The sequence below is a fragment of the Fringilla coelebs genome, assembly GCF_963513975.1.
Source record: "Fringilla coelebs genome assembly, chromosome: 2".
Lineage (NCBI taxonomy): Eukaryota > Metazoa > Chordata > Aves > Passeriformes > Fringillidae > Fringilla > Fringilla coelebs.
Window position 1 is genome coordinate 84,383,657 of NC_140029.1, and position 71,829 is coordinate 84,455,485.

The following is a 71,829-nucleotide window of genomic DNA, read 5'->3' on the forward strand; positions in this document are numbered from 1 at the left end:
CTCTGGGACCTGTAGTTTGCGGATAAATAAATAAACAAACAAAAACCTGCAAGTGCAGTAATTTAATTTATAGCTGCAGAAGGAGCTTGCCGGAGAGTAGAGAAGTAGGAAGCAGAGAAGAGCCTGTCTTTATTATCCAGAAACACTATCTGCAGACTGAAGGACTTTGGTGGAGTAAGAGAACACAAAAAAAACCAAACAACAAAACAACCCTCAACAAACCCTTTGGGCACAAGAAAAGATGGGCAGAGAGGTCGGTGACACCCGCGGCGAAAGCGGCCGCTCGTTTCTCCATCACACGCGTGCTCGGGCTACAGGCAGCGCCGGGCAGGCGCCACCACGCTGTGACCACGCGGGCTCACTCTCGGCTGCCCCCCAGGACAAGCGGGGTCCCCGCGGCCCGCCGAGCGCCCGGGGCGGCGGGCAGGGTGCGTTTCCAGCGGCGGGAAAGGCGCTTTTCCAGCGGCGGGAAAGGCGCTGCTCCGCCGGCCTGGCGGCTCCGGCCCCGCCAGCGCGCCCGCTTTACGGCACCGCCGTTCCGACCTCCCCGTCCGCGCTTTGCGGCTGCGTGGCGGTGGGTGGGGGGCGGGGAAGATGTCTGAGCGGGGAGAAGCCCCGGCGGCGGCGGCACCGGCGGGAGAGATGCCGGCGAAGAAGCAGAAGCTGAGCAGCGACGAGAACAGTAACCCCGGGGACCTGTCCGGAGACGAAAACGTGAGGCCGGGCGAGGGGGAGGCGGCACGGGTGGGGGGCTGGTGTGGCGGGAGCGCGCGCGCGCGCGCGGCGGGCGCGGGGCCTCGCGCCGGGGTGGGGGCGGGCGGGAGCGCGGAGGGGAGGAGGGGCCGCCCCCCCCCGGCCCCGCCGTGAGGGGACATCGCCCACCGGAACCCCCTCGGGTGTATCCCGGACCGGAGCGGGGATGAGGGGGGAGAGGGAGAAGGGGGTCTTAGCCCAGCCGTCTCGGCTCGGTGGCCGCCCCTCGGGAGAGAGGCCCCGGTGGGAGAGGCCGGAGAGGGTCTGGGGGAGCGACTCCCGCTTTGCCTCCACGTGGGTGAAGGTGGATTTGAGGCCCAAACTGGTGGGCTCTGTCTCCGACTCTGCTTCAAACCGTCAGACTACTTTCTAAAATTTTCCCTGCAAACCAGCAGCGTTTTCCATCTTTCTTGCAGTTTTGCATTGTGCGTCTTCACTGTGGCGTTTTAAAGTAACATGCAGCACAAGTTTATGTGTGCAGCCTTTTGGCTGAGAAGTAGGAGATGGTGCTCGGAAACTACTGTCAGCAGAAGGCAGCAGGAATGGGGTCTGTAATCTCTTAAGTTAGGTGAAATTCTAGTGTTCAGAGCAAAGGTAGTGTGATTGATGTAGAATGACTTCATACCTGAAAGGTAAACTTAACCTAAAATATTGAGCAGTCACTTAATGTAGTTGCTCGTGCGCAGAGGGGTTGTGTAGTTATTGTGTGTGTGTTTGGTAGTGTGTGGAAGTTCTTTTTCTGCACTTTTTTAGCAAGTGAGGGATCTGGACTACATCCTCCACAACCTTTGGAAGTGGTGTTTGTGAGGTGACAGGCAGGTTTGAGATGTTCCACACTGCATCTCTTTTTTTTTTAATAGCTCAGCAGTATTTGTGGGTCCAGGTGTAATTTGGTGATGTTCAGGCTTAGTTAGTTGTCAGTTGTAGGCTATCACTGAACATGGAATAGGTTGCCTCAACCCTGGAGATGTTTAAGGCCATGCTGGATGTATCTCTACACAGCTTGGTCTAGTGAAAAGTATCCCTGCCTGTGGCAGTGGATTGGACTAGATGATCTTTAAGGTCCCTTCCAATAGAAACCACTCTGATTATACAATTCTCTGATTCTCCATGGATTGCCTCAGTGGTGAAGGGATTCCTTTTTCAAGAGTTTGTTACTGGACTCCACTAGTCCTACAAGATGGGGGATTCTGTTTAAGAGTTGACATAATGGTGTTGATTTGGAGAAAGGGTGTGTTTTCTCCACAGGTGTCCAGTGTGCAGGTTTGTTGGTTATGTGGTAATTGCAGATACCTGGTATGGTTGCACCACACCAGCTGCCTGGTGTTCTCATGTTGGCATTTTCTGTCTAGTCCAGAGAAAACTTCAGTCTTGTCAAGTGTTAACATTCTAGCAAGTGCTCTTGGGAATTGAGAATTCGGCAAACTCTAAAGTTTTTTTAGGGGAATCTAAAGTTTTTTTAGGAGAGGAATGAGGAAAACTTTAAAATTGTTAATTTTGGTTATGAGTACTATTGGAGGGTTGGCTCTTTTAGGAGCCCAGTGAGAAGGGAATGACTCCAGATTTGGGCAGTACACTTATGGGCTTGTATGGTATCTTTCCTCCTTTTTGTTCTCTGAATGTCCTGTTTTTCAGAGTTGTTGGGCGAACAAAGAACTAGTATACCTCCTCAGGTTTCTGATAATACACACATGAAACTGGCACAAAGAAGAAATACTTGGAGGGAATTGGTGTATTAATGTTTGTAGTTGACCTCATTCCATTTTCCTAGTGGAGGTTCTAATGCAGCTTTGTGAATCTCCTACACTGACAGGCTGTTGTCTGCCTCTGTCTCCCTTAGTTCAGCTCTAGAAATTACCTGGCCTAGGATGAGTTGTTTTCCCCCCAGAAGTCTGATGGAAAGTGAATGGACTATCTTGCCAGAAAAAATGGGAAAAGTTTTTAACAAGCTGAACGTACTCATATGGAAGCACAGGGTTGGCAGGTACAATGCAGGTGAAGTGCTCTGTGAGGGGTGAATGTCCTTTTGACCAGTGCCCTGCAGTCAGACCACACAGGAAATTGTGCTTTCTGCTGATTGTCCAAAGCTGATTTAAAATCTCTCAGCAGCTGGACGGAGTGTTTTGTGTATCCCTTTTTTTTCCAATTTTCCCCATTCTTATCTTATGCTAATGGTTGGAGGGCCAGTTGGATTAGTTAGCTGATCAGAATTTAGCTTTTAGTGGAAACAAGTAAGTGTCTGTGGGAAAGAGCAGGAGGGAAGGAGGGACTTTGTCTTCTGATGTTGATGCTGACCTGCTGCAGAACCGTGTTGTGAGTGGTGCTGCTCAGGGTGTACAGAAGCCTCAGAATAGCTCAGTTCTTGGTAAGGTCAAGCCTCATGTTTTTACACAAACAACTGTTCTTCAGTACTTCAGAAGTACTCATTTCATCTGGATCAAAGATGTTTTCTAGGGAAAACAGCTGCTTTATCTCTAGACATTTTCTTAAGAGCAGCTACAGTATTCTGAAGAAGCATCACTAGATCACAGTTCATATCTCTCCCTCTTGGTTTAGTCCTCATGTGATTCATGTTCTGTTTCTAGAGAGGAATGCTGTTATGCTGGCATTAGATTTAAATACATGAATCTAAATAACACCAAGTCCTGGGAGATGTGTTCTTATGAATGACAAGAAAAAGTGAAAAGGCCAAGTCCTGCAAGATTAGTTGAATTTATACAGCAGTTATGATCTCTCTGTGACATTCTATATAATTTTGAATGTTTTCAGGATGATGCTGTTAGTATTGAAAGCGGTACTAACACCGAGCGCCCTGATACGCCAACAAACACTCCTAATGCACCAGGAAGAAAAAGCTGGGGGAAAGGAAAATGGAAGTCAAAGAAGTGCAAATATTCCTTCAAATGTGTAAATAGCCTAAAGGTAGGTATGTATGAGCTTCAGGGAATGCTGGGCATCACTTACTGGCAGCAATGTTAATGTTGGCTGTGAGACAGTGTAAAGCTAGATACTTTTAAATATCTCTAAGCAATTATGCTTCCTACTGATTTGAAGCAATTACCTTTCTTGCTTGGAATAGCCAAAGTTTTGAAGAGAAAGAATACTGAGAAATAGGAAACAGTAGATAATGCTGCAGTTAACCTTGGTTTTGTAGAGTTTGCAAAGTTTTGTATGATGCTATGACTATGTATTTCATTGACGCTGTAGATGCTAGAGAAATATAAGAAGTTGGATAAACAAATTGTACTAAAACAAAACCTGTGACAACTCCATGCAAAGCACAGAACCTGCTCAGAATTCTCTGTGTGTTGAAAAAAAAATCAGAACAAATCCACCCAACAGTCTTGGAGTAGCTTTTTCCTCATGCTTAACCAGCTCAGGTATTTTCTATCCTCTGGCAATATAACTGTGTAGTGCAATTTGGTTAATTTATTTTGAGTGTTTGGATCATGTGTTAGCACCTGATTCGGGCAGTATGTATCTTCCTGTGTAACACCTGATGGTTTTAAGAGATGTGGATTCATGGTCTTCCCTGTTCTGCTGTTTTAGCATTGTGTTTTTTTCTTTTGCACTGGTGACAGACTATGGTGGACTGAACGAGTTTTCTCATTCATTACTATTTTACTCTGTCAGGATGTTCTTCTTTTTCTCATTCCTCAGCCTCGTGTGGGATGTTTATGTGGCAAGATGTGAGTTATTGCAAACTCTGTGAGGATCTGTATAGCTCAGCAGTGGATATTTTCTGCAGAATTGCTCTAAAAATATGTTTTCATTCCCCCTATGCTTAACTGTGCAGCTGTGCTGATGTGGCTCTGTTTCTGAGTTTTGCCTTCAGGCGGTTGTAGTGAGACACTGGAGTACCTGAGTGGGAGGGGATAAAAGGTTTGGAGCATGGAAACTTTCTAAATGAGCTTTGCCACTGGAGAAATTACGATATGAAGTTACACTGACAAAAGTATCTGGGAAACAAATTGATCTTATTGTGTTCTTGCTGTATAAAAATTGCCTCCATGCCTTTGAGGGTGTGGGAGGAAGAGAAGTTGTTTCATTTCACCAAGGTAGGCAGCAGTTCCTGTGATGGGCGTGCATCGCCCCCGCGGATGGTGCTATTTGCAGCTTCAAGTCATACTTCAAACACAGACACTGGCCTTTGGACACCCAAACTTTTAACAAGTTCTGAGCTTTGTTACTCGTGCTTGTTTTCTGTCTGCAGACAAAAAGGGTTAGTACTTTCCAAGAGTCTTCTGGGAAAACAAAACATTCCCTCACCCCAATGTCAATCCAGACCCCACTTCAGGGTGATCCAAAAGACCGAGCTATGAAACTAAGCGATCCCTGACTTCCTTGGATTTGGAACAGGGCTGGGAGCAGATTCCTGTGCAAGTGGAATCAAGCTGTGAGGGAGTAAATGTAGCATTTCAATTAAGTGGGGTATTATTATTAGCTTTTTTCCCCTGTTTCTCTTTGGTTTGAAATGAATGGTAATAATAAGAGATGTGCGTGTTAAGACAAAGACCTAGGTAGCAGCCAAATTTGGTTTTTTACTTCATGGCTGAGGAAGCCTCTCTTCCTTTTCCTGTTCTTCCATACTAACTTTTCAGAGACTCTGGAGAAAACTCTAATGATTGGATATTATATGCGGGTTTAGAAAGACACTTCTGACTCTTTGAGTACCATGTCACATATCCCCCCTAGTTTATATGATTTTGAACTATGCTGTAAGATGCAGGTATTGAAGTTAATGAAGGATCAACATGATTTAAAGATCATAGAAATGAATATTCTTTAGGGGTGTATAAATTACATGTTTTATCCACTTTTGTACTTTTGGTTTTCCCATCTTCATTTGTTTTTTAGTTTTTTTCCTTGGGGAAATAAATATGGCCATTACTGTCTACTTTGAGTGGTAAACGGTTATGACTCAGCCTGAAGAACTCAGTGCTTGCTAAATATGTGTTTTAAACACTACTTTGGGAGTTATTTTGGGTGAAATTTAAGCATCAGGAAAACAAAAATAATGGAGAAAAAATGGAAAAACTTGGAAAATGTCAGGAAACAAAAAACTGCCTTTTTTCTTTATGGACTAGTAAGTTACTTGTAACATGTACTGAGAAATCTTTGCTTTCTGTGGACTGAATGGAAATAGGGTTTATAAATGAGCATATACAGCTAACACAGCTAGCACGGTTGCACATTCTCATATATATTTTGCTGATAGATCTTTCGGCAGAAAACCATGTATATTTTGCTTTGTGTGCTCCCTTTAAAGCAATGCAATTATTTTCCCTACCCTTTACTTCTGCTTAGGGTGTGTGCTTAAGTTGTAAGCAGCCTGGTGTTGTCTCAGCTTCTCCTTGCTTCCCCTGACCTGGGAACCAGTATGCAATGCCACACAGAATTCTAGCTTGTTGGTGTGTAATGGAAACTAAATGTCACTAAACCCACTGCCCACAATGGCTTACTTCCACTTCTGGGAACTGGAAATGCATGCGTGGGTTGTTGGTTCCCCACTGGCAGTGTGGGTGACATGGATTAAAAGGCATTCGTGCAGGTGATTATTTTTGCCATCGTAATGACTTCACTGCTTTCTGTCTAAAATCAGGTCTGATCTTACTTTTTGATTGAACCCAAATTGGTTTTGAATGAGTAAGGCTGGAAGTCACCATTGATTGTTTATTTATTTGCTTTTGTAGCAATAGGTCTGTTTTCTTCTCTGCCTTCTTTCTCTGGTGCATGAAGAACTTGGGTACCTTGGGTTTCGTGCCCTTTATTCATAGCAGGGACAAGATGGCATTTCACAATTTTACTTTTGGACGGGTATCTGGGTCACTTCTGTCTCTACAAACCAGTGTCAGATTTGTGTCACATACTTGGCATCTGAGCATAACCATCGTGTACAGCACCTAGAATACAATGTTTTGGAAAACCTTCATTGTTTAGCACTTGGGACAAGAATTAGAGCAGACAAGTATTTTCGAAATAGCTGTGTGCTGTGTCTGACCACCAGGGATGTTGGGAGTTTAAACAGGAGCTGAGCTTCTGCAGATACCCTGGTATATCTTCCTGCAAGAGCCTCTGACTGGCTGCTTCATCCATCAAACACCAGCAAAACTGCAACATGTACAGTCAGGCTCCTGGAGATTGTAACACTTGGTGTGAGAAATGTAGTGTGGGTGAAGTAAGTAGACTGAAGACATTTGTCTTGCAGAGTAATTTTTTCCAGGGAAATAGGTTTTCTTTGAAAAGCTTGCAAAATACTTTAGGTATGTACTCAAATATAAAAATATGGAAACAGTATAGCACTCTGTTATATATCTCTACTTATCACCTTAGTCTGGGTCCTACCTAGAAAATCAGAAATTTATTGCAGTGTGTGCTGGAAAAATATCCTATCTTAAGGATGAAAAACATACTGCTTTTCACTTTCCATATTTTGTTAAATTTATCAGAAACAGGGCATATAACAGAGAACAAGGTTGTTCCAGAAAAACAAATGCAAAACCTGCTAATATATCTCTGTAATAAAGCAGTGGGAGCCCATGCATTTTACCTGTATTATCGTCATGTGATATGTCAGAAGCACTCACTGTTCAGCAGCAGGAACTCCTTCAAGCAGAAATTTGAAACCAAGTTATTATTAGTGGAAAAACTTTATTAAGCATTTCAATTTGATCTCTCAGCCATTCTCTTCAAAAAGACTTAAATACATTCAAAATTTAAATAAAATTAATACATTTATTGCTATAAAGTAAAATTAATAAATATATTGCACACAAAAATCATGGCCATGTGTATTCAATATTATGGCTTATGGTTTTCCTCATATTTCATTTCTTTCAACTGTAATACTGTACAGATACTGAATACCAGCTTTTTCCTTCTGTCCTGGGGTTACTAAGAGCCCTGCTACTTTTCCCTTTCTTGATATCCTATATCCCTCATCTCATCAAGCCATTTGTGCTTTTGTGTTATGATGGGTAATACTTTGAGTTAAGCTTTGAACAATTCTTTTTCATCTGTATTGAGCTTTGAAAGTCATTACCTCTCTTAAGAATTGCAGGAGAGCCTTAATTTCTGAAAGATTTTCTGCTTTCTCTATCTTTTCTAGTTATTTTTGTTAATAAGAGATACTGCCTTTCTTAGTAAATAATGCTATTTATAATTTTTTCAGACTTCCTTTACTTTTCTGTGCTTAAGGACTGTTAGACTCCCTACTCACACCCCCTCCTTGAATTTATTCTTTGGTTTTGGATAGGCCGGAGCTGCCAGGGCTGGTACTTCTTGTGTTGTCTCTGAAGTGCTGCCATTTGAAGGCTGCTGAACAGCCATCATGAGACACTTCCTTCCTGCCTGCACTGTCCTAGACAGTCCCCTGTGGGGAGGCACTTTAATGAACATTATTCTTCTGAAAACATCCTGTCAGGACAGGCCAAAATACTGTTATCAATTATTAACAAGCACCACCATATTCATCACAATTCATAAACATACCTCCTTTTTTTTTCTCTCAAACTGATGTAAGTTGTATAAAAATAATACTTGGCATTTCTCTGGTAACTATTTGTAAAGGCGATCTGAAAACATTTTGTAGACATGAACTTTGTAGCAGTATTGTGACACACTGGAGAGTGTTCCTTGTGTCTGTGACGAAGTTACAAGACCTAACTGTAATATAATAGTTAAAGTGACTTTTTTCCGTCCTTATACCAATATAATTCTTCTCTCTCCTGGTAATTCTTCCCTGTGAAGTTGCAAATCCTTTTGTATAAATAATTATGATAGAAAGTGCGAATAGATATGACCTTTGATGCAGAGGTTGCCTTACTGAAAATTGTAAACCAAAATACCAGAGCTGCAAATACAACTTGGGAGTTCTGCCAGCTTCTAGGCATGACTGAGACAACAGTTCTTCCCATTTACTTTTTAAAAGGTTGGTGAAGAAAGAAAAGGGAGGGGTGTGTTAGTCAGAATATTCCTTTAACCTTCCTTTAAGACAGCCAAGTTAAAATTTGGTGTTACAAAACTATGACTGTTAATTGCTCACTGCCTAAAATTATACTGGCTGTGAACCCATTAGTTTGAGGAGGGCAACTTGTCATGAAACTGTTGAATTTCACAGCAATGATATGCCTGTGGGTTTTGCTGGGTTTTTTATCTCTAAACTTTACACATATAGGAGGACCATGGCCAGCCTCTGTTTGGAGTCCAGTTTAACTGGCACAGTAAAGAAGGCGATCCTCTTGTTTTTGCCACTGTGGGCAGCAACAGAGTGAGTAATCTGTTTTTCATCATACGCCCTTCTCTGTGGTTCTGCATGCATTCCTCTTTTCAAGCAATCCCTTTACCTGTGTTTGGTATAGACAAGCAATACTTAATATAAACAGATGTATTTCTAAGTTATGTAGCATCTGTTATCTGGGAGTGCTGCATCCTTTGGATTGTTCCATGAAGTCATGTTAGCTATTTGGTAATTAAGCTATGTAATAAAGAAAAAAGTCCTACAGTAATATGTATATGGGATAAGGAAAAAAGGTGCTTAAATGTGTCTTCTCAATAAAATTACTCTTCATAAATATTGTTATCTAAAAGTAATGTACTCATATATACAGGATGAGAACTGTCTGCAACAGTGGCTGGCTGATGCCAGCCAGCTCAGTAGCTAAATTCATGGCCTGTGTGAAGGGAATTTATAGACTTCCTCTGAACAATGTTTGATGTCATTTCAGTCTTGAAAATAACCCCTGAGAAGTGTGTTTTATGCAAGTGTTGTGAATAAGTAAGTGTTTCATTTCTAGGTTTGTTCTGCCTGGCAAGTCACCAGAAACACAAAGTTTAAGCAAAGTATCAATTACTCATTACAAGAGCAAGGCACATTAGCGATAACTGCAGTAATTAATTCCAGCAAGGGTTTATCTTATTAAGGCAATTCAAATAATAGGCTTCAATATCTGGGAAGGACAGCTGACAAGTCCTGGAATGGTGCTTTAATGAAACTGCTGTGGGCATTCTTTTATCAAACCATTTCCACCTGGTAAACAAATGGATGATGGATGAAATCTAAACCATAGAGGCACTCTACCTCTCCCCATCAGACAGTCAATAGATGGGTGCATGTGATTTCCTTTTGAAATGTCACAACTAAGCAGCAGTCTCTCCCACTTACTTATTTTTGGGTTTTTTCTCCAGGTTACTTTATATGAATGTCATTCCCAAGGAGAAATCCGTCTGTTGCAGTCTTATGTGGATGCTGATGTATCCTTTTAAGTTAAATACACACGTGTTTGCTTCTTCTCTACGAAAAATCAAGAGGCTTTGGAGGAAAAAACATGAAAATGTTTTGTTTGTGATTTAATACTTTGCTCATGTGCTGCATTCTTTATGTCAGGTCCAAGTCTTGCCTCTTTCCCACATCCTAGAATCCCTCCTATTGAAAAAATGTTAAAAATGCCTACTCAGGGACCAGACTGTATTAAAATATTTGAAAACTGATTCTCCATCAGTTTCATCTTCCCAACACTAATATTTGCTTAATGTTTTCCTGCTTTACAGTGTTTCCCTGTGAATTGGAACTGGGTTTAAAGCATAAGAATTGTGTTTCATGCCCTGAAGCATTAATAATTTGTGTTGATCATTTGCAATACACAAGTCATTAACTTGTGAACTTGGTCATGATTCACTATTCCAAATCAACTGTGATGCCATGAAAGAGAAGGTGTTCCTTTTATGTTATGTAACAGAAGTGAGGAAATCAACATCTGTAGAAAAGGTGATGTTGCTGGTATTTGCAGGTGTATAACTGAATGTGTGGTTTTTTTCTTATTGGATCCAGCAGAGACTCCTGGGCATTTAGATAAAATAGCTACAGGTTTGTTTAAAATAAAATGTTGTTAAAAAAAAAAAAAAGGAAAAAAAAATCTCCTGTTTGTTCTGTGATCCTTAACTTGAGGCATTGTAGGCAGATGAAAATTTCTATACCTGTGCATGGACATATGACAGCAATACAAGCCATCCTCTTCTGGCTGTAGCAGGATCCAGGGGTATTATTAGGATAATTAATCCCATTACAATGCAGTGCATAAAGGTGAGTGTTCAGAACTTTAAGATACAGCTTGTGTTTTAGTAAGGTATGACACTTTTTTCTTCTAAGTACATGTAAACATGAGGGTAACTTGGTCTTTGAATTCTATCCCAGCACTACGTGGGTCATGGAAATGCAATCAATGAACTGAAATTCCATCCAAGAGATCCAAATCTTCTTTTATCTGTAAGCAAAGGTGAGGAAAAACCTCTGTTGTTTTTTGTATAAATGAGGATACTTTGGATTGGAGTTTGGTCTTGAATATGGCCAAAAACCTTCATGAATTTTTTTTTTTTTAATGAAGGACACTTTACAAGTTCACTTTGAAAGTTGAGAGCAAATCATGCTTTTACACGGCTATATATTTTATACTTACTAAATCCATGGCCTAAAACCATAACTCCAGCTATGGTGCAAAGGGATTGTGACTAGTGCTGCATTTTAGGAAAGAAGAATCCCAAGCCTTGGGTTTGCTCTTTACTTTCTCACAATTGAATTGAAATTTTTTCAGTTGTTGAATCACGTGGCCATCTAGCGGGGACCTCTTAACATTGCAGACAGCATTCACCATCCTGTTCATGGGGAAAAACTTGGATTGTCTGTTGCTTAGGAACTTTAATTGGACTCTGTGTAAAAAGCATTTTAGTAAAGGAAGTTTCTGGTGTAGTGTCTTATGGGCTTGTCCAGAAAATTCTAACAGTCACAACTTCCTGATCTTGACTGTTCTGTTAAGTAAGGGAATGACCTGCCACAAGGAGCTAGCCTTCAGGAATTTTTGAGTTGGAAACATTCACTTAAGGGGACTTTTGACTTTAGTATATTTGAACTTACCGATGAAGCTACATGAGAACAGGAGTTGGGAAGCTCTCTGATGCTTGTAGTGGTCAGTTTGGTGCTGTGGGTCTGTAAACACCCAGTTTCTGTGTATTTTTTAAGTTCTCTTTGTAATAATGTTTTGACATCAGCCACAGTACTACAAGTCTTAATGTGCAATCTCTGGACCAGGTGCTATTGCTGAGAAGGCATGAGGCAGGAGAATATTTGGGCTGTTAGAACTGCTTGGCTGAGAGATTATTAAAAAGGGAGGAAAATATTTGGGACTGCATGGCCACCTGTTTCCCTTCTGGGATTTTGGGTGTTGCTGTAATTCAATGCAGTGTGCTTGTGGAATCCAACAGGGAAATACCCTGGAGGTTCCCATTTCCAAACAAGAGATACACTTGAGGTTCTTCATTAGAAATTGTTAAAACTTTCTTCAAATAAGTGGATTAGTCTGATTGACTTTAGAATACGTATTGTTTATGTAAACAGTTTTTCCCTTCCTTACTGACTGTGGTTCACCAAGAATAATGTTCTGAAAGTTAAAGAATGCAAAATCACAAGTTTTCTGAATGTTCATGCTAGAATGGCAAAAAGGAATTCTAGCATTTTTTGATACATAAAATTGTTCTTATGACTGACTAAAAGCATATTTGAGATCAGACTTTCCTTTACCTTTTGGATGATCTGAAGATCCAAGCATGTTAACTGTCCCTGGGGGAGGGGGTGGGCACACTTTTTCAATTACAGAATTACTTTTAACAGTAAGTTAGTTGTGATAGCAATTTCAGTTAATGCAGTTCTTTTGTTTCTAACAAAAAAAGAATTAAGTGCATTTTTGATGTTGACCTAAACACCTGTTACTCAAAGTGATTAAGCTGAAATATATTATTCAAATGTACATATAAAAAGCAGCATGTAATTCTATTTGTTCTTTATAGATCATGCATTGAGACTGTGGAACATCCAGACAGACACGCTGGTTGCAATATTTGGAGGAGTAGAAGGGCACAGGGATGAGGTGTTAAGTGCAGTAAGTGGAAGACTGTGGGGCAGTGATTTAGATTTACAAAGGGTAGTAAGCAACTTTCTATCCTTTTGTGCACTGTTTAGATACTATAGCTACTTAAAAATAACCACCAGGAAGTGCATAAATGCTGTTTAAAGGGGATAGACAGCTTTAAATGTCAGGTGGTTTGATTGATGTGGCCACCTCTTACAGACAGGATCTGTGTGTCTCACTAGCTGGTTTACTCAGGGAGGAGTCTAGAAATGAGCAAAATAGGGCTCAGTGGGTCTAGAAAGAGTAAAAACATTTAATGATGGTCCCACTTTTGAAGTTCTTGAGTTCTCATCAAGTCAAAGCAGCATAAGCAAATAAACCTGGAGAGACATGGTAGTGAAGGAAAGAAGTTGATTAAATTAAATTGTTTTTCAGTGGCTGTGAACAGACTACCCAGCAAACATCAACTAGAATAGTTAACTTTTAATGTGCTGTTCTTGAGAACTCTTTTCCATTTCTGTTGTCTGACCTGTTGTGAAAGGTGAGGGGTGCATCTGTAGGAAACCTGACACTGTATTATTCACCCATGTTGTAGCCCTGGAATTCTGCCAAAGTTGCTCCTAGGGAACTTATTGAAGGAGGAGAACTAGCTGTAGATTCACTGTCTGTCAGTGCTGTTGAATATGTCTCACTTTCTTGAGAGAGACTAAATATAATCATTAAGATGTTGTGCTGCTTTGCAGTGAGCTGGATTACATTCTTAGTGTTTTTCTATTTGAAATATTCAGTTTTATTACATGCTCTATGCATAAAATGCTGTTTTGCTGGAAATGATGGAATAAAATATGAGTTGATATAATGCAGCATAGATGGGAGTGCTCAATATTATTTTATATACATAGGATTACGATCTTCTTGGTGAAAAAATCATGTCCTGTGGGATGGATCACTCTCTAAAACTCTGGAGAATTAATTCCAAGAGAATGATTAATGCTATCAAAGAGTCTTATGAGTACAACCCAAATAAAACCAACAGGTATGTATTCTTCATCTCCTTGTCTGTCTTTACAACACATGAATACTCCTATTAACGGTCCAGGTTAATTCCTTTCCTTATTGGGAGTCTTTGAATAGTGACATGGATGTTGAATCTCACTACATTGTGTGTCTTATTGTTGTTTGCTTCACTGGAATTTTATTGAATTCTGATTCAAAGTCCTGAATTTTTTATTTTTAAATATCTCAATTCATTCTTATTTGCTAGACTAGAAAATGTCTAGAATTATTATCTTAAAGCTTGTATTTCATGCATTTCAAGATATCAGTATCTTTTCTTCATATCATCTCATCTCAAAATTTCTAGAAGGGAGTCAAATCTATGTAATTAAATGTGTCAAATCTTATATTGAGTAGTTAATTATTGTGTATTATTTTACTTTGGGGTGGGGAAAAAACTGTTTACATAGTAATAACTTTAATTTTCATCATTTTCTGGTTTGACCTCAGATATGAGTAAATTATCAAGTAAACATAGCAATTAGATACATGATAGATAAATCCTTCTTTATGAAGTTCTTCAACTTTTTGATCTTAACTTCCAGTTAAACCATTGAGAGAATTGAAGAGTCTAAAACACAGTGAACATGTTCAGCAATGAGACTAGCTGTGAAAATACTCTGGCTTTTTTTGGTAATGTTACCAAATATTAAATGATGCTTTTTAGCGTGCTTTTTTAAAATGATGATTTTTTTTTTAAGTGTGCATTTCTGTTTAACAATTTGGATGTTGCAGAAGCAGCATCAGGAAGATTGAGCTTTAATTGGTTCTTGAAGTATTTGGTGACAGGCATTGTATTCAGCATCTGAAGGAGTAGTTTTACTCAGCATTATCTCTGCACAGTCTTTTACATGGGAAACTTAGTTATTTCATTAGGAATGAGGATGAAAACAAGGATTGTTCCTATTAGTATTAAAAAGAAAAACAAGCTTCATACAAAATCTACTTTGTTATAAAACTGTTAAAAAGTTGGGCTTGTTCTTTTAACATTGAAATATGTTAAAACTGGTTATTAAAAATTACACTTGTGCTTCTGCATTTGTTTTTCTGAACCTCACTTGGCAATTTTCTCCATAGGCCTTTTGTTTCCCAGAAAATTCACTTTCCTGACTTTTCTACAAGAGACATACACAGAAACTATGTTGACTGTGTACGGTGGCTGGGAGACCTAATTCTTTCCAAGGTAATGCTGCATTTTTTAGCTACATTATTTTCAGCTACATTATTTGTATTACATTTATTTGTTGGTCCTGAGGATCCTAAACATTAGAAATTTTATTAGCATGTGGTTCTTAGGTTAAATTACTATCTTGTGTCAAATGATTTTGGGAAGTGTGCTGGGAATTTTGTCACCTGTCAGGATGTGTGGGTAAGCAGCTTATACTTAAAAAGCAAAATTCTTACTACAGCTGTACTCTGCTACAAGTAAAGGGTTTCTGGCTAGCCAGAATCTTCACGGACATATGATAAAGGAATCTCTAGCTACTATTTAGGGATCCTGCTAAAGAGTGAGATGAAGAGTAACCATAATGGAGTAACTTTGGTTTATGTGTTGTGTCCATTTGTAACATTGGCTTGCAGATAATAAAGCAGGCAGCCCAACTGCCTTGATGCCAGCAATTGGTGATTGCATCAACCTGTTAGTCAAAAGGACTGGGTAAACAATCCTCAAACCAATGTATGTTTAGGCTGCTTATGAAATTGTGTTTGAGCCGTCTGAGTGACTTCATCTGAAGTGGGTGAGGGAGGGCTCCTGCAGTCCCATTACCTGGCAAGCTGTGAGGGCATCAGTTTGCCCGTGGTAGACAGGGGTTATTATTGGTGCTGTGGCTGTGATCTAAGGGCAGAGGTGAGATTTTCAGTTCTGCTTTTCATAGAGTCATTGGGGAAGATGTGAGATGAAATGTTTGCTTCTAGTTGGACTGATTCTGCAGTATAAATTACAGGTGATTTTTCTTTTCATTGTTTCACTCCAGTCTTGTGAAAATGCCATTGTTTGCTGGAAGCCTGGCAAGATGGAAGATGATATAGATAAAATCAAGCCCAGTGAGTCAAATGTGACCATTCTTGGGAGATTTGACTATAGCCAGTGTGACATATGGTACATGAGATTTTCAATGGATTTCTGGCAAAAGGTATGTGTCTGACTTTGCTGTATTTGAAAATGTGTAGCTTTTAATTGATTACATGTTTATGGGTATAGAAAGGGTGTTGGTTCATGTGATGTTTGAGGAACAGAATGGTTTGCTGTAAGGGACTTTATATGAATCTGCAGGTGCTCCAGATTTTTCATTCTGGGTTCTGCCTGTGGGAAAAAATTCCACAAAAGAAATACAAATTTTCCACCAGAAATAAGTTTTCCTGATGTCTTCAGCCCCTGTCTGCAGAGATTGATAAAACGGAAGAAAGGAGGCAAATTCTACAGCCTTTCTCTCTCCTCCAACAAACTATTAAGTCATTCATGTTTAAATGTTCACACACAGTTTATCAGCCCTAGAACCTTTATAAATGTCTAACTTTATTCTTTGAGGGAGTATTTTAAAACCTCTTTATCCTCTGCTTTCTTTTTAAGATGCTTGCTCTGGGCAATCAGGTTGGCAAACTTTATGTTTGGGATTTAGAAATAGAGGATCCACATAAAGCCAAGTGAGTACTTTTTTTCGTTTTTGCTGAGACAGGGACCTAGGGTACTTTTCATTTTTCTTTCCTGATTATAGAGAAATTCTTTACAGTACTACTTATTTTCCAGTATAACTAGTAGGGAAATAAACACTGTGAGCCCCTGAAGGTTAATGTTTATTATATCTTACTGATTTATAATTGATATTATATTAATGTCAAGAGGTCCCAGTTGGACTGTGCTGGCTACCAGGCATAGATATAGTAAAAGACAATTTATTTCTCACAGAGTTTTTGCTAATTGGGTGGAAATTTTGCAAAGCCATTAGGAGAAGTTGTGCTAGGTGGGTGTTGCACATGACAAAGGTGAGATAGGTTACAGGACTGGAGTAAAAAAAGAGAGCGTAAAGGAGAGCTATGAGCACAGTGTGGAGAAAACACTAAGGCTTTCCACTTCCTCACCTGTGCTGCCAGGCAATTTCACAGCATGTCTCTTAGATACATATAGGTACATATGTATGTGTGTAAACATACAAATGCAAGAAAACCCTGAACACAAAAAAAGGCCCCAAACAAACCTACTCCCAAAAACCATTGTATATAAAATAGATATACACTGTATATATAAATACTTTATGCATTTCATTTTTATATACCCTATATAATATATTATACATATCTTGATATATTTATATATGTAATTCATGTAAATATGTATAAATGAATACATTAATGTATAAAATTCCTGGAAGTGCAGCAATCTTTAATCACATGATTCTGATTTTTCATTCCTAACCCTGTGAAATAACACTGATTATGCAGTCCTAAATAATGTAATTCAATAAGCTTTCAATCTTTGCTTCAATAAAAATTGAGTGGATGAGAAACAACTGTGGGTGAACCGGAAGCTGCTGTCCCAAGTCCTCATCTGGAATACAAAATACATCGTGAAGGCCATAATCCTGTTGCCTTCAATTCCTCCTAGGTCACATAAATAAGGGATTACTGAATAGTGCTCCATAGTATAGTAGGAAGATTTAAAATTGCAGCTGAATAATTTTCTTTTCTTTCTAGGTGTACAACTCTTACTCACCCCAAATGTGTTGCTGCCATCCGACAGACCAGTTTTAGCAGGGATAGCAGTATCCTTATAGCTGTGTGTGATGATGCCAGTATCTGGCGCTGGGACAGATTACGATAAAGTACTTTTTCTTAATTCATAGAAGAAAATATATTTTCAAATTATAATATAGTCTGTTAACATGCTAGTACAGTAGATGCATTTAGTGTAGACTTTCTCGAAGGTTCGGCAGGCTGGAGCTGGACTTAGTGATGTTTACATTCTGTGTATTGTTCTGCTTGAAATTGCTGCTTTTAATAAAAAGAAGTATTTTTGTAAAGTTTTCTGAATTGTCCATATTAATTATTTCCCACAAGAAGCTTTCAGTTATGGCCGAGGAAATTTCTTTGTTAGAGTTAACACATGAATGTATGTCAACTTGTTGGAAATTTGGTATATATATGCTTGCAGTTGTATTTTGTGCCTTTTGAAAACCTAATGAAACTTTTATTCAGGGACAACACAAAGGAAATGCTACTCTAAGAATATAATATAAACAACTGTTTAACAATTTCTAAAAATATTTTGAACTCATTCTTTAAGTTAGTTGCAGATTGAAATTGATTTAATTTTTAGTAATCTCAAACTGGAATTTGCTTCTCACCATATATGTTAATAACTAGGGGGGTAAAAAAATTACTGGCTTTGTTTTGTAGGTAACATTGTTCTGTTTGAATTCTGTCTAATTACTGCATTTGTCTAAAAAGTTAGTTTTTGGAAATATATTTTAATTGCCTCTATTGTCAATACTCCCAAATAATCTCCTCAATGGTTTTACTTGCCTTAGGAATAATGAATTCTAAAATCAATCATATTTCATATAGGATTAAAAAGTGTGTACAGTTAATAAAAAGGAAAGGGGGAAATAGATAAGATGGCAGAAATTACTAGCAGTGATAACCTGTGTTCAAAACACTTGTCTGTATCTTGTCAGCAAGTAGCTGAAGTGCTCATGTCTGTGTTAAGGAAGTGGCCCAGGACATTGCTCAGTAGCTGTGTGCACCTGAATGAGAAAGAAAGTAAATAACATTTATTGAGGCTGAACCATTTACATACTTTTTTCCCCCTTCCCTGTCCTTATTCTTCAACATACCATGTTACTTGAGAAGAATGTTTTGAGTTATTATGTAAATACAAGTACACCGTCATTGTCAGTATTATGGTGCCTTTCTGATCAGTAGATTAAGTATTCCTGTCTGCTGCTGACTTCTTAAGTGCATATCTGACTTTTTATCTTTCAGGATATTGCTTTTTTCGGTTTGTTACAGTTTGGGAAGCTTGTAAATGCTTTGGTTAGATAAACTACCTGTTCACTTGGAAGTAATGTGACTAAAATAGTTTTCATTTGTGTCCTTGGGAACCTGGGAAAAATGAAGCCCAGAACAACTGACTGACAAGCAGTTTACAAATTTTAGTCTGTAATATATGATTGCTTTTCTTTTTCCTCTTTTAAATCCTTGATCTTACTACTGGGGAAGTGCAGTAGTACCACAGGTCTGTCCAAAACTAGTGTTTAATTGAGCTGGATTTTGGACCTTGTTTTTCTTGCACAAGCCAAATGGCCAGTATGGTCTTTCTTGTGCCCATGAGTGTCATGTCAAGAGGACATGGTCAGGAAGCCAAGAGTAAAACCAGAGTTGGGCAGAAGCATTTAGAAGCCTGAATAGCGGAAGGAGGAAACTGAAATTCCTGCAAAATTGAACACAGATCAGCTGAGGGAGACAGGTGAGACTGGAGCTTGGGGAAAATGTTTAACTTCCTGCATTTACAGCACTGCTGGCGTAGTATGAGCTGGTGTTTACCCAACAGCAGTGGTCCATAGACCTCATAGATCATTCTGTGGAAAGTATGAGGGGTTGGCAGAATCTGAAAAATTATGGGGCTGGGGTGTGGTTGGGAGAGCGCTCCAGAAAGGCAGTGGGAGTGCTCAGGCTTCCTGCAGCCTCAAGGAAAGAGCTTTGATTGAATTCGCTATACTAGGAACACTTGGGTGGGAGGCTCCTGCCACTTAGCCTTTGCAAATGCTTTACTGAAGTATGGCATTAGACTGTCTCCTGTGTTTTCCCATGGCAGGGGTTGAGAGTGAAATGGGATAGAAAAGCAGTAGGGATTTCTCAGCCATGGGTGTTGTTCTGGGACATAGGTGGTACATTCTGACAAATGAGCTGCTCTGTTTGAGAGGAAGGAAAGGAAGGGTGGTGCTTGACTGGAAAGAGGCCTAACGAAGTGAGAGTCAGCTTTAACTTCTGTTTTAACTCATTAATGTGCTGAAGAGTGTTCTCTTAAAATGCAGACAAATGTTCCAGGAGCTTTGCCCTGAGAAACCTGTATGGAGCTGAAATTGGATGAACAGTGTTAATGAAGGGAAGAACTTGTGTAAGTAAAGCTGTAACAAGCCAAGGGGAGAAAAAAATTCTGCTTTGCAACAGTCAGCCCCATCTGCATGTAGAATTAATAATATTTTGAAAATACACAACAGGGGGGAAAGTCTTTGTCAACAAGCTGACTGATAAAGCTCAAGTGAATATAAAACTTATGTATTTATTTCATTAGGGTGTTTTCTTCCTACAGTTGCCTAGTTCTAGACTTAAAAAAGGAGAAAGATTAAAATTATTGTGTGTCTTCTGGAAGATACAGAGCTATTAGAGTTCTAATCATTGCAGAAGAATTTAAAGAAGACTTTAATAATTCCCAAAACTCTTTAACCTTTTAATATATACTTTTGTGAAACATACCTTAAGAGCTCCAGTGCCTAAATTTTTCAACAATAGAAGTGTGGTTTAACCCTAGTATTGGAGAAAACTACCAAAAATAGCCTGAAAGAACTTGTGTTTTTTTCCATTGTCTTCAGGCCACCTTTAGGTCTGTTCTTTGGCAAATTCTGTAATTGACTCATTCTGTTCCCCATCTCAAGACAGGTGAGGGAGACGTAAAGTCAGGCTGATGAGTAACTGCAGTACAGTCAAAAACTCTTTCAGAGGCTGCAAGTGTTGTTTTAGAGGTCTGTTCTTTATGAACTCTGCATGAAGAACATACTAAAATTTGAAGGTTGCTGATTTCCTCAGTTACAGCACACTGAATATCTCCCTGAAGAGGTAAAAAAAAAAAAAGCTGAAGAGTAGAGGTACCTGGCAGCCCATCTTATTCTACTAACTTTCAGAAACTTAGAAATGGCATAAATGGTAGGCTTGGACTACAGTTCTAACTTTGAGGCAGAGACTTTGCCCAGAGACAGCAAGAAGGTTTTCACCACAGCTGGAAGTAGAAATAGAAAACAGGTTCCTGATTGTTAAATGAGTGGTTCACTTAAAAGGTCTCTCTTCTCAGAGTATGGTCCTGTTTCCTGGGGTGATGCTCCATCTGGTGGTGAATGAATAAAGAATGTTACCACAATGCAGTTTTAAATCAGGTTCTTCTTGAGGCTTTTAATGTTAAGCCAAAAAAAAAATTTATGCAAATATGGATCGAATTTGCCCTTCCTAGTATCAGTAGGAGTGCTTGTTTTCTCTGGTGCGTTTCATGCTTACGTTTCACCACTGATTGTACTGGGGAGCTCTGGTTCCGTGGCTAGAAGTCGAGGAATTAACTTCCTCTGCAAGTGCTACAGACACAGTTAGGTTCACCTGAGAATGCTTCGCTGTCACCATGAGCTCTGTCAGAAAAATATTTACAATGAACAAGTGAAGCAACTTTTAGAAAACAAATAAATCCTGGGCATAATTAGAATTTTGACTCCTTGCTATGAATTTTGCATTTGTTTCTGTATAAGCCAGCAGCAATATATGCTCTTTGTTGCTTCCTGTATTTTTAAATTTTTCTCTGGGCATGGTGGTAAGGTGAGGGCAGATGTAGAAACAGGTATGGTCCTTGTGACAAGAATCCCCACTCTAACTAACAATTCCTGTTCTCTTGGAAAGGAAAATAATTGGGAAAATGTCCCAAAATAGAGGGAAATGCATCTACCCCTATGGTGGTTATGAGTTTGGCATGGAAGGGTATGTTTAGCTTCAAAGCCTCACGATCAGTAGACAGTATTTTTTTTTTACAAGTTTTCTTTAAAACTGGAACTCCCTAGTATCTAGAAACTGGGAATGGGAAAATTACTCTAAATGTAGGAGGATCGTTACAAAATAATTTGTATTACATTGAGGTCGTTGCTATTAGAGGCATTATACCTCTGGCTATACCTGGGGAAAGGAATTTTAGTATTTTGTGTGTAGAGAAAAAAAAAGTGTGTGTATATATATATACATATGTATAAAATATGTTAAAGGCAAAATAGATGAGTGTATGTATCTTTGTTTCTCCACAGATTTTTTCCTATAATCCTGTTCTTCTATTTTAGAACCACAATGTTGAGATAAGAAGTATTGTTGGGAGACAGGTTAGAAGACTCTGGAGTTTCTTAAATTAAATTTCCTTAGACAAACTGAATGCCTGTTTCCTCAAGCATCCTAACTAGTGATCCTATGATAGGATCTCACAGAGCTAGTGAAACTCACCCACCATAATCCTATGCTTCAAAGCTGAGAAAGAAAAAACACTTATGCTTCAGAAGCACAGTCTGGCCATCCACACAACCTGTAGAAATGAATCAATTCTTACTTGCACAACAGTTGTGAAAGGCAAAATACTGATACTGAAGAGGATAGACTGTTCTCTCTGAGTTTTTGATCTGTAAGCTCAGTCACAGCAGGAAAGAAAAGTAATTTACAATGATGCTCTCAAGCCTGTGCTACATTCAGTGAGCTCAGAGACACCTGCCGAACCCACAGTGGCTACAGCACTGGGTGAAGTGCTTAGTCTACACTACTGAATTATTCAAACCCCATATAAATACATACTTTCATTTGTAGCCCTAATGACTGGAGCAAGGGCAAGAGCAGCCACAGCACTCCTGCTGGATTTAGTGATCCCACCCTCATGGTCTAGTTTGGCCTGTCTGGCCCAAACAACAATCCCACCAGCATCTGGAATAACCAGAATGCAGCTTTGGTCAGAACAGAAGTAGCTTGTTATAACTAGAAGAGAGAAGAGTGAGCAGCAGAGTGACAGCCCGTGCCCAAACAGGGCCCTTGGGTTTAAATACCATTAGTTCTATGAATTGCTCTTCACCAAACCATGACAGATAGTGAGAGCTGTAGAAAGGTGCAATAAGGAGTAGTGATATGAGGATTATTTCATAGAGGGCAGCTCTGGCCAGTCAGATGAGGAAGTTGTACATAATACCTTTTTCTTACAAATAAATCACTCCTTTGTTAATTAAATTGTGCTGATAGAGTGAGTGCTACATCATGTAGACATATTCCCTAACTCCTGATGTCTTGCAATGGCTTGTAAAGCGTTAACTACTACTTCCACACCAGCCAGATCCTTCCTTAGATGTGTGAGAAGCTGAGCAATGACCACTCCCAACTTCCATTTGGTCCCTCTTGTCTCATCTGATCCACTTTATCACCAGCTATGTGAGGCATCTGCCACCTGTGTGACAAAACTACCACATCCTACAGCAGAATTTGACAGGTCACACAGAATGGTCCTAATGACCCATTCTGATGAGAGAGTTCAACCTGGGCCTCTGCTAAGTTCCCTCATTGCTGCTTCTCTACAAACATTTGGCCTACAAACATGTCTTTAAGAAAATTAAGGCTTTAGTGAAGCAGGCAACCCAAATTTTTCAGGTCTTGCATCTGTGCCATGGCTTCTAGGAAATAACCCTGAGTTTTGTTCCATAAATTACCTGGGGGAGAATTACTTTTACTTTTCAAAAGCTGTTCTTACAACAGCTTTCCTGGGTTTCATCAGTCTGTTTTCCTCCTCTTCTGGGCCCCAGGTTGAGCTCATTCCTTTTATTCCTTGAGTTCCTCTGCTTTTATGCAAGGGAAGAGTCCATTTTAAGCTGAGGCAGAAATGACATAGGGTGTCATTGAGCATGTTCGAAGGACTGAGTTTCCGTTCTCAGGACAAGTGAACCTAAGGCTGACTTGATAAAGGACTCCTTAAAGGCTTTGTTCCCCAGTCAGTGAAACCAGTAAAAACTTTTATTTTCATGCCAGTAGTTTGAAAACAAGTCTTAGTCCTTGGTTACAGAAAGTAACTTACAAAAGCAAGATCTATTGCTCAAAGTAGTATTTCTGATCAAGCTAATCTAGTGAACAGAAGGGCCACCTGGAGCTCACCTATTGCACTGGTCATGAGAACCACTTAGACCACCCCAAAATCCTGTGGATTTATGAACAAATGTGACAGCCTTTGGTGCCGGTAACCTAGACAGCATTATCAGACACCCCACATCTGTTTCTAAGAGGAACAAGATTTTACTCTCTTATTACTGGGAATAATTCTTCTAGCACAGCCAAAGTTGCCAAAGATTCCTCTTCATTACATTTTTATACAGGAAAAGTTAAAGATAGGTACTCCAAGATTAAGCTCAATAGTGTCTTACTGACAAAGAAGGAAATACTGCTGTACCATTTATATGAGCTGGGGACATGAATATTGGTTGTCCACAAAGTGGAACAATTTACAGTGCAAGTACCAGCAGGAAAACCATCAGCATATTCACAGTTGCTTGATTACCCTTCAAATGAGATAAAGAAGGGAAAATCTGCATTCAGTTTTGTACAACACCCCAAAGTACCACACAAGTATGACACAGTGCTGCCATTTTTCATCTTGTAATTTTTTCCACTTTAAATGCAGTTTCAAAGTATTTCTACATGGAACACTGATTTCTTGTTGCAGCCAAGCACTTCAATTAAATAAACCAACATGCAGACTAGTAATTTTCATTGATTTTAATTTTAAATACTGTTCAAGAGTAATATAAAAGTTACTAGCTTGTCTATTTAGACTAATCGTTGTTTGGGTTTTTCCCCTCCTCCCCCCTGAAAATCTTCAGTAAAGTTACTTGATGCATCTTTCAGGTAACACTTTAGAAAGAACTCCAAATGACAGAATTTAAGCTTATGTTTTCCAGAAGAGAGGGTTCTGTGTCAGACGTCTCTGGAAGTTTTCATACCTAGAAAAATAAAAAAAAAAAACAAAACAAAAAATAACAGCTCTTGCATATAAAATTGTGTTTTTAAAAAAGGGCACAAATAATTTAGTCTATGCAGAGAACATGATAAATTACATGTACTTCACGCCAGGAAATTAGTAATCACAAGTCCATTTACATATCTAGAATATTTGCAGTTAGACTTGTGTATTTCTCCAAGATGATTTTCATTAAAGCAGTATCCCAGAGGAGACTCATTCAACCTTAGTAAAATTGTAAGTCAATTTAGACTGGCCATAAGGAAAATTTTATTCACTGAAGGGGTTGTCAAGCACTGGAAGTGGTGGAGCCACCCTCCTTGGTGGTGTTTAAAAGACTTGTGGGCATGTTTTATTGGCCCTGCGTTTGTGGTGCACTTGGCAGCAGGAGGGGAATGGTTGGACTCCATCTTAAAGGTCTGTTCCAACCTAAACAAGTCCATGAATTGTAAGTGACTGTTTTATGCATAGCATTTTTGGGCTAGGAAATCATGAATGAATGTATGAATCTGAGGCTGGATGTTAATGTTTTAGCAAAATCAAACAGGGAAATGTAATTCTCTAATATATAAAGCAAACATGTATGCACACATGCTGTCCTAATTTCACTTTCCATACTCACAAAACCAAGCAAACCATAAACAAAACAGCATCGGAATTCACTGTTGGCACAGAGTGAAGAAACAGACAAAATACACAATTTCTGTGCCTTTCTACAAGAAAAAAAAAACAGAGAAGCCTATAGGCTTTGAGCCACAAAAGTTAAGACCCCCCTTTTAATCCTCACAAACCCAAAACATAAGGAATCAAAAGGTACTGCCAATGAAACAAAGGAAACCACAAAATGTTCTCCTATAACTCATAGTTCATAGCCCAGCTTAAGTGAGAAAAGACTGAAGAGTTTTAAGCTAATTCACCCTCACCCAGGCACTGACCAGTCACATCAGAGACCCTAACCACATACAGTTCATGGAGTTTGTAGTTACCTTCTAAACACAAGGCTTCTGCATTAAATTAAACTCCCAAACAATACATATGGCTCTCATCAACTGCTTGCATATTAATGAGATCTTACTAATGATAAAACTGTATTCAGATAGTCTCAAACACTGATTTAAAAAGGGCTTAGGTTAATACTGCAGAGGCTAAATAAATAAGGCCAAACTGATAGGAAAGACATTTTCAGATAACCTAAAGGATTGCCTGCAGTTCACAATTTATCTCCAGACTTCACAGGCTATCCCCAGACAGTTATTAAACCAGTCCCTGGAAAACAACTCCAAGAGGGACTTGCGTATTTACACTCAAGGATCTTGGTGACAGAACCAGGTCAACCAGTAACATGATTTCATCACCTCTTACATATTCTTAATTAAGGCAACTATGCTGGAACTGTGTCTAGGAAGAGACCAAATAAAACAAATAAGCATAAATTGACAAGTATCAGTGTGCTCTGTCTTCCCACAACTCCAGAGCATTTGCATTATCTGTAACAGCGCAAATGCACATATGCCAAAGGCAACCTTTTAGAACAAAGAAAGTTTCATTGGTTGCATAGCACTTTTCTAACAACAACAAAAAAAAAAAGCTGACAAATAAATACAAAAAGAGTGGGCGGGACTTGTCTACACTGGAAATAAACACCAACAATTTTAAATACTTCTGCATCATCTCACTGAATAGCATGACAATAGTTCAGTGCTTAGAAATGATGGTCTAATGCCTGGAAAAAAATCACATTTGTTACCAGAGATCACTGCCATTACCATTTCAGAACTACATTTGCAGGAATGAAAGCTTCAGAAGGATTTGGGGTCATCTGTGCCTGAGTGACAGCAAACGAGGAAGCAAAGTTATAGAAGTTATCCAACATCTTCTGAGTGAACTGAAAAAGAAGAGATATTTTAAGGAAGTTCTTTCTTCAATTTGAACTTTTGTGCAAAAGTTTAACAGATATACAGCTCCTACATGAAGTAATTTTAATATTGTCATCTAAAACACAGTGGGAAGGTGGATGTAGTAGGTCCAGAGACAATGATCAAAACATCCTAAGCCTCAGTCTTGCCCTCAGATCCATCTGGCATCCAGAAATCATTTTAAGAATCTCCACTTGCCCTCTGCCTGCTCAAGTTCATCCAACTGGACAAAACGCTTTGCAAAGAACATTTTCTGTTTGAGACAAAGAAGTGATGCAGTGACAAAAGCTGTCCCTCTCCTCCAAACTGAATAATCAGAAGAACTCCAGACTGGGCCAAAGCTGCCATTCCAGCTTCCAGAAAAACACTTGTTAAATGATTGGAAAAGTCTGCAATCTATTTACATCTCATCAGACTCCAGGGACAGGGCAATTTCCTTTAGCATTCCCCACAGAAGGAAGGCTGTCCTGGCATCTTTTACTGCAAGATCTTGTGGGGAAAACACCTAAAGGATGCACAGGGCACTCCTAAACTGTAGGAGTAAGAAAATAAAAAGAGTGAAAGAGAGTCCAAGAAATAGCAGGCTCTGTGTGCGGATGATGAGGCTGTAGAACATTCCCAGCCAGCCTACAAATATACAAGTCTACAGTACCTCCTTATTTCCTCTATTGTTTTGTGGGTTTTTTAATTAAAAAAAAAAAAAAAAAGAAAGTTATAACTTGTTTTGATGGGAGAACAAGGAATTTTCATATAGAAAATTTCATGGGCAGTGAAATGATACAGGAAAACAGAGCCTGAGTTTATAAATGCACAATCTTGTGCTCTCCTCTGACAAAAGGAGCAGAAGAAATCATATGCCAGAACCCTTACCCTCAGTCTCACCCCACTCACATGCAGAACTCTATGGTTTTGTCCTACTTCTTTTTTATATACGTTTATACTCTTAAAAAAGACATAATCATAAATCTTCATAAAACTTACTAAAAATGTAATAGGAGATCAACTCCATAACTTAAGGTAGCAACAGATGATTTTGCCATTAAAGAAATACTTTTATTGCTATAATGTAGCAGTTCCAAAGAGCTGATGTCAAATATTAAATGAAAGCTATTCATTATTCACATATATGCTCCCAGTCATATATGCCCTTCCTCTGCCATCTACTCCCTCAAAGGTTTCCTTCCAGTTTGACCTCACACATTTTCTCTGTAGGAGTAAGTAGTACTTCACCCTTTGGGTCAACTGCATTCCTTGAAGGCAATTACAATTTCAGTTAAGATGCTCAGAGATGCTGCTCTTTTTCAACAGAAAAATTCATTTTTCTGAAAATGAACATTTGTAAAAATATGCAATCATGAGGTGTTTTCTTTTTTTCTTTAAATACTACTGCCAGAAAAAATCCATGAGACACCTTGCAAATGACCTGATGTGGCACTTTATTCCTCCTAACTTAACTACTGCTATAATAAAAATTTGTGGAATCGGAAATATTATTTAGGTGTCCTTAGCCCCTAACAACCCCAGAAAATTTTATTTGTGCTATACAAAAATAACTGTTGTTCAACTCCTAGTTATGGTAACTTTCTGCAAGAAACATTACCTATTTGGAGCTACAATGTGTATGAACTGCCAAAGAACATCAGCTACAGTACCAGGATTACTGTACAATTACCAGTCTCCCTCAGCAAGCGCCTGGAAGGAAAGTGGCAGGTAAAAAGGGCCTGAAGAAAAGCCTCACCAACTGCTGAAATGTTAGAAGAAAATGCCAGAGCCATCAGTGTTAGTGTCAAGACCCACTATGCAGGTCTAGCTTGCCTTGGACTGCTGTCAGACTGCCAACTAACTGCCAGAGCTGGCTGAGGATTTCCAGAGGTTCAAACTAATGGGCCAGGCTGGGTTAAAAAATGGCACATTGTAGCCCAAGGCCTGATCCACAGAGAAGGCACTGGGGAAAAACAAATAAAAATCTTTCTGTGGGAAAGGGCTTAATTCTGTAGTTCTGCAGAGCAACATCAGAAAGATTTCTCCAGGGAAAGTGGTACACCTGAATATCTCTCTGCATCCATGCCCATATTTGCCTTAACTTGTGAGTAATTTCTGACCATCCCTGCAAATCTATGTACTGAAGTTTCAGCACCTACAAATCACCAAAGATCCACTCTCTCTTACATGTATTTACTCATAGCTGCTCTTATAGGAAGTATGATAAATAATTTTACAGTAGAGTAACACTGACACAAATTAATCTCTTGGCCTCATGTCACTGAGGATGCAAATTCCAGTCTTTTACAGGAGACAGTTTTTCAGGTTAAGAATTTCATAGTATCAAAGCATTTAATCAAATGATTTGACAATTATTAGGTTGCCTACAGTCCTACTGCCACCCCCCGCAGCATCCCCTACCCACTGCCCAATTAGTGCTTCAGAGGTTCAATTCTTGAGACTTCCATAGAAAGAGAATTTCTGAAAACGGAAAGTCCAGGCTACCTCTGTGAATGAATCTACTGATGACACAGCAGCACTTGCAACAGGAGTCTGCTGGGCCAGGTTCTCCAGCAGTTCCACTGAGATTCCAATCTGAGCCACTGTTGGTGTCTGTGGGAGGTTCATGGCACCAAAGGGATGTTGACTTCCCTTCCCTGAAAGCACCACCAACAGCACACGTTAGGTCTGGCACACACGTCGAGGCTGTGTAACTTCAACCACCGTGTTTCTCCTGTAGAAGGCATGCCCCAGCTCCCACCAGAGGGATCTCCCTATCCCAGGAAATGCAGAAAAACCACAGTCCAAGCACAGGCAAAAGTACACACAAGCACAACAGATAGAACAGTGTGATTGGTACATTTAAAAAGCACAACAGATCATTAGGAAATTTCTAAAAACCATAAAAACCTTACTTTATAGCTCCCTATGAAGTAAATGGATTCAAGAGGGAACATGATCAGTGAGTGAAAAACAGCAGAACCTTTCTCTACAGGAACCAAGCTTTTAATTCACATTTGGGCAATTGCAAATAAACAGGAAATATGCAAGACTGCTGCAGTTGTTAGATTCACTCATGAAAGCCACATTCTAGTGAACCTGCTCTGAAAAAGTAGAGAGCACTGGTTTATGATCCCTCTGACTCAGAGAGGGCTGGGCAGCCCCAGGTCTCATCTGAACTGCTAAAACCCACCAAAAGCAGCAAAGGTCAAAGAAATAGTCATGGAACAGAAAGGCCTCTGACTTAGCAAGTGCCACCAAGAAAACAAGGAACCGTCCCCAAACTGCATGCCACAAACACAGGCATCATCCCAGCCCTCTGCCCTCACTTCTGACCTTTCTCAACCTATACTTTCAGTCCCAGCTTCAGCCAAAGTCTCTGCAAAGAAGGACAGACACTCAGAGTCACTTAAATCATGTACTCTTCTGTCAGCATCTCTAAAGAAAAATGCAAGAAAAGGCCTGTGGGACCAGAGTGCTATCAGTAAACAAACACTAATACTGCACCTGTGTTTGTGGGAACACAATAGTCAAGTACCCTCTTAACACAGAGGCAATGTTTCTGCACCACTCTCTGGCCTCTTAGTAGCAGGAGAAAGCAAAGCTTTCAAGAGATGTCCTGCAGACCAGTCAGCACTATCTTGAGCTTCAAGAAAGGCTAATGGAGATCAAAAGCACCATCTCACTTAGTCAAAAACTCAGCCAGCAAAATCAGTTTGACAAGTTGAACTGAGATCAGGACTGAAGACCTCAGGAACTCGACCATTCTTCTGCAGAGACACAAGGCACAAAGAAGCAAAGAGCCAGCCCATACAGAAAGTACACTCACAAACTCAGCACCCTTTTCAACTGAAGTGCTACTTCTTAGTCCAGATCCTACAGCTGCAATATAGCGCTACCTTATGAGTAAAGCACTCCTATTAAAATGTTACTGTAACACAAAGTAAGTAAGAAGAGAGTTCATTTCCTGAAATGATATTTAGAACCTCTTCTGAGAAACGCCATTTTATTGCTGTATGACCTCACATTTGCTGTTGATAGATGCTTGCTTGATACAAGCTATCAGAAACCAAGACTCAAGTTCATTCTTAAAAAATCCCAACAGCAGAGCTGTACAGCAAGAGCTGGTACAAGTTCTGCATCTTGTAACATTTTCACCTGAGAAACTGACATTTCAATAAAAATGTAACATCTTCATCAACAGGCTCTGTTACAAAGTATGATTACTTTAGACAGTCAACAATACCTACAATAAAACACATCCATTCCATTCACTTTCCAAGAACTCCCACAGAACCACGGCCTTGGAAAAAGAACCACGGTCTGCCTAAAAGTGTGAAACAAAAGTATCCATTGCCATCCTTCCACCAGGAGACATACACTCCATGTTTTCCATGCCTGGCTCTTGCAATTAGCATTCCAAACCTTACAAATGCAGAGAATGTTAATCAGTACAGAAATACAAGCTCAGTTTTTTGTATTCAGACCCTACACTCTCCAACACATTACATCACTGCAGAGCAACTGCTATCAGAAAAGTATTTTTGCACCATTTCTTTCCCTTCATTGAACCCTTAATTCAATGATTGAGCCCTCATTACCTTTCAGCCCAACCACAATGAAACCTTTACCCATATGTAGGCCTCAAATGCAGACATCATATTAGAGCATAAACAGCCTCACAGCAGAGAAGTCTGTCATGGTAAAGGCTCTGCTCTCTTACCCTACTTGTGAACCTACTCCCAAGTAAGGGTGCAAAATACAAGTCCAAAGTTTGTTTTCTATTTCTACCACACCTTCAGGCACAACTGAAAACATAAAAACCTTTGAATTCCAAGGCAGGGAGCATTTTTAAGCCCTTCTTTATGCGTAAATGAAACTCTGCTACAACCACTGCTTCCCAGGGAGCTGACAGGGATGCATCTTTGGTCCTCTCAACCAGGTATTAAACCCAAAATGCAGAATTCAAGCATCGGCAATGTCTCGCAATGATTCCAGCTCTCTGTTACGTAGTCTTCTCCACCTTAAAATTGTTTATGACCATGGAAACTTAGATTGTGTAGCTTAGACTGAGTCCACAGTCAGAGCTAAGCTGCAGACAATGGGAATGGCAGAGCTCTCTGCTGCTCAAATCAAGCACAGCAGTGCAGTGCCTCAAGGCACTGCAAATGTGTTCAACTATGTCACTGAGTTCTTCCTTGAGAGCAGTGCTTACCAGGAAATGATGGCTAATCATGCAAAAAGCATCTGAAAATGCATTTTCCTCCAAAGCTGTCCAAGAGCACACACCAGTGAGTCTTTCAAGCATGAGAAATATACACCAAAAACACTGGTGATATGCTTTACTGTTGGACCAACCACACAGCCTTAGGATACATAAAACCACATCCCCCCAAACCCTTCTGGAAGGTGCTCCTTCTTCTGAGGAAAGCCCAAATTTTTGAGGAATGTGTATGATCAGAATTAATTTTGCTTTGCAGCTTGAGAGCCCTTATCTCAACCATACTGCCACATGCCATTGACCCAAAAGAAAGAATGCCATGTTATGAATGAATACATTTTAGCAGAGCAACTTCAAGGCTTAATTAACGGAAATTCAAGTTAAAGACGTAGACTAAAGATCCAAGCCTACAAAAGATGTGTACTACTTTATCACTGTAACACTTTAAGCTGCTTGACTGATGTATCTCTCCCTTTCATACAACTAAGGTGTGCCATTGGAATATCTCATCATTTTTATAATGCACACAGCACACCCCTCATACTTAGGAAAACACGCACACAGAGACACACACACACACACTACTCAGTGTGCCAAAAGTACTAAAACATTTGGAAAGCTGCTTTCCAATGGGGACACCCTCTATTGGACAGTTCTATAGAGCAGCTGCCCCTGGCTGGGTAGTGCCAGCTGTCAGAAATCACTGCCAGGCTCTGCTCCCTGCAAAACCTGTCTGTGGTACAAAGAATACAACCACTTAGCAGAGGAAGCTGAAAGAAAATGCTGCTGGCATGTCTAGATAAACACCTAAAAACATGGCAGGGAAGTTACAAGATAATTTCTCCTCCATGCAGAGGACAAAAACACATCAAGTCTGCTTAGAAGAATTTCCAGATCAACACCACACACAAGAGAAGATGAGAGAGAAAATTCACAAGGAACAGTAACACACAGACAGACTTCCACAACGACGACAGGCTGCTTTAAGTACATCTGCTCAAAATGATCTGAAAACACAGAGTGTGCTGCCTTTTTAAGTAGCTTTTTGTTCAAAGTAACCTTCACACATTTATCCCTTATGCATTCAGGAACACATCTCTTGCAGCAATTGCTATGTTCTACCAGTCTTACCGGATTTGAGACCAGAAATTTTGAAGATGGCACTTGGCTTCTCATTAGTGACAAACCCCAGCAGCTGCCACACTGCCATCCCACTCTGGTCTGGGTAACAAAAATAGACAGATCCTCCCATTCCATCTGGAAATGGTATAGTTCCCAGCATGAAGACCACTACATGGTTGATGTTTTCATAGTCTGGTAAATCAAATACAAATTTGTCTTCAGCCACTTGTTGGGGCGCAGCTTGTACCTAAAGAGAACAAAACCTTTATTAGTATTAACATGTTTTTCATCTTTATCTGTCTGCGAATTTCCTTTCACAGAAATACACCTAAAGTGGTACATAACAAAAAGTGAGGAACGTACTAACCTAAAGAGCAAATAGCCAGATAAAAGTCAAACACAGCAGAAGAACAACTCCAAAAAATATTACCAGAAAGACACAACAGTCTTGTTCTACCTGCACTGAACACATATCCCACCCGGGACTACAGGATCAGAATACCTTCGCTCCCCATGTGCGTAGGAGGAAAGTAGGGTGCAGAAGAGGTTGCCAAGTCACTAAGAAGTGGCTGTTGACCACCTGGCTGGCACAACCCCAGGATCATGGAAACCTGTTCACATAGGAAATACAATAGACCTTGAGAAAGGCAGCAGAAGGATGGCTGAATGCCAGAGCAAAAGATACCCTCCTCTTTACCCGAGATGCCACATCCTTGCAGCCAAGGCACAATCTAGCCTTAAAAAGCTTCTTTTAAGCTCCCAGCTTGTCTCTGAGGAGACAACACTGCCAGGGGGATGGCAAGCGCCTCCCGGCAAGGACGCTCGACAAGGCAGCAGCCTGTGGGGACGCGGGGCAGGAGCCAGCCGAGCGCCGGGCAGGCGCGGCCCCTGCCTGGGGCCCGGGGGGCCGAGGGCCCTGCGGCAGCTCCACCCCGCCCCCGAGCGGGTTGAGGGCCCCGCCCGGGCCCGGGCAGCGCTCACCAGCCTGCCCGCCACCAGGCAGCCGAACATGGCGGCGGCCGGCGAACCCCCTCAGACGCCTCGCTACTCCCGAGCCTCCATGAGCGCCGTCCCCGGAAAGTCAACACGCCCCCGCTCACCCCGGCACCGCCGAGTCACTTCCGCGGCGCCGCCAGCACGGACTACAACTCCCGCGGTGCAACGCGCGGCGGCGCACAGGCGGTGAGGGTGGGTCAGGGTGGAGCATCACGGGAGATGTAGTTCTTCCCCGTCACCGCTCTGCCGTGCGTGGTGGGCCTCAAGCGGCGATGCCGGCCGGCGCTGCCCCGGGCCAGCCCTGCCGCTGCCTCAGGGGCTGTGGGCAGGAGCGCTCCCAGCAAAAGGGCCGCGGAGTCTTTTGGCCTTGTGTTTTAGCTAGGCTGAGTTGTCATAGATCCATGATAATGGCGTCTAGGCATGGGATGAAATCGGGCAACAGAGGAAGAAAATGAACAGGGAGATGAGGAGAAGCGGTTCATCTGGTAAATCTCCATAAATTATGACAAAAGTTCCCTTCAGCTCAAGACACAAAGATTGTTTTTCAATCTGTGTTTGCAGGGCGGTTCTCTTGCAAGTTAGTGCAATGTAAGCTGTTCTGTGGGCCGAGGGAGCTCCTGCGCTTCATGGCTTGTGGTCTCCTGGCTGTCAGAGCGCTGGACACAAATGGAAACAAATCATTCCTTGCTGTGACTGGGAACAGTGGTCTGCACTTTCTATAGAAGCCATTCCTTTAAATCTTGTTCTCATGTGTCGTTTGCTGTTTACACAGGTATTTTAATTCATGCTTCAGTCTTAATCATACCCGTGTGTACAATTCTGTCACAAATCTTTATGAAACCTCTCTCGTTTTACCATGCCTGTGTGCTGCTATGGACTGTGAATCCTGTGATTCACCCATCTCTGTAGGCAATGTCAGCGTCTTTCCTGCAGCCAGGATCACATTTGGTGGACAACTCCTGTCCTCTGCCCTCCCTGACCCTGGGCTTTGCACCTGTGGCTCATGGCAGAGGTCTGTCCCTGGGGAAGCTCCCAGGGTTACTTTTGTTGCCCACTTTGTGGTAGTAAAGTTTTAGCAAAGGATTGTGCCGCTTTTCCAAATGCTAAAAACTTAAAATGAAGACCCCAGTGCCTGCTACCAGATGGAGTAACCAACCTGTCTCTTGCAGTGTGAAAATGTGAGGGAATTATGAGAGCAAGACCTATTAAAAATGCTGATGCTAACCCATGGTTATTTGTACAGGCAGGGTGCAATATGTATTTCTGCCTGGTTCACCTCTTGCATGTAGTAAGAAGCCCAGGTGTAAGAAGTATTGAGGCAATAGAGCAGAACTGCTTAGTCCCAGGCCTCATTTTGGATTTGAACCTTTGCAAGTGAGTTCTCTGCTTGGCAGGTGCTTTTCCAGCTGGCCCCAATGAACTGGAAAGAAAGAAAGTGTTTTAAAGCTTGAGATATTCCAAATTAGTGGAGGGTGGCCAAGCAGCCACTGAGACACAACAAGAAATCTGGTAATTAGGCAAGAGCTCATCTCAGATTGCCAGCTTGCTGCAAACCTCTGAGATTACACTGTGTCGAAAAGGCTCGGGGCAGCCTGATCTTAGTAGGGCTCTCATGCACTCTTGGTTAGGCATAATTTTTTTCTCCCCAATTTAAACCTAATTATTTACTATTTTTCTAAACTTGTGGAGCTTTCTGTGCAATGACAGCAGCAGAGCCATTGCTGCTCCCCCTGCCAAAAGCTAATCTCAGCCTGTTTATGAAGTTGCTCTAGAACTTACTTGTGACACAGACGTTCACTTGCACCCCTACTAAGATCCATGCCTTAATGCCATTTAGGTAAAAGAAGGTCAAAATGTGCCATACAAAGCAGGCACATTCTCTCTGTGCAGTAAGGGAAGGTATTTCCTATTCAATAGTGACAGATAGTGGCACTAGACACAGAAAAGAGTTATTTGTGGAGAACTTCTGAGGAGAAATTTCTGTTCCTGGGTGAGGCAAAGACAGGGGAAAGAGGAAGAAACCTCAGGTAAGTTGAGTCCAGATTGACACAAAACTTCACCAATATAGTGGTGGGTGGTGTGCCAGAATATGTGCTGGGATCCCAGCTGAACACACAGACCAGAAGCATCTACACATGTCTGAACATGAGGGCAGCAAGGTGTGGATGCTGGATGAGCAAGAACTGTGGAAAGGGACTTTTTTCCTGAATAAAGAGTAATTTTCTTTTACTTCTTTTCACGTTAGTCACAGTTGCAAAAGCAGCAATAGCTTGTAAAATATTCATGTGGTAGGTTGGGGGTGAGTTTTGTTCTCCTTTCCTCTTTCTCTGGATACCTTCTTCTCTTTGTTTGCCAGTGTATTTTTCTGCTGTTTGTCTAGTCTCCAAGCTATTAAGGATTTCATAAACTTATGTCATTTGCATGTTTTCCAGCCTGAGGAGTTGTAGCCTATGTAGTCATTTATTGTTCAGAAGTTGTTCCATATTTTTTGATCGTTCCTGTCACTTCTTGGTCTATTTCCCCCAGATTCCCTGCAGGAGAGCAGTCAGCCCTGCAGGCAGTTCTAGCTGTCAGCAGTCAGGAAGGCACTGGGCAGATCTGCCCACAGGTGCACGTCTCTCCCATTTTGGGAAAGTGTTGAGGCTATTTTTTGGCCATGTGAGATCAGGTGATATAGAAGAATGAATTCTTGACCTGTTCCCCTGACCAATCAATCCTGGAATGTTTCAAGAATTGTTTTCTCTGTGTAGCTGAGGAATCTTAGAGCTCATGAAATCCTTAATGGCCTTGAAAGCACAGATGAGGCTGCTGTTGGGTACCAGGAGTAGGGCTGAGGGCATTTGGGATAGTGAGAATGTATGATAAGAAGGACAGGGTTATGTAATGGTGAAGAAGGAGCTGCCTCATGGGACAGAAGAGGAACAAGGCTAAATGGAGCATGCAGGAATGTGATGTCAAGTGGTTCAAGGTCACTTCAGAAAGACATTTTAATTGTCTTTGTGCTGGGTAGTGGCCTGTATTTGTTGTGTAGCTGCTTTTGTCAGGGCTGTTGACCCATAAGTGTTAATCTTCTCCCTTTTGGAGTCAGTGAGCATTTTGCTTACAGAAATAGTGATTGGGAAAAAGTTACCAGATAAATCTACAGAGGTTGAATATTTACTTGGAGACTGGAAAAAAGAGCCAAAGCACCCAACTTAGCTGCAGACTAGTTATGCTCTTTTGAGTATGTTCAAATGACTGTATAAAGCAATCAAAATCTGGAGACAGTGAACACAGGTGCAGTTGCTGGCACTGTTTTATATTAAAAGATTTTCATTTGCATTATAATTTTCCACTATTATGACCTTTGCTTATCTTCTCAACTTTTCCAAACTTTAACCATTAGGACTAAAGTTCTTTTCAGAAAATATTTTCATTAGTTTATATTTTTGTATATGTAAAAGTTTCAGCCAGAATGTTTCTGTTGTTTCCAAGACATGGGTCAAAAATGCATTGTTTTACTCAAAGTAAAAAATTGAAATTTGGGTGACCTGTTCCTTCAGAAGCCCTAATTCCGTCATGTTGTAAGAGAAGAGACTTGCAATTTGCTGGCAGGTAGTCTTGACTCAGAAAAGGTGCTGTGAAAATAAGCTCACCTGTATCTAGATATGAAATATTTGGAGAATTCCAGTTTGTACGTGCTCAGGAGAAATTTATGTAGCACCACAAGTTCCATCCATGCTGAACAAGTCTCACTGGGGCTGCAGAATTTTGTCTGTAGCTGCCTCTAGGTTGAGAAACAAGGCAAGAAGAGAGTATTGAGCAATTCTTACCCAACCTAACAACCTGAGGAAAGTACCTAAATTAAAATTAGTTTCCTTCTGTTCTTTCGAGACAGTGGCTCCTCTAAGGCAGAAACTGTCCTCTGGAAGAGCATCTTTGTTGCCAGTGACTAGAGAAGACATCTTGGCAGTTCAGCCATTTATCTGAGGAGCCTCAGTTACATGGGAATTTAAGTGGGAGGAACCCAGTCTTTTCTTCATCTCCCAGTGCTGGTGTTTAGGTGTGGTAGGAGGTACAGGGGAGGAAAAGAGGAATAGTGAAGATGGGGGAAGACATAAGGGCAATAGGTTTCAGCAGAAGTCAGGAAGGAGGAAGAATGTAGTTTACTTTTCAGTAGTGCTGATTTTTTCAGATTTGGGAAATAGTTTTAAAACCCCCTGGGCGACTGAAAGAGTTGATGACTGGTTTGGTCACAAAAAAGTGCCTGGCATATTGACCTTGCATGACCTGTTCTTTGCTAGTGGTGGAGAGGAAATTCGTGTCTCTATTGTAAATTTTATTTCACTTACCAGCAACCTTGAGGCCTCTGTTAGTGTTAGCTGGCAGCACCTGACTATGGTTCTGTGAGAGCTTTAGCTGTGACAGAATATTTGTAAGAGTGTGGAAGATCACGTAATCTGTTCCTCAGATGACTTTTTGGGACTTGAGTTCCATGGATGTCTTACTAGTCTTTGCTGCATTTAAGGTCTTCATGGAGAGAATTATTTTGTTCGTGTCGAGCCTGAATTTACATTTTTTAAGTGAATAACACTTTATCACCAGCAGATGGTGATAAAATACCAGGGTTTGGCATTTTAAATAAACCACTCTCTGTGTCAGAAGTTGAGACTGGTTCTGGTTGTATCTCTGCTGAAAAACTGCTCTGTTCAGTTTAAACCCTAATGAGGATGAAACAGTTCATAAATATATTAATGCTATGTCATTAACTGGCAGGCAGTGAACTATACTTTCAGGATCAAAACTAGTAATGGAACAGATAAACCAAATAATCCCAAGGACCATCAGTCTCCCATATGCCACACACAGAGGGAATCCCCAAGACTTGGGGTACAAGCAAACCAAATTTTTTTAATGCCATCTGCATTTGAAATTTAAAATCAACTTCACAGCACAATAATTTTTTATGGATCACAATGTTAAGTATTTTTTTTGAAGGCATTTCTATTTGCTTATGTAAAACATCATTAGAGACCTACCCTGTTTTTTGAGTATCTCTCCAAGCGTGTCTTAACCACTTCAAATGGACAAGTCTGGCTTCTCTGAAGTTATCAGTTTAATTCTGTTTTATCTAAAGTTGATCTACCTCCTTCTTGTATGCATGAATAAAAAGAAACAAGCATACAACTACTTAAGGAAAAAGTTTCAATTGATTTGTAGCATAAGACACTTATTCTCTTGGCTTTATTGATGAATGTTAACAAAAGGTTAGCTTTCAAGGTCCATTGTCCAAGTTTAGCTTTCTAGGTCCAGCTGTGCTATCTCCATAGGTGTTTGTCTTCTGCTTAACTGTACATGTTCATCACTCCTCCTGGTAAAGTATTTTCTTTTTCAGGTTGCTTGCTAAGTGTTCCCCAAACTGTTTTTGGCATAATAATCTGGATTAGTTTAAACAGATTCAGTATTAGATCTGCTAACTGGGGATATTGTGAATGAAACAGTGGATAAAAGAAACACAGGACAAAGTGACAGTCCAGCTTCAGCTTCAGGTGTTGGTGTTGATCTGCAGCATATATGGAGGCTCCTCGCCCTTAGTTCTTGCTTGCACTGTCCTGTCATCTACAACTCATTAAACTCTGTTTCTCAGCTTTTGATGATGGCCAATCCATGATGTTCTCCTTATAAGAGTGTTCACAAGAGCCAGGAGATCTTAGGTGCCTGACATCCCTCTGATACATCAAAGATGGGTATGGCATGGCTCACTCCCAGTGAAGAAAACTGTTTCTCCTGGTAGAAGGGGCTTTCTGCCTTCTGTGCTGTTGGTGTTGCTATTCTGAGGGCCAAATTGCCCTGTTTTTCTTAAAGTCTGAAAGAAATGAGTAGGAAATTCTACACCATGATGACTGAGTTCACTGCTGGTGTTGGGAGAATGCTACTTGAAGGTGAGGTGTGAACTAATCTTGGGAGATATTCACAGGACTGCAGGTGGTTGACTGCTTGTCTTGGTCTGTTACAACTTGACATTGAGACATCATGGCTGAGCATTTCTGAACTCATTCTGTCACAGGTGAGAGGGTAACCTCCTTGTGTTTCACTTGGCAGCATGTAGTCAGGCAGACCATGACAGCTACATGTCTCAAGTAACACATACTAACTTTGTGGCTTGCTGTGTGTGGAATGGACTAAGCTTTGTCAGTAGTTAATTGCGCAGGTTGTTGACTCCTGCTCATAGAAACTGTGGTAACTCTTCATCATAGCTGACTATTTGCTTTCCTGTTCAGAATGGAGAACCTCTCTGCGTGGTCATTTGGTTGTGCTTTGAGGCCTCAACTTTGCTGACATCCCTCCCACAACTGTTTTTCTGGTTCTCATGACTGCAGACAGCTGCTGTCTTGGTGAGGCTAACCTGCATGTCCAGAAAGGTCCCATTTAATTTCAAAACTGTCCAAGTGTTTTTTGTTCAGTCTGATCTCACTAGATACTATAGGGGTGAGATTAGTGTCAGCTTAAGCTGAGGTGCACTTGGATTCAGGATCTGTGCTTGCTGTTTGTGTGGGCTGGAATTCTTCCATGAAGGACAGGCACTAAAAGCACTACCTACTCTCAGTATCATGCTAATAAATCAGCTTTATACAGTACATGCACTCCTATCTTTGTAAGCAGAAATGTGTCATGAGTGGTGTGTTTTATTCAATCCAAAATAACTTTTTTTAAGAAAAGAGCTTGCTTTTTTGAATTACATAGAGCTTACCAATAAAAATACAGAATATAACCTGGTAGCCCTTCTTTGTGAAAGCAGTCTAATGAAGTTCTGTCAGGGGTTACAGGATTTCCATATTTAAAGACTTGATCCATAGTAACTAATCTCTGCCTATCTGCTAATTAAAAATATGCATTAGAGGTGTGGTTTGCCTTGGCTTCCAGGATTTGGAAAAACATACCGAGATACATGATCAATCCTGAGACAGCCTGAAGTTCTTCAATTCCTAGTAAGTTCAAAGGCTATTATGGTACCCAGAGCCCTTGGATGGAAGTCTAGAAAAACAACAAGAAAAAAAAGAAGTGGTTTTTCCTTCACAAAACCTTATCTGCATTTCAGACAAGACAAGCAGGACAGACTAATGCTTCCTATACAGTGGTGGGGAGAGGTCATAGTGCCGAAGGATGGGTAGGAAGTCTTACACATTGGCACATAGGCATTGGCTTCAATGAAATGTAGTAGTTTCAATCAGGAGGGGTTATTATCCATGTTTTCCCAAGTTTCCTTCCAAAAACTAGTTCTTGTGCTTCTGGGGGGCTTTGTAAATTAAAAATCTGCACTATCACAGTGATCATTAAACAGTTTGGTTGGTATTTGTGCACTGGACACAGAAAGAATCAGCCTGAGTTCAGAATTGCTTTCAGTTTTGCAGCCAAATTGCGCATCTCTCCCAATCTCTCACTTTGATTACTTTCTAGTTCTTTTATCTTGTATTCCAGCCAATCCTGCTGAACAGTCCGTCAGAGCTCATTATGACTTAGCTCTGTTTTAAACTGTGGGTCTATATTTCAAATACAACCAATGTTATTTAAGAGTTTGCATGCATCAGTCCACTGGAAGAGATGGACAGTGTCACCCAGCCAGCATTTATAAGCTCTCTTGGGAAGAAGTGATGCTTTTTCGCCCTCATCTGACAAATCCCTGTCCTGTCAAAGATGCTGTAATTGATCTTTGTCATTAAATTCAATAATGTCCAAATTTACAGATCTACCTTGTTTCAGGCTAATGCAGATAAATGAGCTTCATGGTAAAATATTGACTTTTACTTGGCACCTGTGCACCTCAGCACTTTATGCGTTTGATTAACATACAAGCAAGGCTGTAAAATCAAATAAATGAATGCAAGGAGTAATGTTTTATTCTCTTTAAATGATATATGAGACATAGCTATTTATAGCAAGGGGTTGGGAGAGAAATGTAAAGCTAAGCCAATTCTAGGAATGCTGATACAGGAGATTCAGTGAAAAATTGATATTCGTATGAGGGAGTTTCTGTAGGGAAAATCAGAACACCATGTAGTGGTGTAGAGCTCATTTATTTGTGCCTTGATCATGGTCTCTACCCAGTGCAGCCAAACATTACATAAGAAACATTTTTTAAAAGTAAGGCACATGTTTTTAATGCTCAGTTACTGGAATTCCTTGCTAGGGACTGTGATAGATCATTTATGTGGAAGTCTTTAAAGCACGATTTTATACTTCTCTGCAGGCAATGCTGCAGCTGAGCCATGAATGCTGGACTTGCTAAAGGAACTTCTCCAGCAGATGATCATTATGCAGGAGTCCAGGCTGGATGGTCATGCTGGTCTCTGTATGGATGTAACACACACAAATTAGAGAATGCTTATTATGCAAAAGCTGTGATGAATTCAAGCTACTAAGATATTTTAATAATTTAAGAGAGAATGTCCTCAGAGAGATGATTCCTTGAAAAAGTGTTTATCCACTGCAAAGGAAACTGCTCAGATCTCACTGAACCCACAGCCAGGGGAATTTTCAAATTATCTCACTTGAGCACAGCAAAAATACTGACTCATTTCAGTCTTATTCCCTCACTATGCAAAATACATATGCATAGTGATCCATGCAAAATACAAATAGGCAGGTCCTTAAAGGATGGAAATTGCAAAAGCTCTGTCAAGGGAAAATCTTTAACAGATGAGAAGGTTGCTGCATCTCTGAGAATATGAAACATCTTTCTCCACAAATAATGAGGACAATACAGTAATGTGAAAAGTGTGACCAATGTAAACACAGACCACTTGTCTGCTTTCCTTGCTGTCAGAATCATTGTGGATTTGTACAGGAACCACAGAACCTTGTTCAGCTTTCTTTGAAGAGGGGAGGGTTTTTAGCACAGATGCATTGGGAAATGGCTGAATGGGGAACATGAGCAGAGCATTTTCCTGCTAAAGCAATCCAGAACTAGATCACTATGGCGGTCTATTTGATTTCAGACTGAATGTTGTTTCATTGCAGATACTTAGCTTGCTCCCAGGACAGAACCATTTTTCAGGAATAGGAACTTTTATTTTGGAATGAGTCCACAAGGGAAGATACTGCAGAAGAGCAGTCATCCACCTGTGTATTTTGGCTGGCCTGTATTTACAGAGTATCAGAAAACTCTGAAACAAAACGCTGAGTGGCACTGCTCCTTTCCACCTCCTTAGTTATGTGGCTGCCCTGTCCAGAAAAGCATTCCTGGACCATTTTCTCATACTGCCAGTCTCTGACATAAGGAGTACCTACTTAAAATTCCTCTTTGACATCAAAATATGGGAAAAAGAGAAGAAGTTTTTGGAAGAACTAGGTCTCCTTCAGAACCCACTTTCAGACAAGTATCTCTGTAATATCTTACCCTAAGTTTTCTCTTTGTCATAGTGTTGCTTCTGGGGTTTGCTGCCTCTTGGATTTCCCAGCTCTTACAAAAGTGAACTGACTGCTTCAGCAGGGAAGTTGTGATATCTTGAAGTGTCACAGGAGTCAGCATCATTTTCTCTTCTGAAGTTAGGAATGAGATAGCGTTACCCAAATGGATCCTGGAAGGTGTGAGTACATTACCAGGTCTGACAGAGACATCTGTGAATCCCAGAGCAAATTCATGGGATCCATCCTTCCTACCTAATGTAGACAGCTGCTGAATTCAGTACTCTGGGCTGCCTTTACAGCTAGTGGAAGGAAATGTGTTCTTTCATCTGAGCTATTCCACATACTTGCCACAGGATGCAATACCCCACAAAGATAAAGTGCCTGTTTGTTTCCACCTTACAAAGCTAGCCAAGGATGACTACCCCAGGTATAGAGATCTAAACTATAGAAATGTGCAGTTAAGTGAATTAGGCTGGAGCTCTCTTGTCTTTCAATACATTTTATATAAATGTATGCCTTTAATTGTAGTCCTCAAAGAGGGATAAAGGGGTGTGAACATGGATCATATGCCCTCTTAAAGAAATGGGCTTTAGATCAGGACATTGAGAGCCTCTGAGAAGGATTATGTCCTTTTCTATCACAAAAAATGTTTAACAAATCCTGGGAAGTTTTGTAAATTTATATATGGGGGAAATAAAAGAAAGCCTGAAAGTCCTTCACACAGTTTCTTTGTTTCAAGGTCATAATGAATTAATTTTGGAGAACCATGGAATCAGTTGTGTATGTCAAATAAATTATGGAAAGTAATTAAGCTATTCATTTTAACTTCAGTGCTTCACTTTAGTGTCCTTGTGGATCTGCAGCACTGGGTGCTTGCCATAAAAAATTTGGATAGACCCATTAGTTTGATAAAGGCATTGGTGGAATGCTGTCATGTGATTTTCTTCTGTGAAGAGTTACTGTAATTAGTTCTGTGAGCAGATAAATCTGAGTTGTTGCCTTTATTTTACAAATGGAAAAGCAAAGACACCAAAGGGGTTCCAATGGCAGCAGTGAGCTTTGTATCAGGCTGCAAATGTCCCACTCAAGATGTCATAAACTTTGTGGCACATTTGGGAAAAGAATGCAGAAAATCTGAATCTCACTGAATGCATACAAAAGATAACACAGATCATGAGGGTGAATAAGAAGATTGCATTCAGGCTTGTGTAGGCCTTGCCTTCTGGTTTAGATCCCCAGTGTTCTCTACACAGGTGTACTAAGGGCTAAAATATTGAGACATGGATTCATTTCAGCTGGTGCACTTTTGCTTGTGTCTCTGGCTGTAGTAACATCCCAAACACAATTGCAACCCAGTTTCATGGAGCACAGGGACATGAACCAGGCAGTCTTCTCACCCTCTAGGTTCCCAATGTCTGCCTGTTGCACAGCCAGTGGTTTTCTGAATGCCTTGGGTGCCAATCCACTGGAACTGCAAAGGATTTGACATCTAGGGACTGTTCTGCAGGGCATTTGTAGTGTGCAAAAAAGGTGTATAAAGCTGATGTAAGCAGAAGGAGAAGCTAGTATAGAAATGATGCTGGTAGAGATCATCTGGATGTTGGGATTCACAGGAGTTGCCTTCCTAGTCAGCTAGAGACAGGCTGTGTCCTGAGGTCCAGTGGCAGTGGGTGCCTGGTTAGTGACAATACACTCAGAGTACAGACATTCCATCTGCCTGGTAGCTGTCCCTCAGACCCTGACCTCCTCCAGTTGCAGGCATCCAGACCTGAGCCCCTCAATCTTGTGGCTAGTAGACATCAGCTAGGGCCAGTAAAATTGAAGTTCACTGTGAATCGTGCACACAGAGGGAACAGGGACCATGCTCACACAGCTTGCTAAGGAGACAGTTTAGGTGTGATGTTGTGCTGGGGACTGGATGAAAATGCTAACCAGCAACATGCAGGTGGCCTTTTCTGTCCTTCTTTTCCTCTGTACACAGTTCCTCCTCCCAGATCCAACTTGTTCTTTTCCTTTCCCCACCTTTGATCTTTCCTCTGAACATCCCACAGTATATTTTGTGTCTTTCCACAGTACATTTAAAATGTCCTATAATAAATTTTATACAGTCTTCAAGCAGTCTCTGCTCTATCCCCATGTCTCCCATAATAAGTCATACAGAGCTTAAAGCAACAACCCCTTTCAGTTTGTTCAGTTTTCCAGGGAGAGAGTTTTCTTTGGCTGACACTTCTTGGAGGGTTTTACATTCAGGTGCAGCCAAACTTGCCCAAATGCAGGTGTAGTCTTTCTGAAAATCTTTTACTCCAATCCTTTCAGCTCCTTTCTGCTGCTGATGCCAGAAGCTGAGCAGGCCTAAACAGTACTGTTCACCTTCTACATGTGATTTTTCATTTCACAGACCAATATTATCATTATTATTGTCATTAATTTGGCTTTTTTTACAAGCAGAAGTCCTAGTCTATTCAGTTTCTCTGTGTACAGAAACTATTCTATATCTTTCTCGTTGCCTCTGTGCATTTCCTTGTTTGTCTCTCATCCAGCTGAGACAGGATGAAGGTGTACTGGCAGTGGAATTTAGCACTGTTCAAATAAAGGAAAGCAAAAGGCCTTATGGTTTCCAGGACTGGGCTGCTTCTGCCCTAGTTTTGTCTGAAAAAGTTCACTTTAAACTAAAAAATAAGGACAAAAGACCCAAGTGAATAACATCATCTTCATCATGAGCCCATTAAGGTTAATAAAATGTTAAAATGAGGCAGTGCTCACTCTCTGTTTTATCTTTACTTCATTGCTTTTTCCTACCAGCAGTGCATCAATAACTTGCAGTATATTCTAACTGATTGAATAAAAAGTTATATTTAATTGGGAAATCAATGAGCAGGAATAGGGCACTGAGGTCATATAGATTGTATCATCCTGACCAATCTAACTCACTTGCCCTTTGAGCTGGTCTTTCATCATTATATTTCACTTGCCAATTCCTCAACAGTCTTAATTATGGGCACAGCAATTTGTCTTCAAATATCACACTACAGTGAAATCTATGCATCAATAAATACAGCTCAAAAGCAGTTTTCCACACTGCTGGAGACTTAATTGCTTCTACGGTTAAAGTAAATGCTGTAATTCTTTACATTTGTGGTGCTTTTCAACGCCTTCAAGTGACTGGAAGCCGTTCAGGATGGCTAAATTAAAGGAAAACATGTATTTAAATATGAACATTCGTTCTGAGTAATTTCAAGCACTTTATCTGTACACAACATTCTTCCCAGTGCTGCAGTTGGAGCATGGCTGAGAAATAGCAGAGGACACTTCAGGAAGAATAGCTGGTGTCATTGGAAAGATCTGCTGGCTTTTCAGTTTCTGACTGCGTCTTTTAACCTCAGCTATATGCAGGGGAAGTGGTGAATACCACATTTACAAATTTTGCCTAGTCTAGGAAAACCAGCTTTTCTTTTCATTAAAGTGCTGTTTTAGTGCTGTCCTTGTGCTTGCCCCCTGGAGGAAGCAGGAATGTGGGAATACCACTTGGAAAGCATGGGGTGCAAGTGAGGCTTAAAAAGTCATTGTGTGAGCAAGAGTAGTGGAGAAGTCCACAACTGTGGAATATATTGGCTGGGATCAGTGGCATCCCTGCAGGATTTCACTGAGTTCCCACAGCCAACCCTCCTCAAATGTGATACAAAGCATCTGTGTTTTACTTGTGCCGTTCTCTTTGCATACAATATCTGTCGTGTTCCCTGATTCCTAAACCAGTATTGGTTTCTGCAGTGGCAGCTTCACTGATTTCTGAGTGGCTGTAAATATTTTTTCTGCCTTTAGAATAGGTAGCCTAAGTCCTCCTAGAAGAGATTCTGGCATCTCTTCTGCTTGATATTACCTTACCAAGGGTTGATAGGACAGGGGCAGACCTAGGGCCACTCATATCATGTTTCAAGTGTGCTCTGGGTGCTCTGGCATCTCCTGAGTCCCTCTACCAGGAACACCTGCTCGGTTGCTTGAGAAAAGGCATTTCTTGAGAAGCAGTGTGCTTGGGTGATTAATTTAACCTGGAGCCCATGAGATGTTCCAGTCCACATTGTATTGTGGATGCAAATAAGGAATCAGTTTTGGGGTGAGGAACTCAGCAAAAGTGTGCTCAGTGGTGAAGAACAAGATCTGGGCGTTCTTGTTATCTCAACTCCTTGCCTGCAAACAAAGATGGTAATGATCCCCTCTCTGATGGTTTAAGGCTGCCATTTCAGAAACAGATGAAGAAATATTGTTTAGAATTCTTGGTTTCTGATCTACTCTGCAGTATTTTCAGCAGTAGTTCTTAATGGTAGGTGAGTAACTAAATATGCATTGGTCCCGTTTTGCACTGCATTCTAATATTTGTGATTGGCATTTACATAAGCCAAGGTCAAATCCTAGCTCTTGACAGAGTTAAAAAAAACATTCCTTAGCAGGCAGAACATGTTGTTTTGATTTTTCTTTATCTAAAACTTCAGTCATGCAGCTGAGGAACCTCTTTTGATCAAAAGTTTTTTGGAAACAGGTCAGTGGTTGTGAAAAGTTTCAATTTTGATGCTTCATCTTTTTGTGACAAAACCACTCTGTTGAGGCATTTCTGACAAGCTATAAATTGTATCTCTGAAATATCTGGAGAAATTTGTTATCTTCTGAGGATTATTTTCTGTGGAAGATGTAGCATGATCTGAGCTGGTGATACAAGGGCATCTGGAGTACCTGATTCTAGGAAACATGTAGGAATAATCTTTCTTAAATTTTTTTCCAATTAAGATGCTATTTCATGTCCAATATATAGTTTCTGAGCCAAGCAGAATAAAACTATTGAATAACTGTGCCATTGGATGCATAAGTATCCAGAAGCTAAATCAATTATATCTACTTTAGACATAATGGAAATAAAGCTACCATAATTGAACATTATCACAGGTTTTGATGTTCTTGGCTTGGAGAGCAAATATGTCAGCTTCTGCTTGGAAGATTACCTTGGAAACCTATCTGCCCACACAGGGGTACTGACAAGGCATACACTTTAGGAAAACCACAACACAGTCTCTGTGCCTCAGCATCTATCAATCCCCAAAGTCTGTTTCAAAAATTGACAGCCCCAGGAGAGGTTTGTGCCTTGGCTATGTATTTCATCTTTGGAAAGCCTTTTCCTAGACTTTTCATACATAGAACCAATGTGTTGGACTTACACAATGCTCATGTCTATCTCTAAAAAGAATTTTAAGACTAACTTCTTGCTATAGGGGCGCTGATACTGTTGAATTTCATCCCTACTATATTCACAGTGCATTATCAAGGATGTCAAGACCAGTACCTGCATGCTCATGGACAGGTCTGAAAGCTCTGAGGGTTAAGTGTTGCCTCCAAGAAACCTCAAAATAACATGAAGTTTGTCTCCAAATCGACACATATCATTTAATCACTGTACTTGCCATGGGAAGTGGTGGAGTCCACAGAAAATTAGGCAGTTGGTCAGAACATATGGGAATAATCATAGAACACAGAATGGTTTAAGTTGGAAGGGACCTTAAAGACCAAGTTGTTCCCACCCACCCTGCCATAGGCAGGGACACCTTCCACTAAACCAGCCTCCTCACCAACCTGGCCTAGATGTATATGATGGTAAATATTGACTTTTATCTAGAATTTCAGGCACCTTCCAAAGTTTGTGTGTTTTTTTTTTTTCTTTTTTTTTTTTTTCATGTTCTGAGTATTTATGCCAGTGGTTCTTAACTTTACTGTCCAAAATGCAGCAATGCTGAGAGAGCAACACACTGTGTGCCATCTCCCATTTTGAGCTCTGTATTCCTGGGGACCTCAAGAAGCAGGGGATCCCCCAACTACAGAAGGATCTTGTGGTGAGCTTAATGTCTCCAATTCCAGGGATGGAGATTGCTTTCTACATGAGTAATGTATTTTTTTGCACCTGGTTTATGGACGGAGAGCTTGGGGTTAAATGAAAAACCTATTGCTTCACTAGACAGTGATAATGCTAAAAAGAAAATGCAAACCATTTATTTTAGACCTGTGTCCTCATCTCAACATCCAGAGCTCTGGCTGATACACAAAAAATCCAGGTACTTTGTCTGGAAACCCCTCTAGCTGGTGTTCCCCCATCCACCTCTGCAGCCAGAAAGTACTTACTGAAATGCTACATCAGCAGGTACTTGTCTTGGTCTTTTCTGGCAGAGGAAAACATGCACACCCCATTTTTCTTCTGTGTTTGGTCACAGGATCTTGTGTTCTGAGATCTGTTTTATGAAGCTTTTCAATGCAGAGATGTTTGTAGGCTTTGTGCAGCTATTGGAGCTATTATCTACTTTGTTTTGTTTTGCTGATGGGGATTTGGCTAGTTTATCTCCCCTCATCACATAAACCCTAAATGCACATTTTCTATGCATGACTGATATGGTGATATATCATCCCACAAAAGCTGTGCTTTGTGACTTTGCCCTGAGCAAACTGACCTTCCTAAAAATGAAGCTTTGCTTCTGTGAATGCTGCTAGAGTGTTTCCTTTGTAAGATAATATTTTGCAAGAGTTACAAGCTCTATAGTTGTGTATTGCAACATTTTCCCTCTACAAAGAATACAATCTCCTTGAGGAAATAGCAATGGTTAAGTATTCATTCTTTTACAGAGTGTAGGTCTGATTATTCTCCAGTCAATTCAGTGTTTTTCCTGAGGTCTTACCTGCTAGTCACAGGCAGTGAAATAGAGCAAAATTGTGAAAGATATCACTGTGTATAGCTAATGGAGAAATGATTGAAATGAAGGAAGAGGTCACCTTTGTATGCAGACATTGTATCCAGATGTAGTAGGGTTTATACAGATTTATATGGCCTTCTACATTTAATTAAATATACTGCTAAAATGTGATGGTGTGTACACATGCAAATGAGTTGAAGTCTTGGGTTTTTTTACTTTTCTTCAGGGCAAAGATTAAGTAGGGCTACTGCTTCACCAGAACATTTCTTGAGACCATTATCAAGTTCTGGTGCAATTCCATGATGTCCATCTTGTCCACCTCTAGTCAATGGCACTATTCATGCAATAGCTCTAGTGATTGCAATAATGTAGATATTTTCCACGAGTATAAGGAGGAATTAGAGTAGCACAAAAAAGCTGTGGCAGCTTTTATTACATTATAACAGAGAGAAAAGACTCTTTAAATATGATTAAATAGATTATGGGTTAATTCTGAGCTTCCTGAGCTGGTGCATATGCAAAGACCAATTTTACTTTTAGGGAAGCGTGTCCTTTTCACACAACTGAATGAAATCAGAGTGGCAGATCAAATGATTTTTCATGCTGAATCCAAAAGCAGGAAGAAACAACCTTAAGAAAATGAAATGAATGGAAAATAAAGTCAATTCACAATATGCAAAAGAGAAGATTCTCCATATGGTGGGCTCATACTGTGAGAATGCTTATGTTCTTCCTGGAATGTGAAAGTAAAAAGGAGGAGCATGACTTTAAATCGTCAGAAATCTTCAAAGAAAGTAATCAGCTGGGAAACTGAGAAATGAGTTGGTTGTGGCAAGTAGTAAAAATCTTTGAAGAGCTCCAGTCCCGCTCCAGTTACAAAGGAAGTTGTGTAGTTTAATCATCAGCAGGTGTTTCCCATAAAATCCCACTCTCAGTTATGCACTCAACCATCTGAAACAGTGCCAGGTCCCTCATATGTCTTGATTACATGGAAATTTTCTGTGATTTGCCAAATTCATGCAAACATATCCAACCTTGTGCCATTTGGAAAACTAGAACTGCAGCTATTGCAGTTAAAGAAGAGATGAATGAAGGCAAAGTTTGTGTTCAGTGCCAGTTTCCTCCAAGAGGATTTGAAAGGTTTTTATTGCTTTTGCTGAAACACTTTCACCAATGTGGAATGTTTTGCTCATTCCCCAGGTCTCACAGTCCCTATCCCTTAACTCAGGGACATCAAATGTGAAAATCTTTGGTAAAAGCAGAGAAAGAGAGCTTCCAGAGAAAGAAAGCTGCTGTAGTTCTTTTAAAAGTATCAGCTCTTCATCCTGTGTCAATGGTGTCTGAAGCTGAGGCAAGATGGAGGCTCTCCTGCCTCCTACCTACGTTCTTTGTGCCAGCTTGTGTGGATTGTATGTTTGGGCACACCCTGGACGAGCTGGTGAAGCATTTGTATTTGTGCAAGTGTGTGTAATAGAAGTAGTTGAAAGGGAGGAAAGCTCAGTCCTCACCATTTCCTTTCGTAGGCAGGAAAAGCAAAGCCCAAGCTAAACCTGTTTAATGTTGCAGTACTGGGAGAGGAACACAAGGAAATGGTTCCAGTACACTGGGTCCCATTGACCTTCTGGGAAAATACTGTGGATTTTAATAATAGATACTCTAAGAAAGATGTGGAAAACCAGTAGTTTGTCCTGATTAGACAGGAAGCTGCAACTTTCAGGGAGGGGGCTCAGTCTAGATAGATGGTTGACTCTTCTCCAGTGCTGTGACTTCACTCCTGGTCTGTGGCCAATCCCACCTTCTGTGCAGAGTGGAGAGGGCCAACAGTGGTCTCAGATGATGGTCACAGTCCTGGGGGTCATGCTTTATCCATGGCCAGAAAAAATGGTAACCATGAGTCACAGTCAAGATTGACAAGGAAGTACTCATGTTTTCCCTAAAATGGCTAAGAGGAGATCCAGAAAAAGAAAAAGTACTGAAGAAAAATTACACTTTGGAGCTATTTGTCTTTAAGTTGTATCAAATAATAAAACTGTGTCCTGAAAGAAACTTGGATGCAGTTGGATATATTCTGAGCTTGGAAAACAGTTGGCTGGCTTAAAGGCAAGAAATTAGGAAGAAAAGACATGGAATAATGTTTGAGGAAAGTAAGCCTCTCCTCAGTTCTGTGTGAAGGCTTTATGAGGCATTAGTTTTGTGTTAAATTTACAGGCCCCTTTTCCCCTGCAAAGGTGATCTCTCCCCTGTGAAGCAATAAGCTATTAAGAATCAGTTTCATATTCATCCTCCTGATTCATGCCACACACTTGTGTTCATTGCAGAAGGCAAGTTAAGCCCCTTTTGGAGAGTGCCCTATATAATTTTATAGTCATCTGCTGGAGGAACATAACTCAGTGTAATTTGTATTGCAAAGCTCACCTAGTGTGTAGCACTGGGTACGTTTGCAAAGCTGTCTGAAGGAGAGCTGCCATAGTGGTTAGCAGTATTAGCTGAACCTCTGCTTTTTGGAGGTGGCCTGGTGAGGCTGTGTTGTGTTCACAGAGTAGGGATGCTCAAAAGATGTCTCCAGAGGCAGATTTTCACTGAGGTATTCTTGCATGACATTTTCATGTGTGCATCTGGCTGCATTAGTCGCTGTCAGAGAAGAGAGACTGAAAGGAATGCTGACTTGTATATTCCAGATGAAATTATTTCTGCAGTTACATTTTGGCCGCAAAGACTAAACTGTCTGCTGTATTTTATTGATTTGAAGGATAGTATGCTTTATTTTCTTTAGCAGCAAGCTAAAGAAACGTCTTCAGATCCTTTTTGAATTTTCGTGTGTGTTCTTTCTTATTTGTTCCAGTTAGCAATAAGTCTCCTAGATAAGATGCACTAGCATTTTAACTCCCTGCAGACCAGGCTTTTCTGCTCTGAAGCACTGGAGCTTATTAAATTGGAAGATTCAGAAGCTAACATCCATTCTAGCACATCTCATATTACTTGGCTGGTATTTCTTTAATAGAAAATTAACCACATACTCCCTCCATGTATTTTTCTGAGCCCCATTAAGTCCTCATTTCTTTCTGTTTATTAATTGCATTTAGCTGATTAACGCTCACCTTAATTGTATTGAAAAGGGGAAGTGTTTTATGTGAAAACACAGCTGCACAAGCACTTTTCAGATATTGCAGAGAAACAGTTCCTTTGACAGACATAATCTCCTAATTCTGTGTTACCTATAGTTTCAAAGAGAATCTCTTGTGTGGTTCTCCAAAATAATTTGGAGTGGAATTCATCTCTACTGAATAAATACCTACATCCAAGCTCATCACCCTGGGTTGCCCTTATAGCTACTGAAATGCTTGTGTAGTCCATGCTTCTCAGGAACAAACATGGACTCTGCTTAGGCTGGAATGAATTTTCCTTTGATTATCAAAAGAGTCTGCAATGTGCTTGCACTCTCATCTCTGTGTTTGATCATGTAAGTCTTACCTTAGTTTCATGCTAGTTTGCTTAGAATTGCAAAATGTTACAGAATGAATGGTGTCACTGATGGGACAGCAAATCTGTACCTCCTGGCTGCTGGGCACAGAATGGGCTTACAAGTGAGTGGGTTATCATCCTACTTTGTCTTCAGGCTAAACATCCCTCAACTCTTTCTCTCTTTTTGAACTTGGGTTCTTTTTATTGCTATTCTCTGCACTTTGTTCAAATGAAGTGCAGGGTGAAAACTGGAGAGAACAGACCAGCCAAAGCTATTGTCATGGGATGTGTTTTCAGGGAGTATTTTGCTGCTTGTGTCTCCTTCTCTTCTTTCCCTTGCTCACGTCTGGCTTCTTTTCAGACTGATCCACTACAATGTATAGATGGTTTCTCTAAAACTGCACTGTGAGTGGTTGCTGCCCTTTAATATGGGTGCTGTTGATTACTCCTTCCCAAGTGCTGTGCCTCACCCTGCTGACAGCAGAATTTCCCCCACTTCCCCTCCCAGCACATTTCTCCAATTTTCAAGGTGATTTTCAATACTAATCCTGTTGTCCAGTGGACTGGCAATCCCTTCCAGCATAGTGTCACAGTGTCATTGCAAACTACCATCCTTCATTGAGGTCTTCAGCAGTGGTGAGTCCTACAAGACCTAAAAGGCCAACCTTTGCTGATCAGCATGGAATATGTCTCCTACTTATTGTCCACAAGCCTTTTTTTTTTTTGCTCATAGTGAGAACCTTCATTGTACAGAGGCTGAAAATCCAGATGTGATGGGGATGGCAGCTGTGGGGGCAGGGAAAGGCCAACATTCAAGATCAGTTTTGTCATCCTGGGAAATAGTTGCTGCTGAGCCAAGGCCTTCCTGTACCTGTAGAGACCTGGAGAAAATCTTTCCTGTACAACTCTGGTGCCAAGTGCAGTCACATGTTGGTCCTGGAATTTAATTTTGCACAGAGAAGTTCCTGAAACAAGATAGGAAAATGAGGGTCATTAAATGTTAAAGTCCTAGCTGGTTGCTCCAGATTTGATCTTGGGTACATGCACAATTAATAATTTTGAATATTTGTATTCTACTGCAGTCCGGGAAGAGTCAAGTTATAACATGTTTCTAAATTACCATATTTTGACTTAGATCCACCTTTTAACAGAAAATATATATTAAATAATGTGTCAAGTATAAAACATCATATAGGCAAAAACATCATAGGGCAAAGGAGGACTCAGAAAATGGAGTCTTCAGGAACACCCCAAATCCTGGCTCTGGAATAAGCTAACTGGAAGCAAAATGTGATTTTTTTCTACAGAAGATATTTGCTACAAATATATTTATTTCTAAATAACTTGTGTTATTTTGTTGTGAATTTTTGAGCAGACAGGCTTCTAATTAAATTTTCTGTAAATCTTTGAAATACTTTAATAGCAAAAAATATCCTTGCATGACTGAATTTGTTTAATTAAAAATTATTGACAATTGACAATTCTAATAATAATTTAAATCAGTAAGTGGGCAGCCTTGATTTAAATAATCTATTATAACCTTGTTTTCAATTTATTATCATAATTGTTTTACCAAAGATAGCTTAGTCCTTTTACTGGCAAAGAATCATTAAAACTTCTTGATTTGGGAAAGAATATGTTTGTGGAATAAATTTGGCAATTTTCTGATAACAAAGACAACATTTGTTAAACCATGTGTGTTTGGATGCAAGGACATACAGCTATACTTATATATATATATATGTATATATATAGGGTTTGGCATGTGTTGGTAAGTAATAACTTAGCTTAACATATTCTTAGTCTGATCTTTTATGTCTCACATTTTCACTATGTAATATGATGAATGATACATTTCCTTTCTGCTAGATGATTAATGTTTTATGTGCAATTTGTGTAAAATTATATTTAAATGGCAATAAAATTCAATTAAATGCACAGAAACATTTTAATGATTAATTTCATAAAGCTACCTTCAGTGTGGTACATATATCAGAGAAAAAACTTAATGAAAAATGTCTCATATTCAAAACATTATTTTATAAACATTTGAAATATTATCATTAATTACTTAGCAAACCTTGCTATTTCTTGTCATCATGCCCTTTAAGATTTTAAAACTACTGGATCTCATCTGCTCTGAATGTATCATTTTCCTAAACCAGAAGAATAGAAAGCATGCTACTTTTTGAAAAGAAAAATTATTGAACTGACAGTTGATTAAATGAATTTTTTTTCTTTGGAAAATTAATATTTGAACTTGGAAAAGAGAGTCCAAATGCAAAAACCTGTTTTATAACTTCAGCAAATTATTGTTTCAGGTCAGAAATCGGTAGCTTCAACCAATTCAGTAGTTTGCATTTCTATGAAAATTTAACCAGTAAAGATTTGTTTCACAGTCTTAGAATCAGAATAATGATCAGTTTAAGATCAGTGAGTCCAGCCATTAACGCAGCACTGCCAAGCCCATCACTAAAACATGTCCCCAAGTGCCACAACTGTACATCTTTTAAATGCTCCTGGTATGGTGACTGAACCTCTTCCCTAGGCAGCCTGCTCCAGTGCTTGACAAACCTTTACATGAAGAAAGTTTTACTGATATCCCATCTAAATCTCCCCTGGTGGAATCTGAGGCCATTTCCTCTTATCCTGATGCTTGTTACCTGGGGGAAAAGCACAACCTCTAGCTGATTGCAATCTCGTTTCAGGTCTTGTAGAGAGTGATAAGGTCCCTCCTGAGCCTCTTTTTCTCTGGGCTGAACATCTCAGCTCCCTCAGCTGCTCCTCATCAGACTTGTGCTCCAGACCCTTCCTCAGCTCCACTGCCCTTCTATGGACACACTCCAGCATCTCAGCATCTTTCTTCTAGTGAAGGGCTCAAAACTGAACACAGGATTTGAGGTACGGTCTCACCAGTACTGAGTACATTTAATTTCAATGAATATAATTATATTGGTTTAGATAGACTTCAGTACATATATTGATCATTTCAAATGGCTTATTTTAAGGCAAAGCACATGTCCCTGAAAAAATGTAATTTAAATAATAATCACATTTTATCTTCTTTAGTAACACACAGACTTAAAACAATTGAAAACAACAATTAAAATGAAGAGCATCCATTTAATTGAAGAAGAGCGGATTCACAGGTTATCTATTAAAGAAGATGTATCAAGAAAACAAAAACACTGCTCAGTCACACTAGACATCAATTGTTCCAGGTCAGACTATTTAATGCAGGACCACCTGACATTTGTTTGATGCTGAAAATAACTATGGTAGATGAGTCATTTTTCTTTAGTCTTGCTACAGCAGATGGGGATTTTTGGTCTGTTTTTGTTTGTGTGAATCCAGCTTCCCTGGGGAGGTTGGAGTGTGGAGGGCTGTGGGAAGCGGGCACACAGAGCTGGGCTCTGCCCTGCCTGTATCCATCCAACTGGAATGCCAAGCCAGAAGGATGTGAACAAACATGGAGTCACCAGCTAGGTGATAAGTCTGACATGACAAGGACTGTGATGAATGTAAGATTTTTGAACAGGACTGGTGTGTCCAGCTTGGTTTGGAGTCCAACGGCAACCAGGGAAATGGCAGCAAAATTCAAAGCAGGTCAACTTCCTACTCTGACTGTTACTCAGGTTTGGAGCTGACATGGTTGGTCCTCCTGGAGCTTTGCACTCATTTCACCTTTGCTTCAGTCCCTTGTTTTTAGGCTCCCTGGTTTAGCCTGGAGGCAGCTTACTTAGTCCCACTGGCCTGGAAAGAAGGCTGTGGGTGCATGTCTGTGCAAAAGCTGCACACCAGAATGTCCACACTCTAAAGCAGAAGTGCAAGGAAACCCAGCACTTCTCCTTACAACCTTGACTTCAGATGTAAATTCAAGTGGGATTTTGCTTTGCGCGTTTTGAAGTCCTGGTGAGCACAAGGGGCAGAGAGCAACATGAAATAGGTGCCTGTTGCATAAATGTTTCTCTTATTGATGTAAATATGGTATGAGCAAGTGGCAGGCATTTGCAGACATTTGCAGGTCACATATGAATTTATTCTGGTGCTGAGGTAGGGATCTTGGAGAAGATAGTTAACAAGACATTTCAAAACATTCTACCTACTTAACATAGTATTGCATGTATATAACAGCCTTTCAGTGAGCATCTTCTTTTGAGTGGGATGTGGGGAGTTGATGTTTCTGTGGGCACCCCTTTAAAAAGATGCTTGTTTTCTTGAAGGAATCCTTTTCTTGAAGGATCCTTCCTTCTGCTACACAGGTAGCAGAAAGAATTCTGCTGCAGTAGAAATGATTAATTTTGATTTTCTGCAAAGTCAAGGGGGTGGCATTGTGCTGTTCAGATCTGGAGGTTTTATTTGTTTTTATGCAGAAGGGAAATAATGTTGAGGGTGGAGAGGGGGCTATAGAGAAAAATATTTTGGTCTGTTTTGTTTTGACTGGACAGTCTCCTGTCTCAAAACTCTGTTCTTCAAACCAGAACAGGGCGGTGGACCAGAAGTATTCCTTAGGAATAGAAGAATTTACTCCAGGGATGTTTTTAGAAGAAGTCAAGGTAATTTTTCTCTACATAGGAAACATAGGAGAATTTCTTCAAGTTATAACTTTGATTATCACAGCTAAAGTTCAGTTTCATGATTAGAAGCTTATGATACATTTATTTTGGGGCCCCAAAAGGCTGTATTTCTGTCTGACATCAAGCAGAATGGTAAATACCAAGTTACCTCAGGAAAGATATGGAGAGCTGATTTAATGTTGAAAAATCTAATAATTTGTTTTACTCTAATGTCACCAAAGCTGACAAGACCCAAAATATAAGGGAAAAGGAGCCATCTCAATTTCTAGCTGCTTACTTTGCTCTTGTTTGCTGGAAAGGGTGCAGTCAGAATGACACCTGTATTTAACAGTAGGCATGAAAATGCAACCTCACATTATGCCTGCAAAAATGAAAACCTTCTTTATAGGACTTTACTTCAGCTCTAGTTGTAACAGAGGGATCCTTTGGACTATGACCACTGAGGAAAGCAGAGCATAGCTTGGTTGTGCTTTAGAGCTGATGGAAATCTAAGGTCTTCCTGTTAGCTAGTTTCTTATTTGTTATTCTAAATAATATTTTGTCTTACTCAAAATAATTTTAAGTCCTAGATTTTGGCACAGAAATGTTTCTGAGGATTTAGGGGATGCTGATTGCCCTCTTCAGAGCTTCTGATGGATTCCTCTGACCCCCCCAGTTCCTCTGTTTATATTTAAAATGGTGGCAAATATAACTCCTTGCTGTAGCTCTGAACTTAGAGGTTGCAATTTTCTTTGGTTTTCATTTCTGCACCTTATAGTCTAATCTAATGGCTGGCTGAATGACATATGGAGCCTTCCAGGTTTTCATCCTGCTTAGCAGACTAGGAAAAAGTCTGTGTATTTCAGTAGTAATCTACTGGAGAAATCTATTTTAGATAAAACAATTACGTCTTCCATTTGTTCTTTTTTTTTGCCTTGAGCTGGCATACAGTTCTTTCCAACTCTATAAAGGTGTTTTATTGCACTTACTAAAAATGTCAAGAATACTAAACAGCAATACATAATTTACAATAGACTCTGTAGGTAATGGAGTTCTTGCAGCCACAGCTTCCTGAGAGTGTATTTATTACTATTTTACTACCTGCTGTAGTATCCAGGCTCAACTTCCAGTGTATTTGCTGAAAAAAACCCACAAGGCAAGGAGGGATAGGGACTGCTGCTAAAAATAAGTGGGTGATTGCTGGGCATTTGCCAGTTTATCTAAGATAAATGGATATTATTAACATTGTTGACCATATTGAAGTGCTTTAATTGTGCAGAAATGCAGGCAAGAAAACATTAAACTAAAGAAATATGCTTGAATTAAAGTGTTGGGGTGCTGAGAAAAAGAAGTCATCCCATTCCCACAAGATTAAAGTGACCTTGGTTATTGGTTAAACAGCAAACTGAAGATAGTTTCCTTCCTTTTTAATGTCTGGGTTCTTTGCAGGAGTTTGTGCTGGTTAACAATGTAGTTCAAGTTCACATGTACAATAATCAGGATGACATGATAATATGTTGATGTAAACTTGACAAAATGGACTTGCATAGGCAATAACTATGATGTTTTAATGTGCATTAAAGCAATGTTAAGAAGTCATTAGGAAATAAAAGCACAGAGGTAAAATTGCTTTCAAGCTGTGTTTAAAGGGTAAGGTTTTTAAGCAGTGTTTTTAAGTACCTGTGCCCCACATCCTCTGCTAGGCTTTTCTTAAAGAAGGTTGTAACTCCAATTTCAGTCAGAAATAGCATTTTCTATCTCTGTATTGATTTCTGCTTAAGCAGCATGCAGAGGTTTGTTATCATTGTAGTGTGTCTGCAAAGAAATGAAATGAGCAAAAGCAACAAGTGTTAATTTGGCCTTGTTTACTTTTAATCTACTCTGGCAGTCAGTACCTCACACTCTGTGTAATAGCCCTTTATTTACCACAGGAAATACCTTAAATGCTGAGACAGGAGTGAGCCTGAGTAGAGGAATATTGAGGAAATGTGTTCATGTTAGTGGCTGCCTGGGCTTTTGGTAGCCCTGAGCAAGCCAGGGATCTTTCACCATGGCTCTCAGTCCAGGCAGTCTCTTTTCTGAAACAAGGTTCCAAGATTTGTCTTGTCTTACAATCCTGTTAGGAAGTATCAGAGCAGGGAAGGGCACCCACAGCGCAGGTGGTACAGCATCCAAACAGAGTTATCATGCTCTCCATCTTGCAATAGGATCTGAAGCTCCACCAGTCTTCAGGAATTTAGTCCCTTATTGTATAATCTTCATTAGCTTGGCTTGGAGAACCCAAAAGTACATGTGGGACCACCTGATGTTACGTGCTTAGGTGAGTGCTGGCATAATTGAAGCCATTGAGTGGAAATGGCACAGAAAGAAAATGAGATGATATTAATATCCTGGGGTCATTAACTCTTGCACGTCAGATTCCCTTCTTCCATAACAAATCCTGCATAGCAAAAATGTGCAAGGTAATCAAGTAAGCTGAGGATTTTATTTCTATTTTTTTGGTCACATTTCATTTTATATCTCTAGCTAGAGGCAATAACATGTCAACAATCAAATGGGGCCTGAATCCACCAGCAAAACAGTGGGTTTTTTTAAGTGATCCATCTAGATTACTGTCACCAGTGCTGTATGCTTCTGAAGAATGTCTTAAAACTGACATGCTCAGTTTCATGTCTACTACATTTCTGCATGGGGCTCCCATCAACACTTGTCTGACTGGGAATAAAATTCCTTTGAAAACTGTTACTTAGTGTCCTGGTTTGAGAGGAAGTGAGTTTTTTGGGATGCTGTGGTCAAACCAATAGGTGCTCAGATTTGAATATTGACACCTGGTGTGGCCATTGAGGACATGGATACGCCTCTGAGAACACAGGGGGTTAAAAGCTGAGAACTGCCAGGGGGAAGTTCTCTTGGGTTCTGGTGAGTGAAAAAGGTCAGACCTGCCCTGCCCGGCTCCAGGCAGGGTTGGGGAGGGGAGGCCATGCGGGTGCTGGCAGCATGGCCGGCTGGGAAGGAGAAGGGGTGTGGTGAGAAGGTGCCTGACAGGGCAGCCTAGGAATTCTGGACAGGCAGAGCCTGATATTTTAACCCTTTTCTTGGATGATGGAAACCTTACAAATGCTGATCCTTCTGGAGCTGAATGAGGAGAGAGACAGAGATGGAATAGCAGGAAATGGGCAAGTGTGATGTGAGTTTGTGCAAGTGAAAGATGTCTGACAGAAGTTGAGAAGAATCCTAGGTGGGAGGAGATGATGGAGTGGCCTTTGGCTGGACTTTTCTTGTATAGCCATGGACAGAACCATTTTTCCTGTGACACAGACACTGCATTTAGGGGGAGGCAATGGCTCAGGGCCAAGAAAGTGCAGTGTTGTGATGTGAAGGAGTGCTTGAACAGAGATGACGGGTGAGGAGGGTGGTTAGTGCCCTTGATCTTCAGTGAAGATCTCTGTTCTCGAGACCCCTCAGCCCCAGGGGGTGAATTTGGGGGGGACAGGTGTCCCAAAAGTGAGAGACTGTGCTCTTTTAGAACTGGGCAAAGCACCCTTTAAAAGGAGAACCCTAGAAGCAGCTCTGGTCCATGCACAGTGGTGAGAGCACAGGGCATGGAAGGAAGATGTCATGATGGCAAATGATCTCTGGGCAGTGCCACGTGTGACATGGGAACACAAGAGGTTTCAACTGTGTTTCCTGGGGAAGCCCATGGTGCAAGAGGGATTCCTCTCTTCTTGATGAACTGAAAATTGAGTATCTGAAGGGTGGAGATGGACTGAGAGTTAGTGATCTGACGGGTGGTAACTGAATTGAGAATCTACGGTTTTGTCTTACTGTGATGTGTTGGAAATTTGGGGGGGGGGGGGAGGAGGAATGTTTGGAAGGTTTTTGTCTTGAGTTCTGTGTGTTTCTTTTATGTATTGTAGGCTAATAAAGTTTTTTTCCTTTTGTTCCTAAGCTGGAGCCTGCTTTGCTCTATTTCTGATCACATCTCACAGTAGACACCAGGGAGAAAGTATTTTCATGGGGGCGCTGGCATTGCGCCAGCATCAAACCTTGACACTTGTGTAGACCTGCATGACAGCATTGCCTTGGCTGGTAAGAGGCCACAGGCCTTGTGCTGACTTTTCAGGGCTGCAGGACTGAGGTATGTCAGGTTTGCTTTGTCTGAACTCTTGGTGACCTGCCTGAGCTCTGTTTCACTTGCTGTAGCTGTAACAGCATTTTTTCTAATTGACCAGGTGTCTACGGCTAATTTGTTCTACTTTTGTTTGTCTTTCTATTGTACCTACATAGTTTTATGGCTTTAGCATAATGATGTAGTATAGAGAATATAAGTCTGAGAGCAGTGAAGTGGAGATACAAGACACAGAGGAACATGGGCAGGGGATGAGAAGAATTGAGGGGCAGGGTGGAACTGCAGACCTGATGCCTATAAACAACTTACCCATGGCCAGTCAAAAGAAATGCAGACCTGAAGCTGCAGGTCAAACCTGGTTTTATGGATAGCAGAGTGGACAAAGAACAAGTGTTTAATATATAAAAGGCTTGGTATACTGTGAATTTAGGTGTGACGTGGAGCTGCAGAGAGATTAAGAAAGAGCAAGGTTAAAAGCACGTGCTTGTTTTTCCTCAAAATGCATTTTTTATTTTGCAAGGATAACTGATATATTTCTTCCCCTGTAACCTAGTGTATTCTAGTGTGGAAAAGGCACCCATGTCTCCAAGGGAGGAAGAGTAGTTAAATTGGTATTGTTGGTTCATACAGTATCTTTCATTACGTTAACATTCACTTCATTTCACATATTCATCAATTAATCAGCCAGTCTGCACAGTCCCACAACCTACAAAAATATTGTTCTTTACTCTTCAATTTTGTGATGGCATGATAAAAATATTCAAGGCTTCCTGATGTTGGGTTCCAAATGTGGACAAGTCTGTTTTAGCACTCTTGCCACTGGAGTCTGTGAGTGTCAGTAAATTCTCAGTCTGAACCCTCCCTGTTGACGGCTATTACTCTGAATGTCAACTATCCATGATGTCCTTATATCTTTTTCTTCCTAAAACAAATGCAGCTGCATTTCCAAAGGCTGTTAACTTTACTGGCAGTGGTTTGCCCCCCAGAGGTATGTGCTTCCCAAGTATTAATTCTCTTCAATTAAGCTTCCTGCATCATGCTGCATTGATCAGGCAATTAATTGATTGCTGAAGACTTGCCTGAAACAATGAGTCAGCTGTTTCTGTTCCCTGTGAGTTACTCACTCCCTATTTTTTCAAACTCAATACAGCTCAGCAATATGGCATTCATTTGTAGCTTGGTGTGAACTGGTGCTCTTTGGTGCACATAGCACTGTTTCTTGTCTTTGTGTCACAGCTCAAAAGACAGTGCAGCCTTATTTCTAACATTGCTGCTGAAAGCAGATGGATGGAGGGCAGTAAATTACTCTGTGTTTCTGTTTTTAAATAATGCAAAAATCAGGTGGCCATTAGCTGGGGTCTGGAACTGTAAGCCTAATTTGGTTGTGCTGTGTTGTGATGCTGTGAATACAAGTGCTTCATATTCCCTACAGTTATAGGAAAAGAGCATCTTGTTTCTCCTGATGTTGTGAGAATTTTTTTCCTCTGTAGAACCTATTTGTTTAAAATAAAAATTTGGAGAATCCTAGGATAAAAGAAACAAAATACAAAAAGATGTCAGGCCACAACTAAGAATAATTGCACATTTAACCTTTGCCCTGTTAGTCAGACCAAACCCCAAAGCATTCAAACACAGGGCTCACAGAGCTTGTACCTGAGAGGTATGGCTTCTGGTGGCCAGACAGATTAGCATGTAGTGCTTTCTGTTCTCAAGAGTTTTAAAGCAAATTTAAAGTAACAGGGACCAGAAGATAATAGTTAAAGTAATAAAAACCTGTAGCAAATGTTGATTAAAGAATGTAGTCCAGTCCGTCCATGTAATGGACTACATTCTTTAATCAGCATTCCCTACAGGTTTTGAACAGTATGGATTTCCAGAAGACTGCTGCAGGTTGCAGCTTGTAGCAATCCTGTCATAGTCTTCTGAGGATTATGGTTTGGCTCCTGGGTTGGAGAAAGGGTAATGGAAACAGTGATATTCAGATCCATGGTGGAGACTGCTTAGGCACGCAAAGAGAAGGAATTAATTCTACAGTGAAGTCAAAACAAAATTTTATTTTGGTTTGTTCCATCATGAGAAGAAGCTGGATGCTTGATCTCAGGGAAATGTCCATGCACGGACATGCCTGTTCTGATAACTGGCACAAGCCTTTAGCTTTAGATGAAGCCAATCCCAGGATTAATGTTTTTTGTTTTACAATAAGTTTTGAATTGGAAATCTAAATGTCAAGTGAATGCTACTTGCTCAGACAACATATTGATACAGAAATGTGCCTGGCTGGCTCACTACAGGGTAAACACATCTGTGGGATAAGTTTCAGTAAGTGAAACAGTGGAAGGGAGCACTCTAACTATAATTATTGACTGAAAATATACTTATTTATGCGTTCAGATGTTTTGTTTCTGGTTAGGATCAGGATGGAAGGAAGAAGTTTTCTGAGAAATCTATGTATGAACTTTCAAAATTTTTCTTTTCAAAGCTATCTTGGAGAATTATGGCATGTTGGTTTTTGTTTTGTTTTGCTTTCAGAAGGTGTTTTTATAAGCATTCTCATTTTCAAAGACTTATTTTACTTGCACCCAAATTCCAGATCTTTTGTGCACTATTTGTATGAAACAGAAGGGGTGTTCTTGAGCTTGTCCTTCTGTTCTGCAAGAGACAGGAAAAGTAAAATGAATGAGATTTTAAAGACAGAATCTATGGTGGTGACCATTCTGTGAATGTGGTTTGTATCCATTTTGATTTAAATCAAATGATTTCTTCAAAAACCAAAGAGTGAAAGGGCTGGGTCCTGTAAGAGTAGTCAAAAGAATATCTCAAGTTGTAAGGGACATTGAGTCCAGCTACTGTGTGTCCCTACAGTGAAGTCCTTGACTAATGACTGTTTTCCCCTACTTGTGCATGCATAACACAAGCTTCCCTTCTTTATGTCCTCCTGTTTATTCCTTGACATCCTCGGGGAGTTCATTTGTGGCTGTACATACATAGTGAAACATCACAAGTGACAGCAAGGTTGCCACTCTGGTTCTCCTGTAGAGAATGTATTAGTATGTTTCTGGCATATGTCAGTTTAATCAGTCCCACCTTTCTGTCCAGCCATGCCCTTCAATTGTGACAACCTAATCTGAGAGAAGCAAATGTGGTTTAAGAAATTACCTCTGTCAAACCAACATTTCAACTTATGTTTGCTATTTTCTTCTATGACTATAGAATAGCTTACGTTATTAACTGGAAAGGGCTGCTAAAATGCTTACTGCAAGGATGGGCTCATCTGTTGAAAGACTCCCTCATCTTAATTTTGAATATTCCCAAAATTGCTTTTTGGGCATCTTTTGATGCTTCCTTCAAGCTTTCAGCTTGGTGATCTATGGAAATTGCTCTGTGGTATCTATAAGAGTACTTCTGGGCTGTCTGAATGCTTACTGCACACTAGGTAAATGAGGTGTATGTTTGAAAGATGTATTCCTTCTCCCAAAGATGTGAGGCTTGGCCCGTTTATTGACATCAGTGAGTTCATGGATTGTACTAGTTAGCTGCTATCCTGTGTTTTACTCATACTTGAACTCTCTGCAAGAAGCACATTCAGTGCAGCAGCCTCTGGGCAGCTCATAGATCCAAATAAAGAGATAAAGGAGAATCCTAAGGTACAGACCAGTTGGTTATTTTCATTACATCTTCATTTCCTGATTTCTCACAGATGCTTGTGAGTATCAACTGCCTCGTTGCATATGCTTAAGGCTATTTTCCTGTACAGTTTCTGTGTTTTTGCTCCATAGATCACTATATGGTGGGCCTTCTTGGTGTCCTGTGATGTCCTGCTGACCCCAAAATACTTTTGTTTTCCTTTGTTTTGTATTGAAATGTCAGGAACAATATGAGAACTGTGTTACAGCCAGAATCATGTTTTCATAGGATAGCATGGTGCTACATGCCATGACAACCTGTGAAGAAGTTTGAAAGTAAGGCAGTTTGTTGAAACAGTGTTGGAAGACTCATGGCTGGGGAAACAAAAGCAGGTGGAATGTCATCCATACTGCCATTTGGAAGTTGTGCTTGCAGGGAAAGATTTTCCAGACAGCTCCTGGGCTTTGTCTTGGAAAGGGAGTTAATTGACTTGCTCAAAGTAAACAGATGGGATGCGGTATTCAAGCTTGCTCCTTGGCTGTCAATTTCTTATTCAGCACTATCTGCCTATTAAGTTTAAATATTGGCAGAAAAAAGTCAACGAAGAACAAAGAGAGAACAAGTTAAAAAAAACAGACACAAACCCAAATAGAAATGGAAACAAAAAATGGCAATGGAATCGCTCTCTGTGGTCCATGAGGAAGATGGCAACTTAGGAGAATTTGTTCATACATGACATGTGCAAAAGGTGCCTGAGGAGAAGGATCATGGGCTGCCAGAAAAAATGGCAGTAACTGAAATGATTGTCAGTTATTCTAGCCCAGAAAAGCATGAGAAAGAAACCCAGCCAAACTGTGATGGCAGTGTTTATAGCCCACAGGAGTGCAGCTTGATCCATTTAGAGTAAACAAATTATTTTGGTCTCATCCTGGGAAAAAGACTCAGTGGACTTGATCCAATTAAAGTGGAAGCAGTGGAGCAGGAAGGACTGCTGTTCTTGAGCAATAGCAAGGGCAGTGGAATCTCCAAAGCTCTTCATTAGGTGAGGGGAGAAGGATGTGCATGTGGCTGGGTAGCTTACCTGTCACTCTGGGGAGAAAGAGAAGCATGACATTAGGAAATTTAGGTCTCAAAAGGAACCAAGAATGAGATGATTGGACAGATCCAATAAAAGGAAGTGATTAGTCCCGAGAGCTGTTTTGCTTTGCAAGTTTAAGAGGTTAGAGAAGCTGTTTAATGACCTCAGGGCATTTTCACTTCTGTAACCTTTTTACAGAAATGAGCATTTACCAACAGTCTTTCAATCTAAATATAACAAAAATGCAGTCAACTTCTCCAAGGCTTCTCATACAGTTTACCAGTCCATCCTCAAGGCAGCCTGAGAAGAATGGTCTTTAGTTAACTGACCTTGCTGAGGAATTTTCAAATTTAGATTTTGTGAGAAGGTAAAAACCTTGGAGGAACAGAGGAGTGCACAAAAGGTTGACTTTAGAGCTCAGAGGCACTTCAGATTTGCAAATGGCATTGTCATTCTTGCAGAAGCCCTGGAGAGACAGGGAAAGAGTAATTAGGGAGAAGTTCATAGTAGGTGAGGAATAATTAGGAGCTGCTGAGAAATAGCTGATGAGGACATCTCAGAGAATGCCTGGGAAAAAGAGCACTGCAGCTCATGTCCACATAAATGAGGTACACTCGTGATCAGAGGTTGGAGTCTAGATCTAGGGTCTGGTTTTGCATCCATCAGTACTCCTCAGCTCGTCCACCCTTCCTTGCTCCTGAACCCCAGTACCTCCTTGTCTGCTGAACTATTGTTACCTTTCTGGTTATAGTAGTACCTAAACCTGTTCTTCCCAGATGGGGCCCAGAGATGAGAGGCAGCTGGACCCAGATGCCAGCAGAACATTAGTGTTGTCCTGGTATAAAGATTTTCAAGTTTGACTCTAAATGCTATCTGCTGTTTTGTTTGGGGGCTGGTCTCTAAAAGACATGATTTCCTTACATGTGCTCTTGACCTGATATGACACTGTAGGGAAAAGGATGAAGCCCCAGCATTTTTCTCTCAAAACCCAGAGAGAAATAATGTAGTCACCCAATATGGTAAAAGACAATATGAACACAGGCAAAGTAGTAGTTAGTTAGAATGTGATCTCTAAGCAGTAGTTTTGGAGTGAAATTCTAAACTGTGGAGAGTCTAGAGGTGGTAGGTTGGCATACATGAAACTAGTACTTCCAGACAAAATTACTACTTCTAGGTGGGATCCTTTGACTGTGGTGAAATCTGGAGCCATTTTTAGTTCCTCAAAGCAGAACTTATACCGTGGAATCAGTATAATTGAACCCAGGAAATCCAAGGGTCAGTTCGTTGCAGTGATGACACGTGGGTGAGTGGGTCCATGAAGCAACACAGCTGAGCTGAGGACTGGGTGACGGTGCTCTGGGGTTTTGTACTTGATACCTGCTCTGGCTTTGTCCCAAGGGCTGAATACCAGTCAGGGGTTTGAACACATTATGGGTGCTCTTGGAGCAACCCATTAGGCTCTGCTTTCAGTAAAACCAGCTCCTATTCATGCCCTTGACAGAGAAGCAAAGCATGGTTCAGTGGGGACGGGCAGGAGAGTTGCATCAAGAGTGCACTCCTGATCCCAGATAAGCACTAGAGCAGATGTGTCTGTGCCTCTGGTGCTCCTCTGTAAAAGGGAGAGAAGGTCTTTTCTGCTTTCTGGCAATTAAAATAGGATAAGGCATTCTTAAGGAAGAAGAGAAATAAGAGGAAAAAAGTGAGGGATTTACATTTATTTTTATCAGTGGGAAGAAAACTGTTTTTCTTCTAGACAACAACCCAAAGAAAATATCTATACCTGTCTATCCTTATGATAGATGATCCTTCTATTTTCATTATACTTTTATGAGGTGAGCCTATTAAAATGTGAAAATAAAGCCAAGCAAATCCACCATATCAAATAAAATGCACCAATGCTTTTCTACTATCAAAATGGAAAAGTTTTTTCTCCATGAGGCTACCTTGCTTTTCAAATTAAATGTCAAGTATCATGTCTCCCCCAGAGATCTGAGCTACAGAGCAAAGTTCAGATTAGTCAACTACAGATTTGTGTTTACCTTAATGCTTATTACATATCAAATTACTGTGCTGTGACATGAATAAATATTGGATTTTAAAGTTATTCCATTCAGAGTTTTGCTGGAAGAAATTTGACTGCTTTAGTGCAGCTATTTGGCAGGACAAAAGGGTCATGTATTTTAAGGGCACATTCAACTGAAAATATGGCTGTCCTCAAAGGAAAATATTTCTCATACCTAGTTAATCAGCACCTTTGTGTTTGAGGTGCTGCATATAGGATCCTGCAATCCAAACTGCAGTTCCAGTCACAGCATTGTTACGAGGTAAATAGGTGCTGGATTCCTTGTTTTAAGAAAGGAGGAATTGCAGCACAAGGATGGGTGTTTGTAGCAACAACCTGATGCCCCTCTTGGAAAGAGGAGACTGCTCTGCTTGTGCCCAGTATGATGAGGATGTCTGATACCCTGTGTTTGTCTCCTTTCAAAGCACCAAGAGTCATGTGCCTCAGAGCAAGTTGTGAGTGTCCCACACGCTGAGGAGGGGATGGCCTTGGCCCAGAGCTAGCCATTGTCATGGCCATGGCCATTGGTGGAGGGTGGAGAGGTCCCCACTATGGGTGTGGAATCAAGAATTGTGAGTGGACATCATAATCTAGAACCCACAATCTTTTCCTCCTCTTCTCTTGAGAAAACTGCGCTGTTGTATCTCTGCTGCTTATTCACAAACTACTGTTTAATAATTAGACAATCTTAGCTTTTTAGACTTTGCTAGAGTTTCCTCTCCATTCCTGAACTTGTCCTACTAAGTGCTGGCCTGTGGATCAGATTTTAGGCTGAATTTTTTTTATGGTGGGAGTGCAATGTAGGAAAAATAGCTTTCTCTATTTACCCAAATTCCTTCTAGTCCACAGCTTAGTTTGATTAAGGTCTCCAGCAAGCCAAAGTAGATGTGAGTACAGAATGAGACAGTGTTATTTGTCAAAGGTCATTTAGAGCTGTGAGTAAATATGAGAAAACTGGTGTTTGCCTGCTGCTCAGACGAACAAATCCTGGTCAGCTGTTTCAGGTGGCCTGGGCCATTTACACTGATACAGCCTCTTTCAGGGTGAGGATATCATGGGACTTAAACTGGCCTTGGGTGATTAACTTCTGATTTATATAAAACCACCTCTAAATTTGCATCTGAAAAAGACTGCTTTAATTCTGTTACCTAATATTAAATTTTAAAACTTAATGTCAGGGGGTCATGGTTGTTTGGTAATACAGCCTTGGATAAAAATAGTGTGACATTATTCCAACAATATTAATCTTAATGAGATGTGCAATCTTGCCATGTGTGTATCAAGGACACCGTACTCATACGTTAACTTTATTATGCCAGTTAATGCAATTAGTGTAGTGTTGCTAATGTAGTTAAAAGTTTTATCACTAGTCATATATGCTCCAATAGGATAAATATAGAGGGTTATTAATGCAGTAATTTATTATTAACAAGTAGAGAAGCAGCAGAGCAATAAACTTTGCCTTCCTGCTTTAATGCCTTTATATGTCATCACATTTTGGTTTTCATGGCATGACTGTCATTCCTTACAGTGCTGGCTGCTGCTGGATTTTCTCTAATATTATTTAAAAAGGACTTGGCACCCATTTGAAGATCTCAGCGTCCCTCTGTCATTTTGTGGTGCATAATTTTTCTTTCACTTTTTCTCTTTCCTTTTGACAGCTTGCAGCAGGTCTGACTCTTATCTGATCAGGATTCCTGTCTGTGAGAATGATCTTTAAATACCTTCAGTTCAAGGACACTGTAGAGTATCTCTTTCAACTAATATAAGATACCAAAATAGTGAAATTTAATGAGATAGAACACCAAATTGATTGTCTCAGAAAGAGTGCCTGAGAGGGTAGTTAAGATGATGTGTCAATCACTTTATCTTAACAGCTTGTACCATCATCATGTGACATTTCTACAGAATGACATGAACCGCTTGGAGTTAAAGGACTCATATTTGCACCTTTGATTTAACTAGCAGACAAAAATCATTAAATGGCAAGGACTGCTTTGCTTAGTAGAGAGGACACAGCTTGTGTAGTTTTAAGCAATTTAAAAAATATTGACGCCCTAGTTTAAGGACACCTTTTAGCTGTCTTTACTTTTGTTTTTCCATCACAAGTGTTAGAATTTTGAGGACAGCCTGAACATGTTTTGGTTCTACTGGGTCATTTGATGCCTGGGAGGCAGACAGCTATTCACAGAATAGCTATGAAGAGGCAATAAGCTGAAGTCCACTCATGTTTCATAATTCAACATGAGTTGTGATCCAGGTAAAAATCTGATTAGATGGGGTATATCTTTAGGTTTTTCAACAATGACATGGATTGTATGTGCAATGCATATGTGAGGAAGTGCAATGCAATTTGTCAGGTGTGCAAGGCTATTGTCTTATCACAGACAATTTCTGCTTCAAACAAGGATGTGATAAGTAGTTCTTAGGAAGGAGTTTTAAGCCTTTGACTTTTTTTTCACTCCTTAGCCATCAGAATCCACATTTTGTGTAAAATCTGATATATAAGCAGCATGTAGGTTCTGCTTGTGGGGATGACAATCTGAAAGAGAAGGGAAAGGGATTAGGAGGAGATTATTTACTTTACGCACTGCTGCATTGGGTACTATACTGTGGATTAAGAAGAAAATCCCAACATTTAGGGGCAGCATGCAAAGACATATAACTGTGAACACAAAAACACCTGTGCTAGGGGCTTGTCTGGAAGCAGTAGAAAGCAGAAAAAAATCAGAAAACTATGTGAAACTGGAATCAGAGTAAGGCTTTAAGAGTGCAGAGGTTCTTGAATGAAATGTAAATTAGGGAAAAACCCTTCTGGTTGGCTTTAAGGCTGACTTTGTGGTATTCTATGAAACAGGTAATATCATCTGGGTTCTTGGACTTGGTAAGCCAGTTGGTCTTCAGTCTTATCTTTTTAATAACTTTGAATGATAAGTTAAAAAGCACAATGCTTAGCAGGGTTTTTGGGATCAGTTCAATAGTGGTGAATCTTACACAGAGCCATACACAATCTGTTCTTAGGAGGATATTTATTTTAGAACATGCTGATTATTTTGTATTGTGATTTTGCTGAAAATTTGTCAAAG

At 40.4% G+C, this 71,829-nt stretch overlaps 2 protein-coding genes across 3 annotated transcripts; one reads left to right on the forward strand and one right to left on the reverse strand.

The window, feature by feature from the left end:
• Positions 1–524: 524 nt before the first annotated feature.
• Positions 525–17,627, forward strand: EED (embryonic ectoderm development). Its single transcript, XM_084226271.1, has 12 exons — positions 525–714; positions 3,523–3,675; positions 8,930–9,022; positions 9,940–10,005; positions 10,709–10,834; positions 10,946–11,027; positions 12,592–12,683; positions 13,556–13,689; positions 14,787–14,892; positions 15,686–15,844; positions 16,282–16,355; positions 17,403–17,627. The coding sequence occupies exons 1-12, from the start codon at positions 595–597 to the stop codon at positions 17,527–17,529; spliced, it is 1,332 nt and encodes a 443-aa protein (XP_084082397.1). The 5' UTR covers positions 525–594; the 3' UTR covers positions 17,530–17,627.
• Positions 17,628–23,481: 5,854 nt separating this feature from the next.
• HIKESHI (heat shock protein nuclear import factor hikeshi) lies at positions 23,482–33,830 on the reverse strand. 2 transcript variants are annotated; one of them, XM_084201213.1, is made up of 5 exons: positions 33,230–33,311; positions 32,737–32,974; positions 28,890–29,041; positions 26,253–26,371; positions 23,482–24,469 (listed from the first exon to the last, which is right to left on the reverse strand). In XM_084201213.1, exons 2-5 carry the CDS (start codon positions 32,885–32,887, stop codon positions 24,415–24,417), a joined length of 477 nt encoding a protein of 158 aa, XP_084057339.1. In that variant the 5' UTR covers positions 32,888–32,974; positions 33,230–33,311; the 3' UTR covers positions 23,482–24,414. The 2 variants fall into 2 exon arrangements, with proteins under 2 accessions (XP_084057339.1, XP_084057340.1); XM_084201214.1 differs by lacking the exon at positions 33,230–33,311 and adding an exon at positions 33,709–33,830 and having other exon boundaries at positions 23,484–24,469.
• Between the last annotated feature and the right edge of the window lie 37,999 nt (positions 33,831–71,829).

Excerpts from the sequence above, each read along its gene's own strand:
- EED (XM_084226271.1), top strand. The coding sequence starts at position 595 with ATGTCTGAGCGGGGAGAAGCCCCGGCGGCGGCGGCACCGGCGGGAGAG. Across the intron at positions 10,006-10,708 it reads AGTCTTATGTGGATGCTGAT|GCAGATGAAAATTTCTATAC; the intron begins GTATCCTTTTAA and ends GAGGCATTGTAG. Across the intron at positions 13,690-14,786 it reads AACCCAAATAAAACCAACAG|GCCTTTTGTTTCCCAGAAAA; the intron begins GTATGTATTCTT and ends TTTTCTCCATAG.
- HIKESHI (XM_084201214.1), bottom strand. The coding sequence starts at position 33,738 with ATGTTCGGCTGCCTGGTGGCGGGCAGGCTG. Across the intron at positions 32,975-33,708 it reads GCCTGGTGGCGGGCAGGCTG|GTACAAGCTGCGCCCCAACA; the intron begins GTGAGCGCTGCC and ends TGTTCTCTTTAG. Across the intron at positions 29,042-32,736 it reads AATTTCTGGTCTCAAATCCG|GGAAGGGAAGTCAACATCCC; the intron begins GTAAGACTGGTA and ends TGGTGCTTTCAG.